The sequence below is a fragment of the Spea bombifrons genome, chromosome 5 (genome assembly GCF_027358695.1).
Source record: "Spea bombifrons isolate aSpeBom1 chromosome 5, aSpeBom1.2.pri, whole genome shotgun sequence".
In the NCBI taxonomy this organism is placed as follows: Eukaryota; Metazoa; Chordata; class Amphibia; order Anura; family Pelobatidae; genus Spea; species Spea bombifrons.
The window spans coordinates 94342789-94410382 of record NC_071091.1 but is presented as its reverse complement, the minus strand read 5'-3'; the positions used below and the strand labels follow the sequence as shown (position 1 = coordinate 94410382).

Sequence of the window (67594 nt, the reverse complement as noted above, 5' to 3'; positions counted from 1 at the left end):
TAGCCATAGAAAGAGAGAAAGCCAATTTGGTAAAGGTGATGCCTTTATTGGATGACTGAAGTATAATGGACTGCAAGCGTTCAAGTCTGTGGGTCTCTAATATGCCCGAAGAAGAGACCTAGTCTTAAAAGCTTGCAATCCATTACACACATCAGTTGGCCAATAAAGGTATCATCTTTACCAAATTTGCAAGGAACACATTGGGAAGAGTGCCAGAATCTGAGAACCTGGCTCATGTCCCAGCGTCGCATCTCTCTGGCTGTTTTCAAAGCACTAATATTATCTTTTGAGCTTCAGGCGACAGAATTTTAATGGAAAGTCAAAGCGTTTGTGCTTGCAAAATTCCATGTGCGTCGTAATGATCAGTGTAGATAAGACTTTGGGGCAGATTTACTAAAAAGTTATTGCTTTATCATTTTAAAGATGTACGCTTCACTTTGTTTTGGACAGATCTACAGCATGTTGCATTAAATAGGTAGTTAATGGGGGAGTGGTCAGAGGCTTAGATACTGAGGGTGGTAGATAAGTGGAAAAGACTCCCAGCAGAAGTGGTAAAGGCTAATCTAATGAGGCTATTTAAACATGATTAAGCTCTGACGCTTTACATCAGGAAAAGCGAATTCAGTGAAAGTCTGCACTTTATGTAGGGATATAATGCCTCCTCTGTCGTTAGGCAAATTCTAATTTCACGCCGACTTATCTTAAATCAAGCAAAGTAAAATTAAAGTGCCCTACCCAAGTGCTGAACGCGAAACAGCCTCACTGTCAGCCAAGGATTTCATTTGTAAATACCGGCATCGGATCATATGCTCAGCTTGGGAAACACTAAAGAATTTACAAACTTTGATTCTAAATCCCGTATTAATTAAAGTAATGAAAATCTTTATTTGCCTACATTAATTTGCATTAATAAACAAAAAACTCCATGCAAATCACACTAAGCAGGTGCTGGGTTAAAGGAAAAAGAAGAACGGGGTTGGTTTGGGAGCCTGTTTCATTATACCCGTAACGCTCGCTTTATAATAGCTTCCCATTGGGGCAACAAAGAGAGGATGGGAGCGAGAGAGAGACAGAAAGAGAGAGAGAGAGACACACAACGACAACTCAAGTGCTCTGATTCCTCCACTTCTCTGAATTACCCCAGGGGAGGTCTCGCAACATGCCGCCCAGGGTGCAAGTTCAGCCAGATGGGCCCCAAAATCCTCAAATAAGGACAGCCCAGGGGCAATCGCCAGACCGTCCCCGGTCCCACCTCATCTCCAAAGTGCCCTCTGATTTCTCCAAACAGCCCACTCACCAGGAATACGGGTATAGACAAGTACACGTGAGTCAAGAAGGGCTTTGCAAGGTGAGGAGGGGTGCTGGGGGGGGCAGGGGGCATTCTTTTAATTTTGTGGACAGCAAGGGATAAGTGGGGGATAAGTATAAAAACGTACCAGTGTGAAATGGTGCAACTGCGGAAAAATACACATTCATATACATACCAGTATCTATTTATCCAAAGTTTTGTACTCTGAGATATCTATCTATCTATCTATCTATCTATCTATCTATCTATCTATCTATCTATCTATCTATCTATCTATCTATCATCTATCTATCTATCTATCTATCTATATATATATATATATATACACACTAATCTACACATTAGTGAATAGGACACTAGGATTTGTTGACATGGTTTGCTGCTTTTGTTACTTTGGTGTTCTCTGCTTTATCGCCGGTAAAATAACTTACAACCGAACCCTGATTTAAATGTGAAAAGGTCACGTATAGCCCCCAGCTGTTGTGCAGAAAGAAACAAAGCTTGGTCTGCTTTTCCAACCCAAGCTAAAGGTGTCACTAAGAAAAAAGTGCAGAAACACAAACATCGGCTGGGATGAGCCCTGGAGGGATGAGCCCCGGAGGGAGGCTCCGGCGTTGTGTCACCCACCTCGAGGGACACGTCTGTACATCTCCGGCACAGAGGGACACGCATAGTACTGACATACAACGCGATTTATACAATCCCATGCTGTGCGCTGAAACTATAACTATTCCTCTGACAGTGAAGATTCTGCTTCATATCGATATCTTAAATAAATATAAACTACTGTTCAAAAGTTTGGGGTCACTTAGCTGTTTTCATGGAAGACAAGGACACTTCTACCTGTAACATAATTGCAAAAGGGTTTTCTAACGACCAATTAGCCTTCTAAATTTAAACCTGGATTAGGGAACACAAGGTGCCATTGGGACACCGATTAATTCTAAGCGTATATTCCTATATACACACACACGTATATGAACGTATTGGGAGATCTGACCATTACACCAACAGGGACTTTTATGACATCTCATTCTAAATACATAGACCGTAATATGTAGGTGCCCCCCCCCTATGCAGCTATTACAGCTTTCACTCTTGGAAGGATTTCCACCATTCAGTTCATCTCAAGGTGTTTGATGGGGTTGAAGTCAGGGCTCTGTGCATGACAGTCAAGTTATTCTACACTAAACTCATCCAATCGTGTCTTCTTTATGGACCTTGCTCTGTGCGCTGGAGCACATTCATGCTGAAATAGAAAAGAGCCTTCCCCATACTGTCCCCATAAAGTTGGAAGCAGAGCATTGTCCAAAATGTCTTGGTATCCTGAAGGGGACATACCAAGACTTTTTTGGCAATGTTATGCTTCCAACTTTGTGGGAACCCTCAACCTCTGTGCTTTCTCTTGGAGGAATAACAATATTATGGATACCAAGATGCTGGATAAGGTGGGGAGGTTGCATTACACTTAACAGTTCCATGGAACCAGAGATCCCCATTTCAGAAGCTCTACTAAAAATGGGGATGCGTGTGCAGAAAAATGCTGCAGCAGTGGGTATGTGGACACCATGCAGAAGGATGAAATGGCCACACAACATTGCTCCACTTGTAAAAATGTCACTGTCCTAGAGACAAATATTTTTGTGAAGCACATCATTAGTGGGAAATCTTGAAATATTCAAGGTGTCCCAATATGCTATGATCTATAACGACTTACACTGCCAGTGCACACTACCAATAGAAGTTCTGCCTCTGTAATAATCAAATTAGCAAACATGCAATCCTCCATAAACCTGATTGGAGGTTCGGGAAGAGGACGTCTCCATAAGTCCTCTCTCCTAATTGGAGGATCGAGAGGAGAGGAACTGCTGCTATTTTGCCCTAAGGTTAACTTCTGCCAAAATAGTGACACTTTTTGTGACGTCCTCTTCTCTGATTGGAGGATCAGGGGGGAGGACATCACAGCAAGTGCTGCCATTTTCCTACCGTTGAGGGGTGAAAATAATGAAAAGTGTCAGCTATACTAGAAGGTTTAGAGACGCTCAAGTTGTTTGAATTAGCGCCTGGTCAGTCCATGACATGAGCAGTAAAGTCACACCAAGGCTTCCACCGATGTTGCTGGACATTCACACACTATTTGTACCATACCTACAAGACAGTGCCAGCATACATATCAACACATCTAGTCTTTTATACTAATTGGCTTGCTGAGCATACTAAAAACTGTAATCCACAGTAGCTGTAGTGTCAAAATTTGCCATCAGCTTTACCACCTTTTCTTTAAAAAAGAATGCTGGCTATAGTCACAATATGGTCATAATACGCTTGCAGGGACAGCGCCAATAAGGGGCAGAGATGCTCAACATTAAGTTCCCCCTAGAGATTGAGCTGCAGCCTCCCCGTTACAGGTAACAAGTGTCTGGAGCTCAATTATTGCCCGTTGTAAACATACATAAGTGCCACCTATGCCCCAAACAGCTTGTCGCCTGCTAGTGCCATCTTTGTCTACAAACAGCTTATCAGTGCAATATTTACACCCACACAACTTAACAGTGCCAACTTTGTCCCCAAACAGTGTTCCAGTGCCAACTTTGTCCCCCCAAACAGCTTGTCTGCTTACCTGGCTAAAAGACTTTTTGCTATAACTGTGCTTTATTCCCTCCACGTAACAACAACTTGCTGGTGGTTAAACTGGATTCTTGGTGCCTCTACCCGCCTGAAGAAGAACTAAGCCCCCCCCCGATCAATAATTTTCATATACAGCGCTGCCAAAGAAGATCTTTGAGCATGTGGGCTTAATTCTTCAGCTGGGAAGAGGAATCCCCTATAAAGTGCCATCCTAGGCCTAGATGGCCTAGGCCAAGGTTCAGCCTGGAATAAAAACACTGATATCTTGGAGACTTGTCTGCAGCAAGAATGAGAACTGGGTTAGTAGATTTAGATAGAATGAAATGAATGTTCCAAGCGTAGGATTTATTGACAGTAATAACTTTGATCCATTTACTATTGGCAGACCATTTCATTGGTGAGCAGGGATCTCTCTTCTTGATGTATCGCTTTGCCTCAGTCTTTTAATTTTAGTTTTGTCAGACCCTCTGAATGTATGCAGTGTAAGAAGCGCTGTGTAAGCACTATATACATTTAAAGAGAAATTAGTATTTGCATGAAGGTAAATGCTATTCTGTGTGCACACCTACCAATACACTTTGGGTCACTTTTTCTAAAATGGGCTCTGATAGAAAATATATTTTTTGGCTACTTTAATACTGAGGTATTTGTCTGAGCTTTGCCTATGAACAGAGAGTTATCGGTCTGCCCAAGAATGCGTCATTACTTGTATTCCCTGAGCAAATACAAAGCGCTATATATGAAGGCCTCAGGATATTTGTACGTTGGGACTCTGTGTTTCATAATTTTGCTCCGGGCATTATTAGCTCTTTAAGGATATTTCTTTGATGGTGTCTTTGGTGTGGTGGTGTTCTAAATTACGATGCAATGTACTTGTACTCGCTTTGTTTAAATAAGTAACCCCCTAAAACCTAATGATCCAGAGCAGGTGCTTGCTCATGTACGTAACCCAAAAGTGAAAACGGCAAAATGATTTCAGCACCTAGCACCCTGAAAACTCAACCTCCTGGGCCCTGGATACATCAGGTACAGCGCTGTCTGTGTCCTTGTGACTGAGGGTCCTTGTGACTGAGGGTCCAGCTGCAGCATCCCCTCCGCTGCCCCCCTATACTCCTGACACAGCTTTCAGTCTCAGTTGAAGGTGATTAACTCGTAATGCTCTTCTAATTGGCATAGTAAAAGTACATCAATATGGACCTGCCACTCTGTGGTGTATAACCCCTAGGTCTCTGTCTAATTTACCTAATGGCTGTCAAGCCCTGGACTTCAGATAATGAGCATGACTTAGATAAAACGACTTATACTTAAGTCCTTAACAGCTGCGCTGTCTGGAATTCTGGACCCCGTCTTACTGCTGTTTCAACCTGTTTCTCAATTTTAAGGTCAAAAGGTTGGATGCAAGTGTTGCTAATAACGCTCTAAGGTAAGGTGTGGGGGACCTATAAGCAACTGGAAAAACCACCTAAGCAGCATTGCGGGTCCTTTTATTCGGTCAGTAAGTTTAATTTTGTTACAAGGTATCCGGTTTCAGAGAGGGACTAGATTGAGGTCTTCTGGACTACACACCCTTTTCAGCTTCAAAGCCCACTGACTGACATTGAGCAGACTGAACATAATGTTTTCGTAAAGAAATGTTATTGTGTGCTCCATTTATACATTCCAGTTTGGTTACACCTTAAAGCAATGGCTTGGAGGCTCAGAGACAATAGCCTCTGTAACAAAAGTTTCCATGGCAAAAGTCAGTAGACAATCACACAATCTTACTATCTTCCCACATTATTATTATTGTTTTTATTTATTGATATCTACACTACTGTTCAAATAGTCTGGGGTCACTTAGCTGTTTTCATGGAAAACAAGGACATTTCTAGCTGCAACATAATTGCAAGAGGTTTTTGTAACGATGAATTAGCCTTTTAAACTAAAACTAGGATGCGAACACAATGTGCCATTGGAACACAGGAGTGATGGGAGTTATAAAGGGCCATTGGAACACAGGAGTGATGGGAGTTATAAAGGGCCATTGGAACACAGGAGTGATGGGAGTTATAAAGGGCCTCTGCCCGCCTATGAAGATATTCCACTAAGAATTCTCAACATTAACAGCGTCTGCACTGTTTTTCTGATTGATTTTAAGGGACAAAACTTGCTTTTCTTTCAGAAATGAGGGAAATTCTAAGTGACCCTAAACTTTTGAAAGGTAGTATGTATACATGCACTATATGGAAAAAAGTTTTGGGACACCTGACCATTACACCAAAAGGGGCTTTGATGACATCACATTCTAAGTGCATAGACAGTAATATGTAGTTGGCCCCCCCTTTGCAGCTATAACAGCATCCACTCTTCTGGGAAGGCTTTCCACAATATTTTGGAGAGTTTCTGTGGGAATTTTCATCCAGTAGAGCATTTGTGAGGTCAGGCACTGATGTTGGACCAGAAGGCTTGTTGAGGTATGAAGCTGTGGGTGCCCCCTGATTAAGGCATCCTGTCTGGTACTAAGACTGGCTCTGACAACAACTCTCTGAACACAACCTTCCATTCTAGGTGCAAGGAATATTGCTTAAACCTACCTCTTTCAATTTGTACATTGCATTTTTGCATGGAAACACCCATAACTTGCTCCAACAGGATCTGCAAGTCCTTCAGAGGCAGGGGCATAACTAAAAAACCACAGGGCCCTGGTGTGAACATTTCCCTGAGGCCCCCCAACTTTAGCAAGCAACATGCCCCACAGTGTCAACTTGTCAGTGACCCCAAACAGCTTATCTGTGCCATCATTGCCTCCAAATAGCTTGTCTTTACCCCTCTCCAACAATTACAATACAGTATGTAAACACGCTTACACAAATTTACACATACAAGCTTCCATTTACTCATACTCACTAACTTACTTATTTGAACACATGCAATCCCTCTACATATTCATGCTCACACACAAACACACATACACATCTATGTTAACAAACACTTACACGTTCATGCTCGTATTTACAAACACTTTCACATTGATGTATATCAATGCTTACATATACTTATACATAGACATTTATGCTTACATGCCCTTATACATAGACATCTATGCTCACATACACTTACATATACGCATTAATGTTCACACACACTTATACATACAAATTCATGCTCATATAGACTTATACATATACATTCATGCTCATATACATACCAAATAAACATACCCCCTCCTACCCTGAGTCGTGCCTGGGGGAGCCACTTAAATACATTGTTGCAATATTGCTACATCTTCATCATAGTAACACTGCAAAATACTGAATTAATATGTTAATTAATATTAATATTTTATATCCACTGTGAAATTCAAATCATTTCCTAGGGCTATATGAGACAACATACTTAAAATGTAATCTGACCATTTTCTTTCTCTATAGGTTAAAAACTGAAAAACATAACTTGCCTATAAATACTACTACATGCTGTAAAAATACTAATATTAATATTCATGGAACATAAGCTACTGAACCCACATGCTGTAGGATGAAATGCCTAATGCCTCTGTTAACAAATAGTTTTACCGAGACTTAAATATATTCCACTACTTACATTAATCATTTTTGGGCTAATATTCAATGTTCAGGACCTCCTTTTACCAAAAGCTTTACTAAACAGAAAACATTAGTGATTAAAATGAACACACACTTTATTTTATACAGTATAAATGGTATCATTTTAACTATACTTTTCTCAACGGCTAACACGGTACAAAACCTTTTTATCCTTTTATACAGTATGTCTGACCTCTAGTGGAATTTCTGTATTGATGACGTGAATTTTCTACACCTAAGGTTTGTCTACAAGTTTTCACTAGATTGTGCTGAGTAAATGGCATTTTTTTTCCTTTTTTTATCTTTCTCACCTAGATTATGTGAAGGATATTGTTCGGTCGGGAGAACCCCATTGCGTGTAATCATACGCATTCCCAATAGATTCTACCAAGTGATCGACACAGAAAGTGATACGGAAACAACAACTTGTTATTAATTCATTAATACATTGACTTGTAGGTAGTACCATTAAATATTCCTATCAATTTAATACGAATATTAATTCATTCAATTAATTAGTTCAAAGTTTCAATCGGGATTGTAGTCTCGACATGGGCACATCAGGCCAACCTAATATAAATATAATACGTAGCTGGTAACTCTCCCTTGACCACCATGTATGAGAGCTGATTACTAGGCCTCCACAATAGTCTCTGGTTGGAGGAGAGTCATGTTCCTCTCCCTTAGGGCTAGCCCCTACTCTTTAAATAAACAGCGTTTGGCTAAACAGTTTAACTTTGCAAGTTTGGTAAAGATGGTACCTTTATTGGCTAACTGACATATAATAGATTGCAAGCTTTCAAGACTATCTAGGTCTCTTCTTCATGAAAAGTGTCAATATGCGGGCAGGAGGCCTTATTGTATATACACAATACATGTTTCAATGACAGAGAGAGCTTTCTTTTTTTATATTATTTTTGGTGGTGACCCGGAGACCCAGAGAATCTGCACTTCTCCCGGAGTCTCTGGGCAAAACTCAAGAGAGTTTGCAGTTATGTATGTATATAGTCCATCATTTAGGGGGAAAACTTGCAATTTTAGGCAGGACTTTCACAGGTAACAGTAATATATCACATATTTAGGTTTTGCAGGCACAAACTGCTTCATTACATGTCACACTGTACTTATTATTTTTAAAATGTTTAGGTTGTGATCGGGAGGTTTTTGTTGTATTGTTTTTTAGTGGGAAAGGTAAGAAGAGTTTTGGGAACCCTTTTTTTACTTTCTTTTTATATTAATATATAAATATATATTTTGTTTTACTTTTTAAACTTTCTTGGACGGGAGATCATGTTGGGGTCTTCATAAATCTCCCATATTTATCTCCATCAGTAACCAAACAGTACCACCGAGCATTGTGGTGAAATCATTTATTTTATTCTAATATCAGCCCATTCTGCCATGAGAGACCCCAGATCGTTGTTAGATTTCATCCTAGTGGTTGGATGGGCTATTTCTTTAGGATGTAATAGAACGTCCTAACATTGTGATCACTTTCGCTAAACAAATATCTATTAATGTTGATAATTCCAATTATAGATATCATTATGCTTTAAGTGCCATTTTAGGCATTGCATTCATCATGAAGCTATGGTACATTGATAAATAGCCTCCTGTAAGATACTCTAAAGTCTTAAAAAGAGGTCATGCATATGATAGCTGTCTTCTTTCTTCTTCTGGTGGTCAACCAGAAGAAGAAAGAAGACAGCTATCATATGCATTAATGTGTATATGATGGCTGACGTGTCCCTTTAAGGTTTTAGAGGAACAATATGCATATTATTTGCATCTTATCTGCTGAATTATACTGGCACATATTCATTTACATTTCTAGGAAAGCCAAATAAGATGTTGTTAATCTACAACGATCCCACTCCCCCTAGACGGTCAAAAACATCGTTGACTTTAACACTAACAGCACGGAACTATTCACTGATCATAGAATTTTGCTTCGGGACACTAGACGTGGTGCACCGCGCTAGCGGAAGTCGGCAACGTAGGGCGGAAGTTTCGCCTTATCATTCGTCCGCCCACTCCAAAGATGGCGGGGGATCCTGCAATGGAGCTGCTTTTCTTAGATACTTTCAAACACCAAAACACGGAGGTGAGGGGAAAAAAGACGGATAAAGAAAAATATAAAAGCGACGTGTATGTAGCGGGGAACTAAGGGGTGGTTCAGCCGTAAAATGGATGTTTATAATTAATAAGGGGCAATGCGAGACCCTGTGGGGCCTATACGCCCCCAGCTGCAGTTCAGACAGGTCCTGCCCCGGAGACCAGTGTTAGGACTCTGAAAATAGATGTCTGCCCCGGGGCTATAATAGAAGAGGCAACCGTATGCTTTACCTTTGTGTTAAAACATGAAGTCCGTATCATGTGTAAACGTGTTCTGAACTATATCTTCACTGCATGTAGAAAATGAATGTCATCGTTTTAATACAGTGTGTATCTGTGATCGTGTCGGTTCAGCATTTGCTGTGAGGGTAGTTAATAAGTGGAGCAGCCTGCCAGCAGAAGTGGAAAGGAATTTAAACTTGCTTAGGATAGGCATATGACTAGCCTGAACCAAAGACCGAGGACTGATTAAGGTCTGAGTCTTTAAGCTGATCTATTGCAGCTTCTGTTCATATCAATATATTTTATTGAGACTAAATAGGTCATCTGCTTAAAATAGTTAATATTTGTAGCTGCTTTCTTAACAATGTGTACAACGATCGAGGATATCTGTCACTTTCCCTAATTAAACATTGTGCGTTTTTTTTTAGTGAGCTCCTTTTCCTTAAAGATTAATCGAAGCAATGTATGTAAGCGTTTGTCTGTTTTCTTTTTGTTTAGCAAGGTAGCAATGTTGATGTGGTACGATTTCCGCGTGTGGTTTACATCAATGAAGTCCGGGTTATCCCCCCAGGTGTGAGAGCGCACAGCAGCTTGCCAGACAGCAGGGCTTACGGGTGAGTTCAGGCAATCTCGTTACATAATACATAATTCCCAGTGTTTCATATAAAGGAAGAAAGCGCATTCAGGTGATTTGGATCGCATACAAATTAACAAATAATGTAGCTGTTAAGCTGCATAGAAATAATTTGATTCTGTGTCCTTGGTATGTTGGAATACTCATCATATGCAAAAGTAATTTAAAATGTTTCTTTATCTCATTTAAGAAAAACACAAAAACATAGATTTTTTTTTAATTTTTTTTTTGCAGAGAAACCTCGCCTCACACATTTCATTTGGATTTGTTTTTCAATAATGTCAACAAGCCCAGTGCGACCGTGTTTGACAGGCTGGGGAGGTAAGCATGCATTGGTTGGTTAACCAGAATACTTGTTTTCAGATAATTTGAGTAACATTTGAAGCATGTTTAATACGATGTTCATAGTTTTTAAGGCCTCCAGAAACGTGCATCTTGACCCGTTAAGCTCTAGATGACTGTGAAGCTAATTAGTTGAGAGATGCTGACCTTAGCATTGAATATGTGTGTATAATATGTATTCTTTGTGTTTACAAAACAGCCTGGATTATGACGAAAGTACCTCCATCATTTTTCGACCAAATGCAAAGGTAACTGAGGGTGCTTTGGGGTAACTATCGCATAATGGTAAAATACATTTTTGTGCTTTCTAGTTACATGTAGGCAGTTATAGAACTACATCATCTCCCATAAACCCGTCACCACAAAGCCAATGAGAGGCTGATAGAGATTTATGGAGGATGTGGTCCAATTGAAGTCTCAGGTCTACTTTAGCGAATATGGGTAGTAATATTTCATGACACCGTTGTTGTAAACGTAGCCCATGGAGATATATTGGATGCAGGAGGCACAAGAGTTCTTCAGGATGCTAATATATGGGTACTATGTCAGTGATGCAAAATTGCTTGATTCCATGTTGGACTAATCCTAGCAGCGTTCCCACCTCTGTATCATTGGTTGGATGTCGGTTACTAGGTGCTGCTGTGCATTTCATGATTTGTTTTCCATTTACTAGTCCATTATGGCTCACTTGTATTTCAGGTTAATACCGATGGGCTTGTGCTGAAGGGATGGTATAATTGCCTTACACTAGCAGTCTATGGATCTGCAGACCGAGTAATCATAAGTCATGACAGAGATTCTCCCCCTCCTCCGCCTCCCCCACCGCCGCCTCCTCAACACCAACAAGTTGCCCAGAAGAGAAATCAAAAGCATGGTGAGTACTTCTGCAAACGAGACCCACAATCTGTAATAATCTTTTTACAAGGTCAAATATGAAAGAATGAAGCAGAATCTGGGAAAGAAATGTATTTTTTTAGAAAGAGAAACATTGTTAAAATATTTCTACGATGTATATATTTTACAATACTTGTTTTCTTTTTCCCCAGTTGAGGAAGATAAAGAAGATCAGTTTAATGGTAGTCCACCAAGGCCACAACCAAGAGGGCCCCGGACTCCTCCAGGGCCTCCACCTCCTGATGATGATGAAGATGATGAGCCTATGCCGGCCTCAGGTAAACGCAGATAAAATTAATTTTACTTAAAATGCTGTTTCCAGTAAATCAGTGTCTAAGTCTCAAATGTGTATTTGTAATATAAATATGATTTGATACTCTAAGTATCCATCTACGGTAGCAATAAAAGTAAGTGGACAACATTAATTGTTCGTAAAATGTTTTCTGGTCTACATCTAAGTCACAAGCAGAGACAAACACAATGTGCCTAAGCTAATAACACGCAAACAATTATAATCCTTCATGTCTTTATTGAACACATCAATTAAACATTCACTTTGCTGGTGGGAAAAGTAAGTGAACCCTTGGATTTAATAACTAGTCGTATGATACCTTGATAAACTTGGGAATTGTTCCCTTGATCATGGTAAGCTGTCAAGCAAAGCAGCCCTAAATCATGATGCTCCCGTCACCATATTTCACCATTAGGATGATGTTTTCATGTGGGTATGTGGAGCCCTTTTTTATGCCACATATGGTGCGTGTTCTTCATGAACAGTTCAACCTTAGTTTCATCTGCCTGCAAAACATTTTCCCAGTAGCCTTGTGGAGAGTCAGTGTGCTCTTTGGCAAACGGAGATGTTAAATTGGAGGGCAGCGACTTCCTCTGTCATGTCCTGCCATGGACTCCATGCCTGTTGAATGTTTTGCGTATAGTGGATTAATGAACAGAGATAATAACAATAATTTCTTCCAACCTTTAGCTGTGTGTCAAACACCAATAGACCTGCAGTCATTGTTACTAAATGCATAAACATCAGACTGACAGGTGGAATTCTCATTATTGTTACTTGTGACTTCCCTTTTTTTCTTTCCTGATTTATTGAAAATTGATAGTTTCTGTTATCATCATCTAACACATTCCGCTCCTCTGTTTGGTAGGTGAGAATAAGGAAGATGAGGGAGAACAAAGAGAAGGTTATTTTGAACCTATATCTCCTGATCGAGTGTCTATTCATCCTGATGGCAATTATTCTGATGATGATGATGTGGATGACGACGGTCAGGATGACATGGATGATGATGACGAAGACGATGATGAAGATGATGACGACGACGATGACGATCTTAATGCTGAAGAGGATGAGGATGATGAAGATGCTCAAACAGGAGACAGCATAGCTGAAGATGATGAAGAAGAGGGAGATGATGAAGAAATAGAAGGTGATTAGTGCTAGCTCAAAAACCCATAATATGAAGTTATTGGAGCATTTAATAAGTCATTTCTGATTTTGATATAATATACCCATTTTAAACACTTGTAAATATTCTCTGTGGTGTTTTGCTAGTTGTAGAATAGTTAAACTAGCTTAAAAATGTTTAATTTTTTTTGCTTTTAGTGGTATTCTCTGTCTGATAGGTCCTGTATTATTTCTTGACATTAGCCATAGTTAGCTAAAGCTATGTTAACTATTGTCAGTATTTCTGTGCATAACATTTATTGTTCCTTTACCCATTTAATTGCCTTACAGACCGTTCCAAACGTTTTTTTGAATGTCCTTCCTCCACTAGACGCAATTTCATATCCACGGCTTTTTTTATGTGTTGGTCTTGTTTAAGAAAAAAGATATGGCTACTTTTAGATATTTGTAAATCTTTTGCTGTTTAAGTGTTTTAAATTGGCATTGATCTTTGTGTTTTCTGTGCTAGGAGATGATGGCTACGAACAAATCTCAAGTGATGAGGATGGTATTGCGGACTTTGAGCGTGAAGCTTTTAAGTATCCAAGTTTTGATATTGATTATACTCCTGAAGACTTAGCCTCTGTCCCCACAATGGCATATGACCCATACGATCGGGAACTGGGGCCTTTTCTGTACTTTAGTTGTCCATATAGGACTGCCTTTGAAAATGAACTCAACAAGTTCCGTGACCAAGATCTAGAGAAAGAAAGCACTGGGGCTGCTGAATTCTCTGTTAAGCTAGTAGAACTGCTTGAATTACACCAGGATGATAGAAGTGCAAAGTGGATAACTGCTCTGGAAGAAGTGCCCTCCTTAACAGTCAAAGGTTTGAGTTTTTTGCAAGTTAAGGAACCTGGAAGCAATCATCTTACTCAGTTAGTTGAGTGGGCAATGCAAGCCTTGGACTTGCAGCTGGCTCTACAGCAACCTATAGCATTGAACGTCCGACAGCTCAAAGCCGGGACTAAGTTGGTGTCTTCTCTAGCAGAGTGTGGGGCACAAGCAATAGAATCTCTTCTGAATGCAGATGTATTCGGCAAGCTGTACAACTTGCTTTTTGCCGAGCATGTGTCGTCGTCGTTAAAGTTAAATGCTTTTAAGTCTTTGGACAGCCTCATCAGTACAGCCGAGGGGATGGAAGCATTTTTAAAAAGCCCTTCTGGAGTACAAGGAAAAAGTGGTTACCAGAGACTCTTGGAATTAATTTTATTGGACCAGACTGTGCGCGTGTTTACCGCATGTTCTGCTGTTCTCCAGAAATGCCACTTCTATGAAATCCTTTCTGATGTAAAGAGAATAGGGGACCAACTTGCAGAAAATGCTGCACCCCTTTCCAACCACGATGACACTGATCAGGATACGGAATCTGGCCTGGACGGCGATGCGGAAGTTCCCATGGATATGGATAATCTCTTAGAGACATCGAATATTAGTGAAGGAGACATGGAAAAGCTGGTTGGCCTCTTGAATGAAATTTTACACCTTCTGGAGACTGCTCCCCACACTATGATTCAGCCACCTGTGAAATCATTCCCGACCATGGCCCGCATCACCGGTCCTCTGGAACGAGATGACCCCTATCCTGTCTTATTTCGGTAGGTGATACAGTTCATTTTTATTTGTAAATTATTATCCACTTGGCCTCTCCTTCCAGTAAACAATTTTAATTCAATATTTTCTTAAGTATGGGTCAGAATTTGTCACTGTGTAACAAAACATTATTTAGTAGTTTACTATCTCTCCTCTTTCTTGTGTTTGGAGCGTGAGGTCTGTTCCTACAGAGCTCTGTTTCAGTGCTCCATCACGGTGCGATATCATATCCCAGCGCTCGCCATCAATGGCTGGCATGCTTCGTAAGGGAACAGTGAAACAGAGGTCTATTTTGGTCAGTCAGCAACCTGGTCGCGTGCCCCAACAGAAGCCTTGGCATGCCCAGTGTCGCACGCATGCCATAAGTTTGCCATTGCTGCCTTAGATCAAGGGTTCAGACAGGCCCAACATTTTGGATATCTTCGACAGAGGACAAGTACCTCAATTGAAAATATATCAACTATTGTTTTCACTTTTCAGGCAGGGACACACGTAATATCTTGCCTGTTTGTGTCCCTCAGAGCCCTCCTTTTTATGCTTTGTGATTGTTCATTACAGTCTGCTGTATAACATCTGGTCTTCCATCAGGTATCTCCATGGCCATCAGTTTCTGGAGTCTGCCACATTGCTTCTGTCTCTGCCTGGAACTAGTTCCCATCCTGGAGTGGTGCACACCATTAGGGAGATACTGCGCTTCATGGCTCAGTCGCAGAAAGGCCTATTGTTCCTTTTATTCGAGAACGAAGCAACAAACCTCATAGCCAGGGCTTTGTGCCAGGCATCTGAACAGGACCAGGACGACAATCTACAATCAGAATCCAGCAGTGAAGACCCGTGTGCCTTGTGGCTTCTCCATGCTACTCAGGCCCTCCAATATATCTCAGAGCTGTTTCATCACTTCCAGCTCTGCACAGCCAGTGAAGAGACTGACCAAGCCAACCTCCTGGGTATTCTGCACAACCTTTATCTGATCAGCTTCAACCCTGTTGGGAGGTCTGCTGTCGCCCATGTCTTCAGCCTCGACAAGAACCTGCAGTGCCTCATGACGCTCATGGAGTTTTGCTCTAAGGAAGCTCTGGGGTAATACTTGTAGAGTCGTACGATAATTCTTTGCAATGCTAATGCCTGGTTTCAGAAATGATGTAACGCTGCCTATAACAAAGGCGAGTCTGTTCAAATGTAATACATTATATTGGACCAGCATAGAAAAATGTATGGGCATATTTTGTTTGACTTTAGAGGTCTCTTCTTCAGATAGGCGTCCATAGACTTTTCTATTACATTCTATCTCTGATTAAAAGAATGTTAAAAAGGATTCCGTCTTCCATTGAGCGACGGAAAGAGGCTTTACAGAAATGTAAATAAAGAAATGGGATCGAATGACGTTGTGATGTGTTTGTTGCAGGGACACAAAGTCAAAGAAATCAGTGGCCTATAACTATGCATGTCTGCTTGTGCTACTGGTGGTCCAGACTGCTAATGATGTTCAGACGTTGGAGGACCATTCCGCTCCTCTTCTAAAGCTCTGCAAAGCTGATGAGAACAACACAAAGCTACAAGGTAGGAGCAAATTGCTCAGACTCACCTGTGCAGATTTACCTGATACCTGAAGAGCATTTATCCCGCCCGGCTTTTAGAGATGAAACCGCGTAACTAGCATGTGATTAGTAACAATTTGTATCGATCACTGTGGCAATGTGAAGTAAGACTGAAACAGGGAAACTTTTTTTGTGCATCAGTTAAACTTAAGTTTTGGCATGCATACGTTCTTGTTATTACTTTGATAATTCTATATTTTGCTTTATTTCAGTTTAACACAATTGTTATAATCTTACCCTGTTGTCTTTTTTAATAGAGCTTGCGAAGTGGTTAGAGCCGTCGAAAAGCATTCGATTTGAGATAAATTGCATCCCAAACCTGATTGATTACATAAAACAAGTAGGTTTTGTATTCTAATTGTTTCTTAGCCTCTTCAGTCTCACACATGTTGCTGGATAGCATTACACGTATACCATGCATGTTTTAATTCCCTCACTGCATTAACCTCTACCACTCCTGCTAGAAATGAATTGTGACTAAAATTCTTCTTGTAATGGGTAAAAATGGGTTCTGTACTGAAAATGTACAGTATGTGTTTCTGCCTTACATGGTTTCCTCTGAGTTCCTCTGTAAATTTTCCAGCAATGCCTTTGTAAGGAACCTGTCAGTGGGGCTGTGTAGATTTAATGCACTTGACTCCAGAAATCAAGACAAAAGTATTGGCAAGTATAAGAGCTTTCTAGCAGTCAGTGCGGGCCAAGCAGCTCATACAAGAGTCCTTCCGAGTTTAGGAATTAACTCCCACCCAATGAACAGCAAGAGCAACAAACTGTCGACACAATTTCATATTTTGTTTAGTAGTTTATCTATTTCTGTTCTTCTATTTCTAGAATTTGGACAATTTGATGACACAAGAAGGTGTTGGGCTTCTGACTGCTCTTCGAATTCTTTGTCACATAGCTTGTCCCCCTAATCCTGTTGAAGGTAATTGGTAATTACATGTTTTTTCTGATTTTGAACACTAAGGCTTTTTAAATAGGGACACCGGTTTATTTAAAATATATACACGTGTATGTATAATGTCTTACACAAGTACAAGTACGGCATCATTAAAAATACTAAGTCTATTCATCATACTTTAGTTAAAGTAGATGATTGTATAACCAAACTCTCCATGAATATCAACACATGACAGTATAGCCATCATTAAAAAAATATATCAATTAGGTGCTTTTTGGTTATATTTTTAGATACTTTTATGAATTTGAAATCATACGTTATATAACAATACATGCCAAAATGTTTGTTGTAAATGCTTAACCTGTACATCTCAGATCAAGAGTAACTAGTATGGTGGTTTGCCTCCATGTGGTACTAAATTGTCGCTAAACAACTTTTAAGCCTATATATACTTTAAGATGTTATTGACTTTTAAAGGTGGAAGCATATACTATATTGTAAAATACCATGCAGATCCCTTTTTAAAACCAGCTATTATAAAGATGACTCCCTTAGTCTTCAAAGTAACCAAAAGATTAGTTTACAATGTGTTAACACTTCTAACTTTGCAGGTCAGCAGAAGGACCTGAAGTGGAACCTCGCTGTAATTCAACTTTTTTCGGCCGAAGGCCTGGACACCTTCATCCGTGTCCTACAGAAACTAAACGGCATCCTAATCCAGCCGTGGAGACTCCATGTGAACCTAGGGACCACGCTGTACAGAGCCATCACCATCTCCGTAGCCCGCTGCACCCTCACTCTGCTGAAGACTATGCTGACTGAGCTTTTGCGTGGCGGCTCCTTTGAGTTTAAGGACATGAGGGTTCCTTCGACCCTGGTCACTTTGCACATGCTTCTGTGCTCAATCCCTCTTTCTGGCAGGCTGGATGGAGAAGAGCAGAAAATTCAGAGTGACGTCATAGACATTTTATTGACGTTTACCCAAGGGGTTAACGAGCAGCTTACAATTTCAGAGGAGACATTGGCCAATAACACTTGGTCTCTAATGCTGAAAGAGGTTCTTTCTTCAGTCTTAAAGGTTCCGGAAGGGTTCTTCTCTGGGCTCATCATCCTGTCTGAGCTTCTGCCGTTACCTCTTCCTATGCAGACCACACAGGTAACATGACTTCTTTTTATGATGTGGAAAGCTCAACCAAGACATAGAACCAAAGACTGTAAGATTCCACTGTAATCCTTAGCTTGAAGAACGTTATAGTTGATGCAATAGTTTCAATTCAAATGCCATACAAATAATTAACTTAAGGGATCCAGGAGCCAGTTATTCGTTCTCATAATTGCCCCACAGTCAGAAAAGCTTATTCAAGTAGAATTAGCAAAGATCATGGACTACTTTTGAAATAAGTTGTCATCTATTCAGACAAGACTTATAATAATCTAACCTCATTGTAGAGAGCTGCTAAATATTATGGCACTGTATAAATCAAAAATCCATTACCAATGGCAGGTTAGTAATTGTTTTCTGGTTTGTGTTTTACTTTTGGGGAAATATTCTCCTTTCTTGCACGCGTGTCTGACGGCTCACATCTTCTTATAAGGCTGCTGAGATGCTGTCCTCACTTGGCTTTGTATTTGTGTTTCAGCCTCTGGAGTCTCAGGACGTTGCCGTAGCTTTGAACACCAGAAAGTTGTGGAGCATGCATCTGCATGTACAATCCAAGCTGCTCCAGGACATCGTAAGGTCCATCTCTGGGACCTCCTGTCAGCCCCTGCAGCATATGATCAGACGCATTTGCATCCAACTTTGTGACCTGGCCTCACCCACGGCTCTTCTGATCATGCGAACAGTGCTGGATTTGATCGTAGAAGAACTTCAAATGTACTTATTTTCTTTAAAGGCAAAGTTTCTGTTGTGCCTTTATTTACTCTGAGTTTGGGATCTTCCCTAAACATTTCTAGGTTAGCCAAAAGCACACAAAAACAGGTGCTTGTTACCACTGAAAAGTAATTATAGCCAGCATAGTGCTCTTTAAAATGTCTTTTTATCCCGAATCATAGCACATGTACAATTCCCGAATAAGACATTTTTGATTGTTTCTAGTAATTTTATGAGTTGTTACTCAGCAGATGCTTTACACGAGTAGTCGAGTATCAGTATAAGAGTAAATCACAAATGACACAAACCCAGTTGCCCAGTGATTTTGTAAAAGCCGCCTCTGATACATAACCTCCTACTAAAATGTGCTTACCTTGATGTGTTTCAGTGGTCCAGAAGAGAAGGAGAAGCAGTATACGGGTCAGACGGCTCGTCTTCTGGCGCTTCTCGACTCCCTTGCTTCTTACAGGGCTTGTAAAGTCACTATATTACATCTACTGAATGGTGGCAAAGGAGACGAGCGCTATTCGGAGCTTTTTCAGGATCTACTGTCCTTGATGAAGTCTTCCAGTGACAATGTCATCCAGCAGCAGTGTTCTGAATATGTTGCATCCATTGTGCAGTATCTCTGTGACCAGGTACTGTTTGTTATAAACCCACTATTCCTACTTGCTATGAATTATTAAAGGTTAACTTGGGTGTAAAGGCTGAGTACTGGTGGGACTGTTCTAGACTTTAACTGTCGTCATTAGTGTGATGTTTAAAGGTAGCCAGCAGACATTGATTCCTTATGTATTATTGCTGTAGCTGTCTATGGTTAGTAAATACAATGAAGTCTAAACGTTGCGCGCGGATGTCTGGCGTTCCTCTTCAGTGATGGAACTGAAAATATCTTGTATACGCTGAAACATATAAAGTGTTAGGGTTAATTATATTATATGAAGACTCTAAGTAGGCTTCCCCAATTCTGGATCTTCTCTCCAAGCCATTTCATAGTGAAGTCAGCTGTAAAACTGCAGCTTTTCTGCAAACTCCTCCTTTAGTAAATACGACATACAGACACAAATAAGAGAGACTATAGGAAGACAAAGTAATGTGCAGAGAGACCGGCACGTCTCAGGAAATCTCCTATGCACCTTCTGGTTACGAGTTTAATAAAGTTTTCCCGTTTCCCAGCTTTTCCAGTAAATATTTGTTTCTAGCCCAAAATGAACTTGTTTGACTGTGTCTACCTTTCAGGATATTGCACTAATTCTACCAAGCACGGGCGATGCGACCGTGTCGGAGCTGGAACGGCTTGCCAACTCTCTACCGAGCAAGGATCTGCTTCCTTCCATCTGTGACAGTTTGTTTGAGACCTTGAGCAACAGTGATAGTAGCTACACGTCCCTGCTCACCTGCATTAGGACCATGATGTTCCTCTCAGAGCACGACTATGTTTTCTACCACTTAAAGAGGTACGAGAAAGATTACGATGAGTTTATGAAGTTGCAGATGTACATTATGTTTTAAATTCCCTCCTTGCTGTTGCCAGAGGCAGTTGGTTAGACTGTCTGGTGTCTGATGTCTTGTGCAGACAGCACTGATGGGTCTCTGTCAGTGCCACAGAAGCTTCTCACACAGACCTGTTCCTGGCAATTGTGTGTTAAGCGTATATATTTTGTTATCATAGCATGGTACCTCATATGTAAGAACTCGGCTTATTACCGAATGTAATGAACGGGCCCATCTGCTGGTGTTTCTGATGAAACCTTGTTGTGCGGTAAACTCAGTGCGCTGAAAATACTTCACCTCGTTTGGTAATCTGTAATATCTTTGCTAACAACTTTACAGAAATCCGTTGTAGCCTGCCGCCAGAATCATTAAGAAATTCAAGGAAGCCTGTGAGGGCACTACGCATTGTAAAGGGTCGATCCCAGTGAGCTTCTCGTGTTAGAGCAGCTGGTTTGGCCCTGTGTAATGCATACTATAATCCACAAGATCTTTAAGGGTCAATTTACAAATTAAATAGTAGTTAAGCTTTATGGGCTAGGAATGTGAGATCAGCCCGTTATTAATGCACAATATGAAAACGATTTTCTGTTTACGTTGTATGGCGTATATTTAACCTGTGTGTTAAAGATTTGTTGCTATACTTTTTTTTTATTACTTTAATAAAAAATAACATGATCCATGGAAGCAGTTTTTTTTTAAACCGGACATAATATAGTAATAATTGTAATTGTTTTATTTTTATAATTATTATTGTTATTGTTAGTAATATTTTTTATATAGCAAAAACAAATGCTTTACGTGGGGTTTCAGATGTTAATATCCTTGCAATCTGCTTTTGCATAAAGTCAAATATATCATTACATTGGTATATACACCCGAAATGGCATTAGGGCATTCTTTTTTACTGGTAATAAGCCTTACATGTTAATGGAGCAGGCAAACGAATGGACATCACAAGGAAGATATGAAATGTATATGTTGGCCGCCAATAGTCACTAATAACGGTATGTGTGTTTCCCCCTCTTCACAGCTCCCTTATGAAGCACAGCAATTCTTTGTTTGCCCTACTGAAAAGAATTACCTGCGGCTTTGGAAAAGATACGGGAGAGCTGGCTTCTTTGTTCCTGGACTTCATGAGACAGATCGTGAGCTCTGATTCCGTAGTAAGCATCATCCGACAAAAGGTTACCAGAAATCTGCTCGACTTTAATCAGCTGAGAAATATTGATTAGAACTTTTTAATGTTTAGTTTGCAGCTTCCAAAAGCCTTTACCAATCTAACACGAGTAGCTGTGATGTTATAGCTTTTTTATATACATGTTTGAATGCCTTTACCTAAAACATGTTTTTAAAATTAAAATGTTTTTGCACCTTTGGATTCAGTGAGGTGACACAATATGTCTGTAGTAAAGGAAATAATTGTGGTAATATTAATAATGCTGTTTCATCGCTTGGTAAATGAGTCGCAGACTATTAAGAATGTTTGGTCTTTCTTTAGGCTTGCGGAGAAGAGGGTGGAATGATGGAGGTAGACGGATCTCATCCTTCAAAGACAATGGGGCTCAGCCCTGCCGAAATAAAGCACTTACTTCTCAACAAAGGAGAGCAGTCAGAGGATTTGCTTTTGGATCTGGAGAAACTTGTTTTGGTAGGAATGGTTTTACGGGATTGGTACGATGGTCATTGAACAAGGAACCGTTTTATAATAACTGGTTACACAAGCTAGATTTTGGCAGTATATCTGGTCTGGATATGTAGAGTAGAATAAATGCCTGCTCGGCTAACTGCTGTTCCCCCTGACATAGGAGCAGTCTAAGGACGATGACTCCTTGGAGTCTTTGTTGGACAACATTGTGAGTTTCCGTCAGATAGTGGAAAATGCCAAGGATCCGACGCCACTCAGTGACCAGGATGCGGAGCCGGCTCTGCCAGCGGCCGATTCACTGCAGAATCTGTTCAACAACAGGTAAATCCAAGACTTGTGTGCTCTTGGGGACCTACTGTATGTTAACTTTTTGTGTGTTGTATGTGTCAATACCCTTCTGCAGATGTGCTCTCCAGAACTGCATAATAACACTGTAGAAGAGATCTGTAAAGTGGCAGAACCACCTCCCTCTCCTTGCTACTAATGCCTCTCGCTATACAACCCAGCATGCTTTTTCCTACACTGCTTAACTTGAAGTCGCTGGAAATAATTACTCCTAGGGTCCCCCTCTTCTAATTTACTTTAGTAATTTGCCATTTGACTTGTTCCACCTGGAATGGCTACTATGTGGCAGACCTTTGTATCATCCACAAAAGCCATACCATACCATTAAGACCTTCTGTAACATCTCTTATAATATATTAAAAACGACAGGTCCCAATACTAATCCCTGAGGTATCCCACTAATAACAAGTCCGTTCCCCTTTTTAATGCACCATTATCTGCCATCTTTCATATAGGAGTATTGTGGACACTCTGTTCATATGTGGGGTCTGTAGCTGTTCAAAGACACAGGTGTGAGTTTTCACTACTAGCTGTTTAGTGGACGGGCATTTACGAGCTGTTACATGTGGAATCGTTGTTTCAGGACGGTGTACATTCTCGCAGAGGTGATGGACGAGCAACTGAAATCCTTGTCGTTCTCCCCGTTCCAGCCAGAAGAAGCTGATGCAGACCTAGACATGGTATAGACCTTCCTTTCCATATGTTAACCTGATACTAGGGAGGCAATATATTTTACTGCTCTTGGATTAGTATATGTTATCATTTATAATAACTGGCATAACTAGTAGCTCTTCATGACTACTTTATCAATGTCTCTGCCAGAGACGTCCATGGGCTTATATTTTGTGTTACTTGCAATATTTTCTTCCCGGAGGCCGTTTATTGCCTACAGCTGCACTGGGGTTCTATCTGTTAATGGAGTACTTGGGGAGCTCCCCTTTATTATCTTCTATTGGCCCATTTAATGTGTGAATATTCAAGTATGAAGATGTGTTTTTAACTTGCAGGTGAAGGTGGATTTGATCGAACTGTCTGCAAAGTGTTGCAGTGATTTTGATTTAAAAGCGGAGTTAGAAAGATCCTTCTTGTTGGAGCCTTCATCTCCGGGTCGAACAAAAGCTACCAAGGGTTTCAAACTGGGAAAATACAAACATGAGACCTTCATCACAAGGTGGGTTAGATCTACTATGGGCAGTTGACCATAAGCCATTTGAAGTTCCTTAATTATATTTTCCTTTTAACATCCCTTGTTTCCTTACAGTGGAAAGTCTGAATACATTGAGCCAGCGAAAAGAGCCCACTTTGTTCCCCTGCCCCGTGGTAGAGGCAGAGGCGGGTTTGGACAGGGAATGCGGCCGCATGATCTCTTCCGTCAGAGGAAGCAGAATACGAGTCGGCCTCCATCCATGCACGTGGACGATTTTGTCGCAGCTGAACGGAAGGAGGTGTCACCTGCAGTTGGAATTCTTCCTCCTAAACGGCCACCAAAAGTAACGCAGAAGGTGTCATCTCGTGGTGGTTTTCCTGGAAACAGAGGTGGGAGAGGAGCTTTCCACAGCCAAAGCAGGTTCTTCACGCCGCCTGCCCCCAAAGGTCAGTCGCAGTGAGAATGTAGAGCTTTTCTTCATGGGTTTACCTTTTAATTCTATTTTAGCGATCTCCCGCTGCACCCCAATCCACTGCCTTTGAATGCCCAGCGAGTCGCAGTTGCTTCCTTAAGCTCAGATGGTCTCCTAAGAAAAGTGTTATTTAGTATTACAGCTTTAACCCGGAGAAAGTTCTGTTCTGAGTAGTTCTTTATCTTTCTTTCCATATTCAGTAAACTATAGCCGTCGGGAAGGGGTTCGTGTCCTGAACTGGAACGCGCAGACAGCCCCGCGAGGTACCTATGTGGAAAGCAGAGGCGCACAAAGCAACTTTGAAAGAGGACCTTTGCCGCCGCTCAGACAAAGCTCCACAGGTTTGTTTTCTTGCTCTTTTCGCAGATCGTTGCCACTGTTATGGAATTTTACTAGTTAAATTTTAAGGCAATCTAATTTGAGGAATGATTGATTGCTGTTAGACAGCTGTTAGATTCATAGGTTGTGCATGAAGCGCATACTGTGATCAATAACTCAGAGCCTTAACCATAAGCAGTTAAGTCAGAAAACAGGTCATAAATTCTGGTCTATCAAGACCATCTAGCCCAGCTGCTGCAGGACTACATCTCCATAATGTTCTTTCAGCTAAGGGGCTGGCTGAGGAGGATGGGAGATGTAGTCTTGCAGCAGCTGAAGGGCCGCAGGTTGGACGCCCCTGACCTAGCCTATTCTGTTATGACATTTGGAAGCACTGGCTGGATTGCCAATGTTATTGATCCTTGATGCAGTAGAACCAACTGGCTCCGGGAGATCTCCAGTGAAACAGCACTGGTATGGACCATGCAGTCTGAAATTCCTCTTGGGGAGGAGGAAAAGGTTTTTTAATTTAGAACTAGACCGTCTCTTTCCATAGCATGCTATATCCATACACCTAGAGACTTATACTCTGGGGAAAACAAGTGTTTTGAATGTCCATGCCTGCACACATCCTGAAAGGAAGCTCTTGTTTTTGTTCCTATAAGGGTACCGGCCAAATCCCCGTGATCGCACTGCCAGGGGTCGTGGAGGCATTGGACCGTCTTGGGCAACCGCCACCGGCAGCGGGAACAGTTCACGTGGCAAATTTCTTGGGGGAAACGGCAGCAGAGGCCGCCACGTACGCTCTTTCACGCGATAGGAGGAACTTTGCTGGAGATCTTGTATATGCAAATACGAAAGCATTGAAAACTAACATACTGTAGCACTAATGGAGCAGTGAATGAAGTGCTTAAACATGGCATTAGCCACCCCATGGGTTTGAAGAAACATGTTTTTGATACACACGCTGAACGTTAAACATTTTATTTTTATGTACAGTCTAGTCATTTTTCTGTGCTTGTCATTTTTTCCCTGCAGCTTTTTTAAAATAAAAAGATGAAACCTTTGTCATTTATCTCCTGAAAGTGTCGGCTTTTTCAGGGACGCTAAACTGCTGAGGTCACAATAGAAATAAATAAAAAGCTGTAGATTTCTCAGGGTCATGGCCAATTACAAATGTTCTTGCTGCTTCAAGTATTTATACTTTTAAAGTTGCAACATGTGCAATGATGTAAGATCCAAATTTGTTTTCAGTCTTTAGTAATACTTTCAGTTGCAAATGTTTGCAGTGCTCTACTTCTGGACATCAGGAATTCTTTTTTTTTATCTTTCACTAGTTATTCTATTATGATCTTAATGTGATTGTCCAATAATCTGCAGAGGGACATCCCTTCCATCTTCTTTGGCACATATACATTAATCATTCTTGCCACATTTACGTTGCAATGTTACCTTGGCATACAAGAAATGAAAGTCATCCAAAAAGCACATTTTAAAAATAAATCCCTTTTTTTCTTTTATCCAACAACTTTGTTTATTCAATAATTTCCTTTTTATTTATTTTTAAGCTTTTAATAGAGCATCTGTTACCTTGTGCTAGAAGGTGGCATTCGCTAATAAGGTCATCTACTGTGATGACCTTAAACTTTTGCTGCTACCTTATACAATGTACGATATATATATCCCCTACAGTGACAGTATACAAATACACTATTATTCAACTGCATTAAAGTAAAAAAACAGAATCCCCTAGCTGTTGCAGATTCACAGCCCCCATGATGCTGTAGTCTGTAGATTCAATTCACGATCTTACAGGCTACACCAGATTATATTGTAATTAAATAATTGTAACTTCTCTTGGCTTTTTCTTCATGCTCTCCAGGCGTGCAAGCGGATGACCGGTGGGTGGTTTATGGACCCCCTCCCTGGTTTTTGATCTGCACTCCTTCTGTAGGCCTTTCAGAAGCTCCATTAGTTCTCTCTTCTCCAGATCCGCTTGCTCGAGGTCTTCTTGATGTTGCCTCTCTGATGCCAGAAGTGCGCGGACGTCCAGCATCAAACTTGACATCTGGCTCTGACAAAGCAAATTAGTCTGAGAGACTGCAGTGCGATGGTTTAGTGGCAATGATATATACGGATTGAAAGTATGTGCTACGCATTAGTTTCCTGAAGGCGATATAACTAAAATACACTTTAGCAGTAGCATTGAACACCCGGTTTTGTACGGAGTATTTTATATTGCGTGTTCTGGCTCTGAATCATGCCCTGGATTTACATCCTATATTATGTCAAGTAATCACTGCATACAGGAACCTGACAGCAAAAGGAGTTCCTAGAAAGTTGTGTGAGATCTTCCAGCTGGAGGCCATCTTCAAAGTGCAAGAGTAACAAGAAAAAATATATTTAATGCACACTTCTGGCTCATAATCCTGAAGAACTGATTAATCAGTGGCTGACACTAAACGCTAAGCAATCGCATTGAAACCGTAACAGTGTTTTGGTCATTTTAATTTCTATAATAAATACTGACTTGGTGGGTAGGGCCCTGGGCAGCATGCCCATTGTTTCTGTTCATGTGGTCTCCAGCCCTTCAAAGCCCCCAATCTTCAGTCTCGTATCTACCTACCTTCATCTCCTCCACCTCGCCTTGTAAGAGGCTCTCCTTCCGCACCATGTGTCTCCTTTGGGAATCAAGACGGGACTCCATCTCCTGTTTTGTTTCTTCGACTCTGCAGATCATCTCTGACCTAACGACAATGACACTCCTAATTATGGTTATGTTCCGTGATTTATATTTGAAAGGGATTGGCTTAACCAAAACAACCATCATTCTTATGGAAATCAAGAAGCGATTCGTTTTGTTGCTGCATGAACATGTGAATGACACCTTGCTTATTTACTAAGAACTACACTTCTTGGTTTTTAGATCATGAATAAAAGCATCGCAGTCCCATTTTACTTTGATGTTTTTTCACTTTTTTTTTTTTTTTTTAAATCTTCCCTTTTCTGGTTTAGAGGATTATTACCGTAGAAGCTCTAGCTCTGTCCGTAGCTCCGCTATGCAGTTATGCTGTAGATCCTGAGCGCTAAGAATGGTATAACCACAGCCGTTGGGGCATTCGCGGCTACGGTGCTCACACACAGCCAGGTGGGCATCCAGGTTCCTTCTCTCAAACTGGGCTGGACATCCTTAATGCAGGGGAGGAAAAAGCGAGAAAACGCACTTCACTATCCAGATTGAGAATCATTAGGCCATAATACATCAACCCTAATTTTATTTGCACCAATTAACAAGCTCCTATGATCGGTTTTGCCTTTTTAACACAGAAATAATAGTAGCGTTCATGAAATAGCGTCTTTACTATTTGAGATCAAGCTCCGACTTGAAGAAGCTGGCACCGCTGGATCTAGAAAGATACATTCCGGACAGAGTTCAGATGAATATCATGCAGGATGCTTGCCCCGGGGTCCAGTCAATATTAAAGGCGGCCCTGGGCACTGCACCTGTAATATTCCATATTGTGATGCTGATATGTTTCAGATCCCGGCTGGACGGCATATCCTTCATCCGCTGCGTACCACCCTGCTCCTAAATTTGGTTGTGTGATGTAACGTATAGGTATCCCTGAACAGCGCAAGACACCTGCATTTCACACCCCAGCCCAAAATCCAGCGCTGCTTTGGTTACAGTATGGAATAATGTACAGAAGCTGTAATGAATAAAGCAGATCTTGTTCCAGACGGTACTCACCAGCGTTTCTGCAGGACATGCGTCCGTGCTCGCAGTCTCTCTCGTGCCGGTCCACGGACTCTAGGGAACAGATGGTCGCACAGCCCCCCCTGGCATTTCTGCACCGTATCTGAAGCCGCTTCAAATCGTTCCGCATGTATCTATAACAAGGGAAAACAATGCTCTATTTACAAACATAGAAAACATTCTTTTGGCATTCAGAATTCCCTGTTTGAATTTGAAACTAATCCAAAGTACATTAATCATGTCTAAAAAAGAAATGTGCTAGTCTTCGATATAGATTGGTGAGAAAGAAAACTTTCCTTGCTGGCAGATTTCACTTTATAAAGATAAATACAAATCTATTTGTGTTTGAAAATACTTTAAAAGATGCCACGTCATACAGTTTCTGTATTCCGTTGAGTAAGTGGACAAGGATTATGGGGTTAAGTAAAATAATAATAATAATATAAATAATACTTATTTATATTAAAGGGACAGTGACTTAGGAAGAATTGGTATTAAAGTGCTGTGTGAGTACTTTGAAGAATGAACATTAAAGTTAGTGGAAGCTGCCGCCTGGAGCTGGCGGTACGTATCAGGCGTAAAGATTTCCCGGATGGAAAACTTTCCCATTGACAAGATAATAAAAATAACAGGCCTGGCTGTATACTCTATAACGGGTCCCCAAAACAATGCATTGCAGGGGCTTGTTAAAACATCTGGGCCTTGGTCATATTGATTTACAACGCTGTCCAAGACAAAAGCACAAAGGATTTCCATTCTATTAACAAATTCCACCCTTAAACCTGATGGGCATGTACCCTGAGCCCATGTACAGGCTGCCGGGGGATTTCATGACGCTGGGAAGCTAAGCAACACGTACAGGAATGTGGCACGTCGCCAACGAGCGATTCATTGTAGTGGCAGCTCCAAGAAAGAATGCGATCGCAGTGTTTGAGATCTCGCTGAGGGGCCGTCACTAACCACCGGATCCTTATTACCCATTATCATCCGTCCTCCCACGGTACTGGCAATAAAAAGGTCTAAGCAATAAAACGCTCAGCAATGTGTTTGTTTCTAGAACTGAAATGCCTGAAATAGTTGTGAAGGATGAACGGAGTTATCATTATTTGCATTGTGTGTACAATGAGTCGGTACATAATGTGAGGTTCAGCTACATAGGGCTCCAGGTTGGGGAGATCAGAGAAGTAAGCTGTCGCCGGCACATTGAGCAGCACCGCACCTGGGGGCCAGTGGCTTTGCGGCAGTCCCTCTAACCCACTTTAATGCATATGATAGCGAAGTGTCCCCGTTATATTAACACCTTTTCCCTCCTGCAAATCCATTGAGGGATTTCCTCGGCCTCTTTCTTTAGCTTACAAGACATGTTCAGTCAAAGACACCTCCTGCAGGCCACTGCGAACGCACTATATGAACTACCGTCACGAGTTTAAACTTTAAAGGTGTCTATAGGCATGCGCAGAAAGCACTCCCATTGGTTTCAGCAGAAGAACATTCCTGCCACTGATTGGCCGATTGAAGCACTGCAGCTTTTTCTAAAAGTAAGCTCTTTGTGTACAATGTGTCCTCGTATCTGCATCTCGTAAGCTTATAGGAACAGGTAAAGTAAGCTGCTGTGAAGTGTCTTGAGAATAGATCTAAAATAAAGTATGAAGATCTGTAACCCGAGCCAATGTGAAATGATGACAGACACAACGCAGAGGGGCTACCGAGCGAGAGCATCCTTCCATACCTGTGTAAGGGTCTCAGATCAGTCGCAGTCAATGGTTGTCTGTCTTCGGGGCAGTTATTGTGGTGAACGAGCCAGCCATGTATACAAGACGCACAAAAAGCGTGTTCACACGGGGCTTGTAAGGGCTCTTCTAAAACATCACGGCATATACAGCACAAGAGACCCTCGTTCACATATCCCAAGAAGCGTTCTATATCATACCCCATCCCTATGTCAGAAGAAAAACATAGCACGTTCAAATAATACGCAATCAAAATAATCATTATCTCCTAAAGCAATGCGGCCTCACAACAATGTGTCACGAAAGATATTTTTGTGTTTTAGTTCTAGAATTTCCTACTGTAATTTCCATTAAAATGAGAAATATTACCCTCACCCTAAAAAAAAAAAGTCCTACAAGCTTGGGAGAAGTGCAATTTTATGAAGCTTGAACTTTTTAGGTATTTAGGGAATGCAGAAATTCTAAATTTAAGTGAAAATGAGTGAATGCAAAAAAAGGTATTTACAGGAATTGCCAACTGGCGATAACATTAAATAGATTTCATCGCAAATAACACCAGTGCCTCCCCGTATGTATATATTATCTTTCTCAGTTTAGATGGTTCGACTACCAATGAAAGACGTCGACATGAATCCTCTTTTTCCTTTTGTGTTTTATAAATCCACAAACACAATCCTCATCCTCGGTGACAAAAGCAGAATGAATGCAAGGTCTGTGTCGCGGCTGATGACCAAAGGGACTTCAGATCCTGGAAAGTAACTGTAACAGGGACTAAACTACCAAAATGTGTGATGGGAGCAGATCTCTTATGATACAATGCAGCTTCAGATAAAGTCAAAACTGGAGCGTTCCTCTATAACACTTACTTGATGAACGTAGCAGAAGCCGGAGGAGTCTGCGAGACCTGGAAGGTAAGACGCGAGGGACTCGGTGATCTGCCCTGCTTTATGTGTGTTCTGCATTGTGATCCCAAAGAAAGAGGATGGGTGGCTGTGTTTCCTAAGAAACAGATCCCCAGGGGCCAGGCGGACAGCGGACGAGCAAACAAAGTGTCCCTGTTCACATCTTTTAATCACATGACTCACTACCACGGGTGATAATCAGACCAGTTACACATGAACGCCAAAGATTCAGACAACACCTAGTTAATTTTTATGCCGATTAGCGCTTGTTATTAATTTCACAATTCCTGCATATCCCATTTAGAGGAAAGCAGTTACTGTATCTCGCTGAATGGATGAGACACTTTACATTATTAATAGGGCCTTGCGAGCTAATCTCTCAGATAGAACACCATAGAAAATAACAAAAGTATTATTCTACAGTCTTCCGTATGATTACCAGATAAATGCATAGTTATGTGCAAAAGTATATGCTTCTTGCCTGTTCTTCTGTTGTTTATAAATACATTTTTATATATACCAATCTATTTGTCCTGAAATACTACATCTGTATGTTACGCATAAAACGGTTTATAGGATTCTATACAAGAAGACGAAGAATGCATTATAGAAACTTCAAACTATTCACTTTTTTGGCATAGTATAGATGATGTGATGTGCCAGATCAGCTCAGAATTCCACAGCAAACTAGTGATATAAACACACTGCGGATTTACTTACATGCGAAAAATTAGTTGACATTAGACACATTCTATCAAACATTACGTTTATTCATATAGCGCCAGCAGATTCCGTAGCGCTGTAACAATCAGTGCAATAATTTAAAACCACACACGTCTCCTACGAGCCAAACAAAAAGCAGGGAAGGGGCAAAAAATACAGGGGACTCTGCAGAATCCCTCCGTGCCTTTACAAAAGACCATATACATTAAAGTACATATGATGTCTGCTATGTCCTTTTACGCAGAGGCCAGCGGGTGACAACTATTTGCAAGCTACGTTTCAAATTGTTTAAAACAGTGCCTGGAGTAAGTCAGCTTCATAATAGGGCCACTCATTTGGCAAGCAGGCTACTAATTTGGCGAGGAGGCTGACAGGGAGGCCTAGCAAACGGCTCTGGTAACACTACACTGTAAACACACACATGCTCCATCAGTGCATAACATGTATGTTTCGCGTTGAGGAGATAATTTGTACACAGCATCTGCTGTAAGAAACTATGGAGTTTCACTCAGTTTGTATCCACGCAAAACAATCCACTTCCACCCTCTTACCATACGAGCGGATTTGTTTGTTTGCTTGTTCTGCCTTTTTTTAAACTAAACTTTAATAACACACTTACAATCTTAGAAACATAGCGTATTAAATACAAACTTTATTGCGAACGTCACGCAAGCAGTACAGTACGTTTTGATACTGACGTGCGCTACCATGGCAACGGTTGAGGTACTGGCGGGACACGGTGCTCGGTGCATGCTGGGAGAGAGGGAATTTTGAGCGGTGACGCAGAGCTGTGGCTGTAGTGTATATTCTGAGTGCGAGGCCGGCCTGTAAGTATATAATGAACGCGTTTGCTTGCTTTCCGCTCCTTGTAGCTAATGTTGTCTTACTGTCATGGCGCGTTCGTTATTTTATTTGCGCGCGATACATCAGACTCGTTTAATTTATTCTTTAGAACGTTGTAACAGAATGCATAATGCTGTGGTTAGTAAATATAACTTAATTCTGCCTTTAGGGGTTAATGAGTAGAACGTGTGAGGGCTGCATTAAAGGGTTAATGAGTAGAACGTGTGAGGGCTGCATTAAAGGGTTAATGAGTAGAACGTGTGAGGGCTGCATTAAAGGGTTAATGAGCAGACCTTCTGAAGGGGCTCCATTTAGGGCCTGCTAAGTGCAGGCAAGTTGCAATAAATCATGACATTAAGAGTATGTATTCTTTTAGAAAATGCACCGTTGACTTTGCTTAATTTAACCCCTTAAGGACAGATCTGTTATTTTTGTATCCTTTGCGATTGAGGCTACTTTTGCAAATCTCTGTTTAGTAAGATGACTTGCATGGCTGATTGCAGTACCTGTATTTAACTTCCAAGGGGAACTCAGAGGAAAGTCTGGAGAGACCCTCTTGGGAACTTGTTTATTTTTTAATGGGCACCGCCATCTTGCCGGAGGCAAAATCTCGCGCTATGGCGCTTGTAACCCTGGGGTGTGTTTTCTGTGTTGCTGAATGCCTATATCAAGGCACATCAGATGGGGCCCTTGCAGCAGATTTCTGTGTTGCTGAATCTCAGCGTCTCAACGTTGAGGCATTACAGCAGGGGTGTCCAAGTTTTTTTCGACAATGGGCCACTACATCAGAAATGTATATGTGCGTGGGCCGCACTCATTTTTCACTGAGAAAATATGGCCTTTTAGCTTTATAATGCATATTAATACAAAATAATTTGGCACTAATGAAAAAAGCAGTGGAAAGGTTTTCTTGATCAACTTTTATATGTAATTCTATCAATACCAAATTACTTAAACAGTAGAACAAACTCAGTCCACAAACCATTTCAAACAAGTTTAGCTAAATAAAACTGCACAAGGCTGAAGCTGTGGGTACAAGCTGGATTTAAGATGGTAGATGCATGCTGGAGGCAAGGCCGGATTAAGAGCATCACGGGCCTGGTGCTGAGGATTTTGGTGGTCATTTTATGGGAATAAATAAAATAGACAGAATCTTAACTCTTCGGAATCGATGTTTATGGGATAAAGATGACATCAGTGCTCGGCAGATAATACAAGATAGAATATTATGTGATGGGATTGGGAGTAATCAATACACTAAAAAAGTTATCATACACGGGACGCCTGAAGCCACTAACCCTTTTTAATTAAATATGCAGATTGAAATAGAGTAAATACCACAAAACCTTTACTTTTCCTCTCAAGTTTCTGGGCCAAGAAAGTTTTGTCCTCTGAACTCTATTCCAACAGTAAGTAAAGTGCCAGCAAACAGATGACCAAATACACACCAGGACAGGCTCCGCTACACCCGACACCCAAGCACACCCCAGGACAGGCTCTGCCACACTGAATCATAATAATGTATTTTCTGCACTGCTTTGTCATTAACATTTGGCCCACGGGCCGCACGTTGGATGCCCCTGCATTAAAGCAACACCATTTGGGAGAAGAAAGCAATCTCAGATCGCTTTCTATACCCGTTTAAACTCATGATGTCCCAGGCACGGCGATTGTCGCCAAAGGGATGTTTTTTGTGATGTGTCTGGCATGTCAATTGTCATCAGGAGGTAAAGCATATATTATCCTTCTATTGGTGTGTGTGTAAAAGTAGTAATTATTGATTACCCTGTGTATGACTAGACCGGCAGCCGGTGTCTCCACCACGCAAATAGCTATTTGAAGTCTGGATGTTTGGCTGCTTGCAGGTAGTCCTGGTAAGAAAATCAATGCAATCCTCATATGATGTTCAGAATACCAAATTTTACGTAACTCACAGGCGGGGGGGGTTAGAAAGGTACCAAAACACCTTACACGTTTGAAGCTGCTGAACAGCTCTTTATTGTAGCCAATGATTAAGAACCTGAAACATGTTATGTGTATCTTCCTGCCTCTGCCCCCCCCTCAACTTTTGCCCTGTGTATGGATTAAATATTGCACTTTTGAAAGTATGATCCATACTCCCAGCTGCAAAAAGAACTATCATTATTATTTATTGCATAATATGAAGGAAAAGTGTAACGGTGAAGTCATGATAAACTGAAAGGTTAGAAACCTCGAGTAATGTAAAATTCTTTGTTACAGGACTTTTCACAATGAGAAGATCAGCAGCTCCAAGTCAGCTGTTAGGTAATCCTGCAAAAAAGGGTCGCTTTATTCCCCCTGGAAAAGTCAAGTCCTGTCCAGGAGACACTGAACCTTTAACTAAAGATTTAGCGGTGAGTAAGAGAACGTCGGTTCCTTTAAATGAATCTGCGTGTGCGTTAATAGGTATGTTTCAAATGTGAACTCCCGCCGTACGTTTTTATTGTCCTATATTTGTAAAGAATACATATGTAAGAGTTGTCTCCAAAAGCTATGTAAATAGTACCTTCCCGATTTATTTTACTCGCGTATTCACTTACTCCTGATCCTCTGCTATTTGAGAAGCTAGTTATCTCACCATTTGTGTCGTACGTGATACAGAGTGCAAGAGAGTCATGTAAATATTTATTCCGCAAATTACACGAATGACACGAATAGGTTAGCCAAGTATTGCCATAAAAAATTAACAAAATTTGGGAGTTCCCCTTTGAGTAACAACTACCTATGTAGAAAAAAACCCCATGTATTCTGTAGGGTAGTGGAGGCTGCTGATTGTCTCCTGAGCCCACTGGCAGCCGTCTTACCTGATCGTTTAACAAAATACGCAAGACTTCCATTAAATGTATAAAGCTGTGCGTTTACTGGTGAACGGAAGCTTCTGTAACAATTAGAAAAAAATAAATAAAAAAGATAAAATGCCTGCTACGATGGTAATAATAAACAGTAAAAGGGCTAGCTTGCTGCCAGCTGGGACGTAAGATGGTCAGCATGGTGGAAGAAATTTTATTTTTTACCTACTTTGTTGTCTTTAGCGCGATTACAGAATGTAACCACCTTCATGGGTGACGCTTGCAATCTAGTTGTATGTACAACTACATCTATTCGGTAACTGTATTAAGGGGGTGGCTGCTTTTAAGGAAATTATTCAGTTTAATTTATAGTTTTGTATTTTTGGGGAAATAATTGATTTGTTTTTCTTTTGGTGGTGTAAGCTGTGTATAGGATTGTCACTAATAACTAACTCTCACATGCATGTAGGAATATTACCTGTGTGAAAGGAGACATAACCTAACAAAAGGGAGGAATAATCATACACGTCCCGGCAAATGGGAGTTAAGATCGCCGTAGTAATAAGTGTAAATGCATATTCAGCCTTTAATCAGGGGAAAAATGTATTACATTTATCGAACAGAATAATGTAAAATACGGCGAGGGGACATCGTCTGTGGTTTTAAGTTAATGGGGAGGATGAGAAATGCTTATGCGTCATGCAGAATGCCTACAGACAGAACTTTATGTTTGTGTTTTGTGTTAACAGAACCGTGATGCGCCTTCTAAAGCCCTAGAAAGAGTATGTGGAGGAAACACAAACGTATCCAGTACAGAACTCATTTCACACTCTGCGCACTTAGCTAAGAAACCAGGAGTAACAACAGTGAACAGGTTCACACCTTTAACAGGTACGTGGGAATTCTTTTATTTATTTGCCTTCGTGTGATGTGTTAATTTGTCCTGGACAATAGGAAACCATCCTCCTGCTTTATTGCTTGTGTTTCCACCATGTTGTAAAAGCTGAGAAACCCAGTCATAGGTTATAATGTGAGATCCTCATCCAGCCCCAATAGAGCACTGCATTCATTTAGTAGTATATTATATATTAATTAAAAAATACTAAATGTGAGGTGACAGTCCTGCCTTTCCCTGCACTCTCCTTTTATCCTCAGAGGATCTTTACCACAATAGCAGGATATCTGTATTTGAAATGCAGGATGGTTCGGTCTAAGAACCCGCTACTGAGCCAACTGCAGCCTTCTCGTCCCCTGGTGGAAGTCTTGCATATTTAAGAGTTTCATTCTGGGGGAAAGGTAAAGTTAAAAAAAAAAAATGGACAAATTGATCGCTGCCGTTAGGAGCAGCCAATATGCTTCTAAAAAGCTGGGATTGGGATTTTCTAACAAGTGCCCCATTATAGAGCACCCCCAATCAAATCAACATAAAACTAAATAAAGACAAGATATGGCACTTCTATATCTTTTAGTCTTTTTCATTAAAAAATGATCTGATCTTTTTGGGCCACAACCCTCACCATTCTCTAGGGGTGCAAAAATGGGTGCTTTATTATTAATATATTTTATTTATATCGCTTTACTTTTGGATGTATATTTTGTTTCTTTTGTGTGCCTAAGCTGCGTTATATTGTGTAATATCACCTACAGGGGCTGCTTGTGCAGTCTACTTGGATGTTTCTCTGTCTGTTGGACACATTTACTAAGAGAGTGGGAGCTTTTAAGAATTTTTCATTTCACCAATCTGGTTTGGATACAATTAGCTGAAAATTATGGTTTGGGATTTTTATGTGTGTTTATCGCTATAACAAAAAATGTCCCAACCCTGGCACTGAAAAGATTGACAGCAGCTCCAGACATAGAGGAGACGAGCCCAGTCAATGAAGTCTCGGTGGTCTGCGTGTGACTCTGCATTACAATAGATACTGTGATGCAGAATGAGAAGCTGGTGCGTGTGGAATCGCTAGCAGCAAATGCATTGATGTGGTAACTGGGAGAAAAGCTTAGTCTCGCTCCCATCACCTATCCTACTTGTCTTCTCCTACCTGTGGTGACACACGTGTGATTAGTAAATACCCCTATCTCCCACAGTCCAGGATTTCTTACACTGCCCCAGGTAGCTGCCCCACTGGTGTTGCTTTTGTTGGCGATGGGGAGCATTGGCCAGTTGGGAAAATCCTCTGATCTCTCATGACTGGCCCAGTGAGACGAAAAAACAGAGCCCTATGGCAGCTCCAACTTCGCCTTACAAGACGTCTATTCGGGTGAGGGGGTCACACCTCATGTGCCCCCACCACTCGTCACACCCCTGTTGGGTGGTATGTGTAGCACATTGCATTTATATGGATGCTTGTTCCTGCCCTCTATAACACCCAGTCGCCGGACTAATTCACTGCACGCGGTGTATAAACTAGACTTCACTTCTAGCTTTCTTTTAACACATGCATAGTGCCGACGCATTACTAGTGGGAGAAACATATGAACACTGTAAAGGCAGACCTTTTCGGCGGATTCTGTTTTGCATCCTCTGCGTGATTATATTAACGTAGCCGCCTGCAGTACGTGCCCCCAGCCCCAGACACAATTACTAACATCTAAAACCAAAAAGTGAGGCCTTTGCTGCAGTTCTGTCTCACCTCCTTCCCTAATTGCAAGTAATACCTGACACATTAGTGGTTATATACATTGGTTGCTATGGTGACCACTTTGTACCAGAATCACCTTTTATACACAGTTCCCGTTATCTTTTTAGAGGGGAAGGGTTCCTGAGTGACACTTCTCAACCATCTGTATTTGTTATGGTGGTCTTAAGACGGCACACAGAGAATATCCATGCGATCGCAGACCTAAGGCTATATAGGTGCAGACTTAGCCAGCCCTAGCAGTTAGGAGGACCACTCCTGCTTTTGCACCCCCTGGGGCAGGCTTGGTGCGTGCGGCATTTCTATTCATTAGCCAGGAGGAAGAATTTGGTTTTTTTTTTATTACATTTGATGCCTCAGTGTCTTGTGTGAGATCTGCGTAATCAGAAGGTCGTTGTGGTTTCATACTTGTTTGTAAGTAATCCTCATTGTGTGCTTATGAAACAGTTGCACTGAGCAGGGTTTGTTACATTGTATTTACTGTGCTGTTTCTGTAGGAATTAGAATGAAGGGGAAATACACATCGAATAAACATGCTTCTAAGTACAGAGAGGTACATGTTCACTGTTTTACATAAGACAAACATTTTTAATGGATTTATGACATCAGATTCACAAAGCTATGATGTGATGGGCATCTAATGAACAGCCACCCCTCCTGCACTTTACATATGAGGGGATGTCGGGCTGTTCTGGCACTCTAGGGGTTAACCTGTGCTTTGACTGGCTATAGCCGTTTACAGTACAAGTGCACGTAAAGACTATATGCAGAGAAAAACACGGCAGCTTGTTTTGCACGGTGCGTTGTTTGCTCTGCCGGAGAGATCCCCCTCCCCGGGGCTCCGCCGGTGCAGGCAGGCGATGCAAGCAAGCAGGCGAGGCCCAGCTCTGCTGTGGAGTTTGAGCCTTGGCTGTAACCTAACCAGCAAGGGGAAGCACGGCTCCTGATTGACAGCAGGACTAGCATTATGCAAATATGGCAGGCCTGAACTGCGGCTGATTGGGGCCCCGGCAGGGGCTCTCTCATGCACGTCACACCTCTCCCTTCGGTATTGCTATTCGTTTCCCCTTTCTATAACCTCACATGTACCTTGGCCTATCAGTCTGCGTTAATAAATCCCGACAGATACGTGTGGCTGCCTCTTGTAAATACGCTGTAATGAGAGAAAAGCAATATTTTGAGTAAAGCCGGCTATGCGCCTTTTATGCCTGCGCCGTGTCCTCTTACTATGAGTTGCTGCGATCTCTCTGTGTTCTTCCATGAGTATTAAGTAGGTCAGGCTTGCCTTAAACCGATTTCCTGAACCTGTGTCAGATTAAGCTGAAGGAATTTCAATAAACCCTCCCTGTAGGCGTAGGCCTAAGCGAGACTAACCTAGTTAAGCCTGATTCTTTTTTTTGTTGTCTGTGGGGGAAGAGCTGTGCAGAGCTCAAGGCTGAATGGTGCTTTCAGGACGCGGCTGCTAATAAGAGGAGAAGTGGAAATGGTGGGGAAGGCTCGCTCGTCCAATTTCACTGTGTTTGAAAAGCTTGATTTGCTGGAGCTGGTGAAGCCGTATATCGGGGTGTTGGAGGAGCACACAAACAAACACTCGGTTATCATTGAGAAAAACAATTGCTGGGAGATCATAGCCGAAAAGTACAACGCGATGGGAGCCGGGCGGCCCCCCAGAACCGCGCAAGGCCTGCGCACCTTGTACAAGAGGCTAAAGGAGTACGGCAAGCAGGAGCTTCTCCAGTGCAAGACGTCACAGGCCGGCTACCAGAGCTCAGTATCGGAGGCCACCAAGAAACTTGTGGAGATAATCCCCCAGTTTGGCAACGTGTGCTTCTCGAGGGACGTTAACGGAGTGCCAAGGTAAGCCACGTCCCGTCCACGCTGATTCGGTGCCAGTGCGGTTATGTCACAAGGTCTCCGTGACAGTTTGTTTAATGTTTGCTGTACATCGCCGTTCTATTGCGGACTATAATAAGGGAAATCCATTTATTTGAGTAAAACAAAGTGAATAAGGCTGAAAGGAGAGCCCGACATAGTACTCACGGTCTAACAGGCATGTGCCGGGACTAAAGGGCATAGTCGCAGTAACCTGATCCATTGGGGCATGTTATATTGGCATTAAACTCGCTCCTTCCTTAAGGACTGTTAAATTCTGTTAACTCTTTGAGGGCAGAGATTTCCCATATTCATAGGAGAAGATATACTAGCATCCTTATTTCTATGAATAATGTTTTTTTTTAAAATACCAACTCTTTGCTTATATATCATAACCAATATATGCGCTTGACTTAATTTAATATTTATCTCCTATTTTCTAAGACCTTTTTATATGTAATTTTACTGCTCAAAAAGTGCAGGCCCTCGATATAAAACATGATGCCACTATTTTTGACTAGGTAGTAGCCTATACTAAAAATGTTGTCTCCATGGATACCTTTTTATATGGATAATTCTACAACATCCATTTATGTTTTTAACATTAGTTTTAATTGTGTGACACGATTTGCATCTTGCATGCCCACAGGCCCAATTTTTACTAATTTCTATGTTCTCTAATGCTAAATAGGATATGTTTTCTTATTAATGTGGTCATGTTGCATCACTTGCCCTTCTTGTCACTCATTTTTAAAAGTAAACAACTGCAGCGTAGGTTTTATTTTTTGCAGGGAAGTGAAATGATTGTGGTGTTTCCTAGAATCTATATCCATATATTTGATTGTGTCCTCCAGACAGGCGTTAAGGCTAATGCAGCTAAATACAGCTGCTGGGAAGGTCGACCGCTGAAGGGGTTAAAGCTTTTTTAGCGTAAATGTGTGTGTTGTCTTATGCAGACCTGCAGATTGTGTGCACGGATACCAGTCCAAACCTGAAATTCCAGTCCTAGGATATAAACTGGCAAAGCCGACCAAACCTTTAGCTGGAGAAGGCAGGGTTTCCATGCAGGGATATAATGAGGGACGGCTTCTTTTTATAAATAAATATATAATTAGTGAATAGAAGGCCATAAAATTCAACCTTCATTGTTGCAATTTTTGTTAAATATCATGTGTTACGTCGTAGTGAATTTAGCGTAATTTTAGTGAATTTTGATTTTTTTATCGAGATGTCACAGGAGGCCCAATGGCTGTGCTGTGGCTTCTGGTGGGATAAGGTAATAGATCTGTTCCTTGTTGTTTCGGTGAATTTGAGAGTGCTGGGTGATTATGAGATACTCTTGGTACAGCGTACCAGTGAAGCCTTATCTCTATTTGGTGCTTTTTTAATGTTAATGGATGCAACGCCAGGACTAGCCACAGAGTACTGTATGGGGGGGGTGCAGGAGTAGCCAACAAACATTTGCACTATAAGCTTATCACAGTGACAAATGGCTATTAGCATAATGGACATGCCTGCCGGTGTGGGGCTACAAATAAACACTCCATTCAAAAAGAACATGTGCACGGAGGTCTCTGGCTATGCCTTAGATATATTTTGTAGACTCCTTTTCCTGTATTTCCATGTAATTTGATTGTAAACAGGGAACAATCAGTAGAATTGTTCTTATGCATTTTTGCTGCTTTATTAAAACTTTATTAAAAAGTTTGTGCGGATTTAGACAACATCATTTGGGCGGTGTTTGGAGTAAATTTTTTTGGTCTATTTATGTCGTCTGATTTTTGTTGGTGTGTTTATGTTTTCCAGTGAATCCGTTGGTTCAGAAACAGATCCTGGCATTAGCTCCCAACACATCCCTCTGCAAGATCAGATGGTGTCCGTCACTGTGCAGCTAGAACAAGAAGAAGATGTCAAGCCGCCACCGTCTTTGCTCCTAAATCCACCGCCCGCGACTGTTCGGGATGAACCAGACGATCATGCGTTTGATCATGAACTGGACAGGTCACTATCCCCAACGCTTTCATCTGTGGACATGAGGCTATCTTTATCTCCGCCGGTTCCAAGGATAGAGGAATGTTTCAGTCATACCGGTGAACGCTTGCGATCGACCTGTGGTTGTAATCCAGAGACTCTGCAAATGGCGAGGAAAGAGCACCAGATAATCTTGAGTAACCAAAGACAGTATGGACTGTACATCAAGGAGAAGAGGGAGGGTTTGAAAAGACGGCAGCACTTAGAAGAAGAACTTCTTAAGGCAAAAATTAAAGTAGAGAAACTAAAAGCAATGAAATTACGCCGCGATCTCCCTGAATACAGTAACCTATAACATTCATTGTCATCACATTGTTATAATTGCTTTATATTTACATGTTCAGTTTGTTCTTGTTCTCTATTTACAACGAATAAAACATGAAAAATCAATGAATGTATTTGTTTATGTTCAAGGGAAACAAAAAAACTCTGGAAGTTGCCTGGGGCACCTGGACAGGGGGTGGTTGACGTGCTGGCAACCTGCTAAAAATGATGAAGTGTCTGTCATTGAAGCAATGGGAATAGGACATGCAAAAGTGCTCTGTCTACAGCGGTATTCTAAATGTTCAAAAAGAACATGGTGTGCGGGCCAAATGGGCTGTGATGCATTATTAATGCAGAAAGCTTCCGCACGGTGCCTATGCAGCCATTTTTACAGGAGAAGCTGGAAGCAATAGCCCCTCCTAACGAATAACAATATAAAGGATCTAAAAAGTTAAACTCTGCTTTAAAGACAGTTTCAGTAAATGTAGATCTTACTTTAAGTGCAAACCTGGTATTAGTGCACGCATTAGAATAATCACGGTAAGCTTCATCTTTTAACTTTAACTTTGGTTGACAGGTCTTCTGTAAGACGCATGGATTCCCACTTAATGATATACCAATAAGATCCATTGTAGCTATGCATTTACCCCCCTTGCCCGCCCACCAGCTATTTTCCATGCAGAGGATGTTTTTAGCTGAACACGTCTCTCTGCATGTGACATGCTTACCTCATGTCTGCTCCGTTGTTCACTCGTCCGCAGCTGCAAGTGCAAGAAAAAAACAGTATTATATTTGTTAGCTGGGCTTTTATTAAATTCTGGGTCTTAGGAGCTCAAAGCTAAAGCTGATAGTATAGCAAAGTTAGGAAGGTATGGTGTGTCTTTACAGTGACAATACCAGCGTCTGCAATAGGGTAGACGTTCTGGGTAGAATAAGCCAAATAGCTACCGTATATTCCGGCGTATAAGACGACTGGGCGTATAAGACGACCCCCAACTTTTACAGTCCAAATATAGAGTTTGGACTATACTCGCCGTATAAGACTACCCCTCTACCCAGCGTACAACAACCAGCCAATCACGGCAAGCGATGTACCTTACCGGTGATTTGCTGGTTAATTTGCTGACATATACATACATGCACTGCCCTTACACACACACACACACATATATAATATATATCTATATATATATCTACACATATGCCTGTCCATACATACACATTTATACACTGCCCTCACCACACACCCCTGCCTTTACACACACATGTATATGTATATATATATATATATATATATATATATATATATATACACACACACACACGTATGTATATATATATATATATACACACACGTGTGTGTGTGTGTATATATATATACACACACACACACGTGTGTGTGTATATATATATATATACACACACACACCAGTATATATATATATATATATATATATATATATATATATATTTTTCTCCCCCCTTTGTCCCTTTCTCCCCATCTCTTACCTTATCTTCTGTCTTCTTTCTTCTATCCAGTTGTGGGAGCCCTGCGCTCGGCATCAATAGCCGGCGCCTAGTGATTAGAGAGCAGGGAAGCCGAGGTCTCAAGTGCCAGACCTCGGGCTTCCCTGCTCCCTCATCACTACGCGCCGGCAATTGATGCCGGGCGCCGGGACATGACGGCATCCCTGCGCTCGGCATCAATAGCCGGCGCGTAGTGATTAGAGAGATTGGTGGCTTCGTGGGAACCTCCGGCTTGGTAAGTACCCGGCGTATAAGACGACCCCCCACTTTTAAGAAGATTTTTTGGGGTTAAAAAGTCGTCTTATACGCCGGAATATACGGTAATGATTTCATTAAATGTCTTAGGATGTAAAGGTAGATCGGTAATGTAAAACAAAAAAGTGATCTTTGGTGAGGGATAACCTAAAGTATTGTGTGCCGTTCTGGAGACCCCATCTACAGAAGGATATAGATTATCAGAAATAATTCAGGGAACATCTACTAAACGATCAGTGATTTGTATGTTAAAATTAGGTAGACATGGTAACGAATCTAGGTGTGTATAGTTTGGACCAGGGGCGTAACTACTGGTGTTTCAACTGTGAATGGGCCCGGGGCGACCCCTGTGACCGCTTGTCCACCCTCTCCCTGCTCTGTAGAGGTTTGCAGCTTACCCCTCGAGTGCTCGCAGCTCACCCCTCAAATGCTCGCGTGATTTGTGAGCAGCCTCGCTTTTACCTAACATGACCCCGCTGTGTTCCTGCTTTGGATCGGCACCGGGAGGCAGGAACGCTGTGGGGTCACGTTACGCGGTAAAAGCAAGACTGCGACTGCCTGAGAGATGAGCTGCGGGTGAGGTATGTGAGTGCGAGAGTGAGGGAGTATGAATGTATGCATGTTAGAGCGAGTATGTATGTGTGTAAGATAGCATGGATTTGTGTTTGTAGGGCGGGGCAAAGATGGCACAGGTAGGCTGTTTGGGGGAACTGGCAAGCTGTTTGGTGGCAAAGATGGCATATACAAGCTGTTTGGGGGGAAATATCGCACAGGCAAGCTACTTAATACAGCGAGGGGAGTGAAGTTTGTCATTTGGAATGTAAGATCAAATAGGGTGAGGTCTCTACTGCAGGAACGGGCAGGCTAGATTCCAAGTTTAATCCACTATTTGACAACAGTGATTCTTGAGGATGTTCGCTTTATATAGTTCCTGCCTGTCCTGTAATCTACATTCTCCTTGTTAAAGATAAAATCCCTCTGCTTTCCAGTACCAGGGGATGAACCAAAAGGTACCACCATCTCCTAAGGTACCAAAAGCTTCCTCGTGAATAAACGTCTATGGTTTGCATATTAGCTAATAATGTAGCATACTGCTACTACTCCCAAAGTCTCCCCCTTATCTTCTGAGACGAATCGCGCCAGCCCCTGGCTGATCTGTGAATGTGTTAAGATTCATGTCTGTATTCTAAATCGTGTGGTTATATCTTACAGGCTCCAGAGTCCACTGGGCTCTTTCCACACCCTAATATCTGTGTTATTTCCTTATGTGTGGTGCATCCCCCTTATAGAGCAGTTCAACGTGATGGTTTTGATACAATACATATATCCGTCTCCTAAATCCCAGTTACAAACCTGTTTTTTTGGTTGGAAGGCCTTCATATAGTTTCCCGGACACACATACGTTCCCCACGTTGCTGACTATCACGTGTAAAGTTCTGCTCTGCAGTATAATAATTTTGTATTATATCCCACATACAACAAGGGCAGCACTTTACATGTTCAGATAGCAGTATGTAAAATGTATACGTGTCTTCAGACAAAAATGCTAATGTATTCACCTCTATTCCATTCCTATATGCATATCAAGAGAAAGTGAACAAATGTAAGCCATGGGAATCAATATTAGATTATAAACACTAATCAAAAAGAAAGTAGCATTCCTGCATAGCCTGTAGACCACCCGTGTTTTCCATCGGCTACAGATATGACCTAACTATGTAGTAAACTATGCACATTTTATCAACCATTAACGATGTTTTCATTTCTTATTGCAGCACCTTTGCCTGAAGCGAATGCAATTTCAGACCGTAAAGACAATGAAGAGCCGAGTGCATTCACAAAGTATTTCAGCGTGGTTTGGTGCAAAGCATCCAAGAAGAAACACAAAAAATGGGAAGGTGATGCCCTTCTTATTGCTAAGGGGAGGACGGTAACATTAAAGGACATGGAAGGCAAAGATATTGGAAAAGGTATTGAATCACCCAAAAGTATTACTATTATTCAGTGATCCTTATGAAAGAAAAACATTGTACATTCACAAAATATGGTCAGCATAAAGGTTTTTCTAAAGTAACCGCATCAAATTCTGGTTCTATACTAGAACAAAACGCCAACATATATGTCATACGGCTGGCAGGAACTCGATGGTAAATCGATGGTACCAAGCTAAGAAAAGTAATCTCAAACAACTTAAAAAGAAAAAAAAAGTAAAACCATTTCTCTTAATAATGTGCATTGTTTCCAATATAAACATGCTAATGGACAGTATACATCAGAAGAGTTAAATCTGTTTTCCCAAATTCTGAATTTAACAGTTTGGCATCTAATAAACATATGCATTATGCATGCATTATTACATTAATGATACCTTTTGTAAGGGTTGGGTGAAATGAAACTTCCAAAAAACCCCTTACCCTCAGTATTTTTTACAGCTTCTCCTGGGTAGGTCATTTTATCTTCTCCAGGTTTCTTTTGTTATTGAGCTCATGGGAAAGCTCTATTCCCAGTCTCTGTACCCTGCCTCCTGAAGTTAGGGGAACTATGTGTGCGGTCCTGGTTCGGTTCTTGGGGGACCAGTCAACTACCAGGTGCTGGGGGCAGGATCCTTTGGACAGAACGCCGGTTCTTTACAGCCCTTGGGCAGAATAACTACTTGTTGGCTGCTGGAATCCTCTTTCTGCTCTGGGGAAGCTGTCCCACTGCTGCGTGGACACGGTCGGTGATGTCTAACGCTGGGCCTCTTCTGTTTACCTCCTGTTTGAGTTGGCCTGCTTGCAGGCTGCCGGCCTGTCTACTATTGGCCTGATATTTTTTCTGTGGACAAAATGAGTTGGCAGCATATCATTACATATACTTTATCATGGAAGCCCCTGTGGCTAGAGCAACCAGGAGGTCAACCATTGACCTATTCACCAGGGACCTATTCTGCATCCAAAACTAGCTTACTGGAGATCAATGGCCTGGCTCTTGAAAGAAACAGGCTGATTGTTTTTGGTCTACAGAAGTGGCAAACACTATGAGTATCTAGAAATGGAGACAATTTAGAACAGGTGTGACGTTTCCCAGGTGTGGCCGGCCTTCCAAAATTCCTCCAAGAGTGCATTGATGACTCCAGAGGTCACAAAAGAACCCAGACTGACATGTAAAGAGCTGCAGGCCTCACTCTCTTCAGTTCAGATCACTGTGCGTGATTCTACAATAAGAAAGAGACTGTTTAAAAATGGCATCCATGGGAGGGTTGCAAGGCAAAAACCACTGCTGACCAAAAACAACACAAAGGTTCTTCTAACATTTGCAAAAAAACAATCTTGAAGACCCAAGACTTTTGGCATAATCTCTGGACCGATGAGTCAAAAGCGGAACTTTTTGGTAGACGTGGGTCCCGTTATATCTGTCATAAAGCTTGTGCAGAGGAATAAACCCAGCGCAAGGATCACTTCAAATAGAACACCAATATGTGTTATGTAAAAGAGGGAAATAAAATGACTTAAAAAAAGGGGATGAATATACTTACTAGACAGTAACAGCAGATCTATAAAAATACTATAATAGTGTACTACGTTTCAATTATTTTCATTATCTCATGAGATATATATATATACTGTAATTGGGGAACAGGAAGTAAATATAAGAAGAAATCTGGATTTAAGCCACGCTTAATGAGTCAAATATAATGTCTGATTTGGTCAGCTAGGAAATCCACTGCAGCATTTGCCCCCATCCGCCCTGTCCTTTACCCAATCCTGTCATCATAGTAGAGTGGTCTTCAAGAGATATGTCATGTACAAGATCAATCTTTGCTTTCTGTGTTCTTGACCTCAATGCTTTCACTCGTTGGCAGAGTCTTCTTCTGTTTAGTGTTAGTGGGTCTCGGTATCCAGGCAGGGGGTGGCGGTATTGATGGTATAGGGTTTGCATGCAAATTTGCATGCAATTTCCCCAAATTGTTAATAGAAGGCTATTCCGAATTGTCCTTTGATGTTTAGGACATCCTTTAATAATCTTTTAATGTTTTAATTAAGATTGTGAATCCCCGCTACATACTTTGTCTTTCAGGTACGGGCTATAAAATGAAAGATTTAGAGGAGTTAGAAGAAGGTCAGACTCTAATGGTTGGCGGGAAAGAAATTGAAGTGATGGGTATTATTTCAGCCGAGGAGTACAACAGCGGTAGGTGCTTCAACTCGGCCGCGGCGTCTTCTGGCCCTGCAGCTGTAGAATGTGTGCCGGTGAAACCTTTCATCAACCCAATGAAGAGCGCCAGCAAAGACAACGTATTAAGAGACGTTCAGAACTGTAAACCCCGGCACGACCCCAATGCACCAAGTAAGTATATTCACGGCGATAGAAGCATGATTACTATACAATGGCGGTGTCCGGTATGCCAACAAACAGTACAGACAGTCATGTCAAGATTAAATGTTTCATTACCACTGCCAGATTAAAAATACATTTTCAAAAATATTGTGCTGCTGTCTTTGTTTAAAACAGTTTTTGCATAATAGTTTCAGGTAGCTACATCGTAGCCATTTGTATGCATTCCAGCTCTGTTATCTTAGCCAAATGTACTAGACATACACCGTGACTGTACCACCCTGGCTGTATCATACTGCCTGTGGCAAGCAATACAATAGCTCTCAATCACCCACACTAATACTCGGAGTCTCGAGATGCAGAGAAAGTCACCCAAAATACCAAAAGAAGGAATTTTCCCCCTTTTTGAGGTACATTTGGAAATTGCTTCAGTGTGTGTTTTTTTGTGTGTTCTTCTGAATCCACAGGAAGGTTGAACTTGATGGATTAGTGTCTTTTTTTCCACCTATGTTACTACGTTATGTAATGGAAAATTAAAACCAGGTTCTTGTCAGTACTAACCTACATTACATATACAGCACTGTATTTTAGGCTTATACATACATAACGTCCACAAGGCTTTTAGAAGTCATTAATAACTACTTGACGCTCCTTCCAGATGCATACAAGGTCCGGAAATGGAGATTTGCAATCAATGTTTTATCATCATGGTATGAAACATTGATTTAACTTTTCTTATCCCGCTGCTTGTTAGTTGAGTAAAGTATTATTTAGGGACCCATGAGTACAAATCTCCATTTCCAGACTTCTGTATAATGTGTGTTACTTTGTTCTTTCATGCTGTCAACCTGGGGAAGACTACAGGGTTTTCTGCTATCAGGGACTTGTATGATCTTATATTTGTTATATTTCAGACTCTCTCGTATTGTCAAGACCTACTCAGCATCACCTGTGGATGTTCAATAAAGCCAGCTTACCTATTGTAGATGTGGTTGTAGACCCTTACTTGGCCATCCATCTCCGACGCCATCAGAGAGAAGGTGTTCACTTCCTGTATGAATGCGTTATGGGAATGCGGTAAGATCTGAAACATACCCAAAAATCATTCTTTATGGTTAAGCTACGTAAAGTGCCTACTGTGTAAACATTACTTACTTCATCATAACAACAAAAAAACAATGGGATCCCCTTTATGTATATGTTTGTGATAGGGGAGTCACGATTCACTGTGCCGCTGGTTTTGGGCTAAGCACCAAGTATTTTTGAACAGTGTTACTTGTTATAAACCATAAAAAATATATAATGGCAAGCAGTTTAGATTCTCTCTCTTAGGTTCTCTAAGCTGGTCTTCAAGAGCCATCCAAAATTCACCTTTTTTGTATCTCACCACATAGATACAGGCAGCTCAATCAGTTTTACAATATCTTTAATTAACTCCACTATTTTACAGCATCTCTCTTCTAAAGCTCTCTAAAGTGTTTCCCCTCCCCCTTCAGGCTAAATGGGCGATTTGGAGCAATCCTTGCAGATGAGATGGGTCTTGGGAAAACACTGCAGTGCATCGCGCTAGTATGGACTCTTCTGCGTCAGGGTCCGTATGGGAGCAAACCCATTCTAAAGAAGGCGCTCATTGTCACTCCAGGAAGTTTGGTGAAGAACTGGAGAAAAGAATTCCAGAAGTGGTTAGGAACAGAGCGAATAAGGGTCTTTGCGGTCGACCAGGTAGTAAAGATGTGCTTTAAACAATTAAACCTAAAATAGATAACAGTTCTAATCGACGTATAATTGCACACAATCTATTTTGAGAATCCTCACATTTGGTTCCATGTTATATTTCACAGTCAGATTTTTCACCAACTTTCAAAAAACTTTGCAGAACACAATAATATATTATTTTATTCAATTAACGTGCTTCTGACCACGTGTAAAACCCACATTACATGTATGATTCATGTGAAAGGGTACAAGAATCCCAAACTGCTTCCCAGACAGTATCAGGTATGCATGTAATAGATCCTTGTACTATACAATAATGTCTGCAGCACGTTTAATGGCTTCTGATCCTTTCCCTTGCTAAGGATGTAGCCGTCGATACGTTGGGAGGATCTCACACGGGACTCTTCTCCTTTTTGTTTACGTGGCATGCCACGGTTGGGGTAGATTTGTGGCGGCCCCCGCTCCAAGCATTCATTTATTTCCTTTTGTGTGTGTTTAGGATCACAGAGTGGAAGAATTTCTCAACTCCCCCCTTTATTCTGTGCTGATCATCAGCTATGAGATGTTGCTACGCTCTTTGGACCAGATACAGAGTCTTGACTTTGATCTAATAATCTGTGATGAGGGTCACCGTTTAAAGAACAGTTCTATCAAAACAACCTCTGCGCTTTCCAGCCTGTCATGCAGCAAGCGCATTATCCTTTCAGGTAACGTTTATGTAAATGCCTCCCAGTAAAAAAAAAAAAAATTTCAGCATGTGCCAGGAGCCCGAGGAGAGAAAAATATTATTCATTTAGAAAGATGGTGATTTTAATCGATTGTCTCAAAGCCTGGAGGTGCCTTACCCTATTAATTGTCTGGTCTAACATATAGGTTATGCCTTTAAGTAAAAATATATTACTTGCTGCTAGTATACCAAAGTATTGTGTTCAAATTATATATATATATATATATATATATTTATGTGCAGGGGATATGTAAGTGCAGATCTCACGGAGTGTAGCACAATTCAATGCTGGTCACCAACAGATGTTCATGCTTGGAGGAGTTTCCCAATTAATCCATATGCTTCTAGTATAATCTATACCAGCCTCGTCTAACTACATAATCCAATCACTATGTGAAATAATGACTTTGACATGTGCCGTGAGGCTTTAGCAGGGTGAGCTCTGGAACACGCCGAGCAGATGGATCCACCAATATGTCACACAAACAAGTGTACCTTTTAATATGTACGTATATTTCTAATGTGTTAATGCAAAGACAGAGTTACCATGTACGTTAATTAGGAAATACATAAAATGATTCGGTAATCTGCAGAAAAAAATCCATAACATTGAATAAATAGGTGTGGTATATGTTTAATGCAGACCTCAGACTCTCGTTATGCACAGCACCAGTATCGGTCATACACCTTACAGTATGTTTCTCTGTGTTCTGTGCAAACAAGGTGAATTTGTCATTTCCAGACCGTAATTCTTTATGTCCGTTGACAAAGTATCTGACTCGTTACAGTAATCACATGGCCATTTTATATTTCCCTTGTTTTCCAGTGGTTTCGCAGTTTCACAATATAATAATGCATGTTAATTGATAGAAATCGCTAGCATTCTGTATATATAAAAAGTTCTGCTTACCAGAATGCTTCCAGACCAATATGACGGTCTGGAGTGTGCCTTCTATTTGATCCCGGAATACTCTACACGTTCTGTGAGATAGATGAGAGAATAGTGTGGGTACACGTGCAGCCCACCCAGCAGCCATGTTTGTAATTGCTAGCCCTGTGTAGGTTAACCCCAGCATAGAGATGATGGAGGTAAATGTAAGATGTTTAAATATGTTTTTATCATATATATTTCCTAGCCGATTGGCTGGCACAGTATATAGGTGGAAATTTACAGATGCCCTCATTTTCAGAGTCGCACATAGCGCCATCTTGTGTCAAGTAAGAACTCTGCATCTACACCTTGCGTTAAACCTTCCCTTTGCATGTACAACCTGCAATGTTGATGAAAATTGGCCAGAATATTTTATCTGTTTTATTTCCAGGTACTCCTATTCAGAATGAACTTCAAGAGTTCTATGCTCTGGTTGAATTTGTCAACCCAGGCATACTGGGCTCCTTGTCTACATACAGGAAGATATACGAAGAACCTATTATTCGATCTCGAGAACCTTCTGCAAGTAAAGTAAGTATAAGCAAATGTCTGTCAACATAGAATTTGACGGCAGATAGGAGCCATTCAGCTTATGTAGTCTGCTCATTTTTCCTGATGTAAAGAATCAAACCTTAATCATGTGTCTCTGTCTCATTTTACATTTAGCTTTATGCCTATCTTGTACATGTTTAAATTCCCTCATTGTTCCAGTCTCTAGCACTTCAATTGGGAGACCATTCCGCTTACGCTATATGACTAAAAGTAAGTGGACATCTCTCCTAATTACTAGGTTTAGGCGTCTCAGTCATTCCCATTGCTAACAGGTATATAAAAGCAAGCGCACAGGGAGCCATCTGCATAGACAAACATTGGCAGTACAATGGGTCGTAGTGAAGCTCTGTCATAGAATGTCACCAAAATGTTAGGAAATGTCTGCCTTGCTAGATTTGCCCCTGTAAGCACTATTATTGTGAAGTGATAGCATCCAGGAGTAACGGTAGCTCGGCCATGAAGCTGTAGACCACTCACAGTGCCGGAGACCGTGGTGCATAAAAATCCCCTGTCCAAACTGGAACAACATCTTCATGAAATGGGTTTCAGTGGCTGAGCAGCCGCACACAAGCTGAAGATCACTACGCACAAGTGAAGTGGGGTAAAGCACTCCGTCACTGGGCTCTAGAGCAGTGCTCTTCGCTACCTAGAAGTCTGAAGGACCAATCTCGGTTTGGCAGATGCCCGGAGAACACTAACTACCAGAATTCATAGTGTCTGCTGTAAAGTTGGGTGGGGGAGGGATAATGGTCTGGGGCTGTTTTTCAGGCAGTTGGGCCCCTTTGTTCACATTTCAGCATACAAAGACATTTCTACAGTTTTATCTTTTCTACTTAAGGCGTGGTTTGATGTGGAGGAACTTGACTGGGGGCACAGAGCCCTGACCTTAACCCCATTGAACACCTTTGGAATGAATTGAAACGTTGATTGCGAGCCAGACGTTCTCGGCCAGTGTCAGTGTCTGACTTCACTAATGCTCTGTTGGCTGAATGGGCACCAATTCCCACAGACACGCTCCAACATCTTGTGGAAAGCCTTCAGAGGAGAGACGAGGCTGTTATAGCAAGGGGGGGGGGCAACTCTATGTTAATGCCCATGATTTTGGAATGAGAGGTCAAAGAAGCCCAAATAAGTGTGATGATCAGATGTCTCCGTACTTTTAGTCATATAATGGGTCCACTACCATTTCAACAAAGTACTACTTCCATCCATTAGAAGGTAAATAATAACAAAAACAGAATAAGGAGGAGCCCACCAAGAGCTATATCCAAAAAAGTGTAGTATTTATTTTCAAAGGCATCTCAATAGAAATGTACCAATATGCCAAACATAATATCCTAACAAAAATGAACAATCGAAATGGAAAAATTAATTTATTGATTGTTCTTAGAGCTTCCAAGGCTTGCTAATTAAGTATGCACCTCCCTAGACTTTTATTAGTCCGACTGAGTGTCTGAGACCAAGCCATTCTGTGCTTTACCAAAAGGCAGCGTGACAAGGAATCCTGGTGTAGCAGAGCTGGAACACATACAGATGTCTGAAGACATTATACAAAAACGAGAACTGTTAAAAAGAAATGAAAATAACACAATGCTTTTGAAAACTTACTGATACCAGTAGAAATTTGGTGTGAATTTACATTGCAAAATGCGGATTATATTGAGAGTTTTTGCAATATTTTGGTATTTCGGCTTCTGTTTGCTATTCTTAGGAAGAAAAAGATTTGGGAGAAGAAAGAGCTGCAGAACTGGTCCGTCTGACGAGTCTCTTTATACTCAGAAGAACACAGGAGGTTATTAACCAATTCCTCCCTCCCAAAATTGAGCGGATCGTCTTCTGCAGGCCATCGCATTTCCAGCTAGATCTCTACCGCAAGGTTCTTAACTCGCATTTTCTTAAGTCCTGTTTGCAAGCAGTTGGAGAAAACAGCCCCCATCTCGTGTGCATCGGGACACTAAAGAAACTTTGCAACCATCCGTGCCTGCTGTTCAAAACATTGCAGGTAAACCCGGGGCACACGTTCACAGCAATACGATATTAGGCACTGTATGGGGAAGATTGCGCAATGTGCCAGTGGCTGTTCTAATTGGATTGGATACCTTATAGACCTTTATAGCTGTGGCTACGTGCTGTTCAGATGATGAAGGCCGCCTTCCCTCGGTCATGTATTCCTCGCTTGCTATTTTATTTTTCTTTTTGAAATTAGACATAGAAGAAACCTATGCCTGTCCGTTACTGGGGCGGTAGAACTAGAATTTCCACTGTGTTTGTAGCATAACAAATTTGGCAAAATATATTCTTTTGTACTAAGGAGTCCTCCATTTATACGATAACATCCTTTGTGGTAGCTCTTCTTGTAACATTATGATTTGTTGATTTATATAACGCCATCATATTGTGTCATTGGGTTAGCGTGCAATTTTTAGGCATGTGGTGCATCTTCCACAACATGCATGACACTGTAAGGTTTAGAATGATAAAAAGGTTTTGTACCGTGTTAGCCGTTGAGAAAACAGGAGAAAAGTATAGTTAAAATGATACCATTTATTAGCTGAGAGTTTAATTGCAAGCTTTCGAGACCAAGTTGTTAGGTCCCTTCCTTTGATTAATCCCTGAGGAAGGGACCTAACAACTTGATCTCGAAAGCTCGCAATTAAGCTCTCAGCCAATAAATGATATCATTTTAACGATACTTTTCTACTGTAAGGTTTAAAGCTAGAAGTTATTTCATCTTGTTTTCTTTTCCCTTCAGAAAAATGCCAGTCTCAACCACGATGAGCACACTTTGTATGAAAGTTTGGTTGATCTTTTCCCCGGTGATTATAGCGCTGATCAACTAGTAGAGTCGGAATCTGGAAAACTCAAGGTTTTAAGCGGTTTGTTATCAGCAATACGAGAACACAGTCCGTCTGAGAGGTAATTCTTCTTTATATCATACAGATACCGAGTTTAGAGAGGACCCTTAATCGTCCTCTAAAGAGAGATGCAGTGAACGGGTGGAACAAAAACACCTAGGATTTAGAACAGTTTATGAGAAGCGCACTTTTTAAATATGCAATATTTTACGTTAGAATATTTTTTATTATAAGGGCATGGTTGTCTGCAGGACCAAATATGGGAATATCATTTTTTGTGTAATGGTACCTATATAAGCTTTATATAAGATATATATCTTGCGTTGTACTGTTGTGTACATCCTCTGGCACACGTGGAGTTTGGTTAAGCGTGTTTGACCCTCAGAATGAGTATAACTGAATGGAGTGTACTGTTCCGGCTGGAAATGGTGTAGGACGGACGCTCATCAGAAACTCAAAACATTGTTTGTTTTTTAAGAAAATTAGCAGCTTTTAAATAAACAAAAAATATTCAGCAACTTATTAGAAGAAATAGAACAATTTGTGAGAATTTACTATTAAAAGCTGCTCTCACTCATCACCAGCTATCTGTTTGTTTGTGCTGCACTTTGTCATTTAAAATGCACTTGTGTAACACGTTTGCTTGTTTTCAGAGTGGTCCTGGTCTCTAACTATACTCAGACCTTAAACGTATTGCAAGAGATGTGTAACCTCCACGGGTACAAGTGCGCGAGATTAGACGGTCAGACGCCCGTCGCACAAAGACAACATATCGTTGATGGGTTTAACAGCAATTACTCTTCAGACTTCGTCTTGTTACTGAGCTCCAAAGCTGGCGGCGTCGGGCTGAACCTGATCGGAGCGTCGCACTTGATTCTCTATGATATTGATTGGAATCCTGCTAATGATATACAGGTCATACGAGTCATAATGAATAGATCACCAATCACATTACCTGCGACCCTCGCTCACTGGCTCTCATGTAATGACTGGTTCAATAATGTCACCTGACTGTCTAGATAAACAGAAACTGGGGGAATGCCTTAAAATACCATTTCTCCAACTGGCCAACTCACATCATGTCTGATATAAGCTGTTAATGATTCAACCCTGTATTGATAAGCCGTTAATCATAAGTTAAATGTAAGTACATTAAAAGAAACTTAAAGGGCGTCTGTAAGACAAACATGACACAGGCACACATTATAGATAGAAAAGCGTAGTTCAAACGCTGGTGTTCTGTTTACATTTCTATCTAATGATGTACAGAAATAATTTTGCATTACGGGCTTGTAATATATGGCCCTCGGCCCATTATTATACTGTGCAGCCTGTTGTCTGTGCTGTACCTGCTAGAAATTTGAAAGCAAATATAAAATGCATTATTTTTGTAAAGTGGGTGTATCATCCCTAAGTAGTTAACAGAAGAGACTTCCCATGGCATTCCCCTTTATAGTATCAAGATTTAAAGAGATCCCAAAACAGCCTCACCAAAGATGAGTGTATATTGAGGTATTTAGTGGACATTCAACCAAAAGCATCTCCTTGGAGCCAAGGACTGGGGTCATGTGTGATGTGTCATTTGAATGAATGGTGAATATGTTTTAGGACTGTGCAGGGTGGAATAAGATACTTAGAAAATAACTCTTGGTATCTGTATTGCTAAATTCGGAGAACTGTAATTAAGTAATTGCTGTTGCAAAGCTATACCCGGAAATTACTTATCGGTCCTCTTTAACAAGTATGTTTGGCTGTAAGAGCGTCTTTAAATAACCTACCAAGAGGACCAACATATGTGATCAGATTTTTGATTTACAAAATTACAAGATCTGAAATGTTTGCAAAGGGTAGACTGTCAGGGAAACAAAAAGTGAGAAGGCTAATAAGTCAGTGAGGGCAAATAAAGGCCAGTTATCCAGTGTTCCTCAATAGTTCTTCCATAGTGAATATTGATAGGTTTAGGAATGCTTGGGTGAAGATATAGATTTCCGCCAGCTGGTGGCGCTGTCCGTCTTTATTTCTGTTCAGAATCCTGGCTCTGCTGGGGAATGTGAATTGTGTTTGTCTTGAACGCACAGAAATGTACATTATTTTATCCAGAAATGCCCCTGAATGTGGAAGTGAACTACAATTTAAAAAAAAGAAAAGAAAAAAGTTTTTCTACATTTTCCTAACTTTTTTTAATCAGGACATGGGCAATCTTCTACACTAGAACCATGCTGAGCAAGCCATGTGTTCGAGATATCCAGTGTTAGTAATGTTTTTCAAACATACCCTACAGTATGAATTCAAAGATCTTCACACTTTATTCTCAATGGGCTGATAGCATTCTAAGTGCTTCTGTTTTTTTTTTTTTGTTTCCCCCCTCTCTGGTTTGTCTCTCAGAATGACAGGGTTTTGCCTATAACCTTTGGTATCTGTTCTATAAACCTTCCATTTTGAACAGGGGAAGTAATAAAGGGATAACTTGTCTAATATAATGTAAAATAAACATGTACTTAATTAAAATATCACTGTTTTAGGCGATGGCTCGTGTATGGAGGGATGGCCAGCGCCACACTGTACATATCTACAGGCTTCTTACTACAGGTTAGAACACCATGTTATAATACATACACCATGCTAAAATACATACACCATGCTACAATACATACACCATGCTATAATACATACACCATGTTATAATACATACACCATGCTATAATACATACACCATGCTATAATACATACACCATGCTATAATACATACACCATGCTATAATACATACACCATGCTATAATACATACACCATGTTACAATACATACACCATGCTACAATACATACACCATGGTACAATACATACACCATGGTACAATACATACACCATGCTATAATACATACACCATGCTATAATACATACACCATGCTATAATACATACACCATGCTATAATATATACACCATGCTATAATACATTCACCATAGTACAATACATACACCATGGTACAATACATACACCATGCTATAATACATACACCATGCTATAATACATACACCATGCTATAATACATACACCATGCTATAATACATACACCATGCTATAATACATACACCATGTTATAATGCATACACCATGTTATAATACATACACCATGCTACAATACATACACCATGCTACAATACATACACCATGCTACAATACATACACCATGCTACAATACATACACCATGCTACAATACATACACCATGCCACAATACATACACCATGCCACAATACATACACCATGCCACAATACATACACCATGCCACAATACATACACCATGCCACAATACATACACCATGCCACAATACATACACCATGCTACAATACATACACCATGCTACAATACATACACCATGCTACAATACATACACCATGTTATAATACATACACCATCCTACAATACATACACCATGTTATAATACATACACCATGCTATAATGTAACATTTTCATGTTTGTTATTTTATTCAAAAATCTCATTATGGGTGTAGGTTATTATAGACATTAAAATGACCTGTGTACTGATTAATCTTATTCATCAGGATAAAGATCCAGCTCCATAAAGAATCAGGATCAGTCTTCGCTCTGTTACCATATAGTTACATGTATACCCCACTGCACAGGGAGCCAGTATAGTCTGTGGCAGCCCCCACCGCGCATGCTGGAGCCAGCATTATTCTGAATAGGGCCGTACTGGCAGCTTTGTAGTAGGATGGTCGTCACCACTGCAACTTTTATGTCCAGCAAGTTTAGAAGTTGGAACTTTCTGCTAGGTACATAAACCGCGAGGGGCTGAGACAGTCTAAGGTTTGTCGAATGACTCTTTAATATCTTTGCCGTATAAATGACACGTTACTGTTTCTAACAGGAACAATAGAGGAAAAAATCTATCAGAGACAAATAAGTAAGCAGGGTCTGTCTGGAGCCGTGGTGGACCTGCTGAAGAAATCTGAACACATCCGATTTTCTGTGGATGAACTGAGAAACCTCTTTACATTGCATGAGGGTACCGACTGTTTAACTCACGATCTGCTGGGGTGTGACTGTACCAACCAAAATGTCCGTTCAGGTAATTTCATCTGCGGTTCCCCTGAAACGTTAAATTTGTTATTGAAATGGTCTTCTCACCATGGCCATTCATATGACCAGTGGAGCATCGATGTCACAATTGGGGCAGAGGGTAAACTAACATTTAAACTGACAATATACAAACCAGTGACAACATTAACACAAGCCACGACATACTGCTATGATTTCTACTCTATATTTGTTTCAGATGTCCAGAGCGAAGCGGTTCCTGCACCCAGGAGCTGTCAGCTTGGCGTACGCCACCCTCCGCTAGAGAAGAATTTTTCAATGTCTGAACTGATGCAGTGGAAACACTTTTCAATGCGCCAGAGTTTCGATGACCCCTTCCTCCAGCTGGGAAAAGAAAATATTTCTTATGTTTTTCAGAACACAACAAACAGCCAAGTATCATAAAGAGCACGAACTCTTGTCAGTTTTCTGGTTTGGATCCTGAGCCGAGCATGCAGCCTCCCCCCCATACATTAACGTGATGGCTTAAGAATGTTCCCATGAAATACTTCAGGGACGTGGGAATTCACCCATCACGTAGCATCGGGAGAAATAGCTTTTGCTATAAAGGGCCATATGTATTGAAGCAGGGCAGGTTTGTAAAGATGTCAATAAACATTTTTATTGGTGTAAAATTGTTAAACTTGCAAAACAGGGTTATAGTGAACCCTATATAATAACCTGCGCTCAAATGAACCTGAAAGGTTACTTCAGTCAGCTCTTCTTTTCCGTACTGTACAGAGGTTTCAGCCACATCTGTATTATAAGACTAGAACAGATTGTAACGTTAATTACACAGCAACACATGCAAAAAAAAATACAGAAAATGTGGAATTTCACATACAACTTACAAATGCAAATGGTATGATCCAAGCATCTAACTGGGGGAGGCTATCTGAGGTTTTTTGACCCTTTAACCACTTTTTTTTTGTCTCAAGAGACATGGTTGGTGTCACGTAAGTTTGTAAAATAAAAATATTTAAAACATGTTAATATTTTTTATGTTTACCTATATACATACACAGTAACAAAATAATCTGTATGATGTTCTACACTTTTTGTTTCGGTTTCTGCATTTTCACTAATTAAGAATATTATATTTTTACACAGCCTTAAGTAATGTTGCAGTTTTCTGATTGGATTTTCACACCTTGCGTTAATTACATATGAATCTTACACACATTATATCCCTTCATTATGGGCAGTAATGAAAATGTTGGGGAACAACATTGATCCAAAATGCTAACTATGAAACGCCTTCAAATGTGAAAAAATATATAGGATGTATCTACTGACAAGGGGGGGTTTCAGTATTGTTCCCCCACGCGTTGCCCCCACTTGTTGCATGGCTCTTACTTAGGACTGTAAAATACCTTCATTAACAATTAACCAATAAACTGACTGAAACCTAAGATTGTGGCAAAGGAAGTCTCTTTGGTTTGTCCACGAAGATACTGTACCAGATACATATGCATTTAACGTTTGCCTCATTATACAATGAGAGACGTATCAATGCAATATAACACTTCAATACAATCACAGCAGCTGGAAACCCAACAACGATCCTACCAAACCCCAATCATATCGGCCCACATATTAAATCATGAAATTATAGTCTCAAATAACATTTTATTATACATTTCATGCCCCTCAAGGTCTGTTCTCTCTTTACTTGATACCATTTCCCACTATGGACTTCCTACAGGATTCACAATTAACTTGAATAAGTCTGAGGCTCTGTGGACTTGGGGCGGTCTTTGAACGTACGCTCATTCAATCTGCGTTGGGCACCAACATATCCCCGGGGCTCAGGCTACCAAAACATTCAAACACCAATTATTCAGATGATTTCCATGGAAGTAAAAACCTTGACATCCTTCCATTTCACTTTCACAGGTAGGGTATATTTGATTAAAATGATAAGCTTTCCCACGCTTTTGGTTTATTTGCAGACCCTGTCCCTCGTATTAAAAGCAACTAACATGAAATATATTATTTTCCAATTTCATTCATGTTTAGGACAGCGGCGTCATGGTGTGCCCCCCAATTGAAACACCGTCTTTTTTTAATTTTGTGCAGCCGCGAGGGAGTAATACTCAAGGAGCGGGTCTTTATGGATAAAAATCTATATGCTGTTATTCGCTACCAAGCAGAGGATTTTTTGTTTAATGTTATAAAAGTGTTTACATGACATCAGAATGGGAGCTGTGGAAGAACGTGAACAAACTCTTTGGAGCGTCTCAGGGACTCTAGAACAATATTCACGGCTCCCGAACACATCGGACACAAAAGACACTGATCCGCATTCCAGTATTGGTTTTATTTTTAATGGTTAGGCAGGTTAAACAGAAATGATCTTCAATATAATTGTGGCATTAATTCTTCTGTATCTGCAAGTACAATTATCTCCTGCATCTGCAAAACATTCAATAAAAAATGTATGGTTAAACATTGGCAATGTATATACGGAAAGGATAACAATAACAGGGCAATAACACGTTAATAGATCGTAAGCGCACAAGAGCAAGGTCTTCTTCAACGCTTGTATGTCTTTCCAGGCCTCCACCACAGCCAAGCTGGACATGACACTTCTTTTTCTCTCTACCCGTCCCATGGATCCCCACCTCTCGCCCCTTCTGCTTACCTTAACCACTTTCGCCACCTTGAGATTTACTGAAAGAGAAATAGTGATGATTAGCACTTTATGGGTCACAAAATACGCAATCAAAAAGCCATTATGCAGCATAAAATAAATGGTACGCAAAGAGTTACATATATTCTTATATATGACGTATACAGGGGCTTCTCACATCTGCACATGGTTTGTTCCAGTGAATGAGTTTCATGTTAAAAAACAAATAAGATCATTTCATTTACATAGAGAGAGCTGCCCCTCTTTTTTCACTGGAAATCAGGTCTAGTATACAAAAATATGCCATAACCCGGCTCATTTTATCCAGTAATGGAGTGCAAATTCATTAATTACCAGAATCGAGTGGATAAGTGGAGCAGCCTCCCCGCAGAAGTGGTAGAGACGAATACAGTGTGGGAATTGAATAATGCTTGTGATCTGGGATGTGTTTGCCTGCACCTCCATAATTTAACCTCACTGATGGCTTAGGGACCTTTTGTCACAAGCACTTATTCTATCAAATAAATGGATGGGGGCACATTGAGGGTAAAACAATGACATGGAAATGTACCTTATATCAATGTAGGGGACACATACAGCGTTGGGGGTACTTACATGCATTGCTTCAAGATGGTTCTGGGGTGGAAACATTTGTAAATCAGGAAAATGAGGATTGGCAGGCTGACCACAGCAATCACTGTAAGAAACGCACACAGGCCGGTTATTGGTTTTATTGGTTTTCTGGTATTAGATGATAATGGCTGGAAAGGCTCGCTTACCTATGGCGTACCACGGGAACGATGTTCTGGACTCCTGCTGGTTTCCAGAGAAAGATGGCATCACTGGCCGAGCCTGTCCGGTTCCTGGAGATAAAGCGGTGATGGCGGTAGTTAAATGTTAGTTATTTGACTTCAGGATGGCGCTTCTCCACTCACATGATCATGCGGTGGGATAAATCCTCAGCACATTATCAAACTGATCACTACAGTTATCCACAGTATGAGAACGATGAGAACCTACCTATGAAGTTTAGCAGTAAGTCCGCAAATGATCCAAGCAGAAGCTTTGGACGTCTCATCTCGCGACTTGCTTCGTCAAATCCTTAGAGAATCTGATGGCAGATAACCTTTTGGCCAATTTCTGCTGCTTTAGTGTTTGCATCACAAGTCTGTATTGTGAAAGAGCCTCGGAGTTCTATGATGTCATAACGTGTGCTAGTTATGCAAATCTCTGTCTTGGCTGGTGGAAACAAGGAATGGCTTTTGGTCATAGTTTAACTAAATATACCCAATATATATGTTATTGGGTTAGTTATATTGATGATATCATTTGGATTTGACTCAGGCCACATAATGAATTTAACCAGGTTAATGGGCAATATTTTGATATTTTTTTTATTATTAATGCAATTATCTGATAGTTTTTAGGAATTCTTAATGGAGTTGGCATAAATAAAATTTGATGTTGGCTGATACAGTGGTGATAAGTGACTATTAGTGTATATAATTCTAGGAGGAGGAATTATGTGAGTCTGATTTTTATGACTAATATAATAAATTAATAAAAGTGTTAATTTATTTGATGTTTCAGGTCTGTTATAATTGCATTATTTATTAATGGAATATGTGTTATGGAGTAATGGTTTTATATTTTCCATTAATAATGTGAACAGTTCATTGGTACTTTATAAATTAAAGCATGAGGTCCGAACTCCAAAACAGGCTGTGGTTCATATAATGAAAATACGTATGATTCATGCTGGTGGTACGGAGCGCCCTTTAAATTTAACCCTTTAGTTTAAGTGGATTACGCTAATGATATAGTTTTTATCACCAGCATATGTTTTTTTTTACTATTTATTGTGTAATAAAGCGTAACAAAGGTTACATGTTAAATTTATTTTAGTGTTGTTGGTGTATTTATTTGGATTTATTTCCCTTTTTGTGGTCTAACTAGTGTAAAAAAAAAAAAGCCACGTTTTTCAGTAAAATTTAATATCTACCATGCTCAATAGGTGTGAGATTTTTTTTACTGAATTTATATGCTCACGAATCCTCCTGGTGAAGAGTCTAGCCAATTGACGAAGAGTCTAGCCAATATATTGAATACCACATTTGTAGTTAATAAAATTAGAAATGTGTTGCTACAATTCAAGAATTGTTTAATCCAGAAAATACCAGAGAAACTTTTAGTAGACATAATATATTTACAAGCTTTGCATTAGCTACAGAGGTAGCAGTCTTCTGGTGGTTGTAGCCAGGTAGAAGTACGTGGTTTCTATGACTGTGTACTAAGTAGTACCTCAAATTTTAAGTGTACAGGAGTGTACAGCCTGATGTACTGAGTTGCCATTAGACAGAACAGCCCCGGGAAAGAATTGGACAGAGGGGCCACATGAATGTAGTGCGGACGAGGTACCCATGGTCAAGCCGGTTTAAGGGGTTAAGGCATGACTAAGCGGAAATTTTAGCACTGAAAGAGTTAAGTTTGGTGGCACGTGCAGGGCCAGAAGGGAGGGGGTAATTACCCTCCCTGGGGGGTATATAAGGAAGGGTCGTGGCCTATAGGGGCAATTATTTTCAAGAGATTTTTCCCGCCCATCCCTCCCCTACTTTTGGCATTTGCCGGGTACTCTGGTTTTGTTAATCTGGTACGGTGCAGGAGTTAACCCTCTAGGTGTGGTTACTTGTGGTGCACAGAGGTGTAAGTGCAGGACACTCCAGGGGCATGCGCCTCTGTGAATCGTAAGGTCATGTGACTGCCGCGCTAGGGGACGCCGGCAGTTCCAGCAGAGATACAGGTGGACACGCCCATACCAGCAGGTTATTAATTTGGTTATTAAGTGGTTATTAATGGTTACAATTGGTTATGTTGTCTTTCGTTTTGACAATAAATTATTGATATATATTGTGTCAAATTTGTGTGTTTATAATATCTGACACTTTGTGACATATTAATAAAGGTTGAGTGTCGCGGTGCTGAAGTATTTTAAGTCCGCACCGCGGACAAATAATTCCATTCTGACGTTTAATAAAATTTTGAAATAAAGAAGTGTCTCTTGTTTTTATTTGTGAAAGAGGTACCGAAACTGGACGCTACTTCATTCATGTGGCAGCTTCCGCATTTATAACTTGAGTTCCGGGGCTCACAGTGCTTCATTCCCTCCACCCTGAGGGTGGCCCCAGCTGAAGAAAAACAGCCCCAAAGCATGAGGCTGCCACCACCATGCTTCACTGTGGGTATGGTGTTCTTTGGGTGATTTGCTGTGTTGTTTTTGCGCCAAACATACCTTTTGGAAATATGTCCAAAAAGTTCAACCTTGTTTTCATCAAACCAGAACACATTTCCCCACCTTTTCATCCCACGCTCACTGGTTAAATGCCGCTAATTAGTTTACAGACCTGACCATAGACACCCAAATGTCCCCAAATATAGCCTTATCTAGTTTACTGCATGTCCCCTATGCTTAATTGTCAGAAGGGGTAAAGCACAACCCCTTGTCATACTCCTCGGTTTTGGAAAGTGGTCGGTCTCCGATATCAGGTCCGTGCCAAGACAGTTTACAGACAGAAAAAATCTGCGTCTTTTCACGTTACAAGAGCACAAAAGACAAATATATCTAGAAACACAGTTTCTGTGGAATGCCTATTTACAGCTGCATAGCTATCTCTTGGCAGTTACTCAAAAACATTCCATCCATAGAATTGGAATAACATTATAGATGATTATATCCAAAAGAATCGAGACAGCACACACTCAATTCACACATTATACCCTCTAGTACGACGCACTGAGAAACTGAGCCATTTCTAATGAAAAATTCTTCGGTTTGAACTGTAGGACATACTGAGGGCAACTTTAAAGATTGTGCATCTGGTTCCATCATCTTCTTATGCCATTAAAGAGGTCCCCGAAACAGCAGGTCACAATGGGTTTATGATCAGACCATAAGTGTGAAGCTGTAAAGGCAGAGCTTTGGCATTACCCGTGGGCCTGTTTGACAATTCTGGGTTTTTGGAAAGATGTTAAGCAACTTGTGGAAACATATAAAATATGCTACCTGATCTACCTGATCTACCTGATCATGCTGTCTTATTTGGCATTCATTCTCACAATTTGGAAAAAGTGGCACAAAGAGTTATGGCTGCTGGCGGCAAAACAATTCTTTATAATTGGTTGAATGCTTCTGTCCCTCTTCTCTTTCTAACCAAATTACATATAGGTGCGAGCTTCTGACCCTAGGAACATGAGACGTGCATTGGGGACACCCTTTTGTTCTGTTGAATTTTCTTTAGTATTGTTAGAGGAGGAGGTTCCCAGCTACTCTCTGAGACTCATTCAAGATCACCATTGAAATTAGTGGCGTTCATAGTCTGATTGGCTTCTTTTGCCCCCTAAATTTTAGTGTATTTTTCGCACAGATTATTAAACTGCATTTTTTTTAAGATTATGTACATCATATTGATCTTGGGTATATGTGAGACATAGAGGTGGCAACTGGTAGGTACATCATATTTCTTTGTTTCCTTGTGTTTTTAACTTTACCCCAACAAAAAGTAGTAAATACTCCTGCTATTCTCATCAATTACGCAAAAATGCACTGAATGAAAGACACAGAATACGTAACAAAAGTACTTCTTTACCAATCGGGGTTTTTCAATCAGGAACAGTGTTAGGTTTGTATGTGTTATTTTATTGACTTTTTAATTTTATACATAGCACAAGGTAAGTGTTTTATTTTTCTTGCTATACACTGTATGGACATAGGTCCTTGTCACTGTTTTGTCCTCTGTAAGCACACCTAACATACATTTCACTGGCATTCTCTGATTACCATGCACAGGGGAGAGATGTTTCTATCCTAAACTGATTAGAGCTGAGGAGACTGAACTATTCGGCTTCTTGGCTTTTTGAGTAAGATCCAGTGTAGTTCCAGAAACAACTGATCCTCTGGGCATAAGGCTGAGGATCCAAGAAGCCTTAGGTTCTTTAGAGCTCCCAAGGAAGGTCCAGTGTAGGCGTTCCTCACAGCACTATTGACAGCGCTGGAAAGAACACTGTATGGACCTGTGGAATCTTCCCTGTACTTATTTATTTTTTCCCGTGAGCCTTGGCCTTTAGCCTGCCAAGGTGATACTGGGAATGCCATAGTGGAGTTGAGTTCTTGAAGGTTCAGCTTTTGGGTGGAGATGGGTTGGCTTTGTTGGTAAAACAGTATGTCACTTGTTCAAAGAGGGGAAAAATTTCAACCCTCTTGCTAAATGCCTGGCCAAATACAGAAGGATTTTTTTCTCTTTGAAGAGTAGGAGCACAGGAGAAGAAGACTAGGGACTCGGTGGCCAGCTGTATGTGTTTTACAGCAAAAAGAATGGGCAGACTAGATGGGCCAAATTCTTCTTGTTTAATGTCAAAATTGATGTTTCTACATTTGAACAATTGATTTAACAGAAAGATCTCACCTTAACAGAAACAGGTGAAGTTATTTAATCCATGCAGTTCTAATCATGTGCTATATTTGGAGTCATGTGTATGTTGCTGGCATATGTAAAGGCGGGAGCCCATGTAACAGTAGGTAACAAGTCTGCAAGTCTTAACCTAAAATGATCAAAGTGCATTGGGACATTTAATGCAGGATTTTTTTACATGTTCGTATTGACATAATTGTATTTTATAAAGTAATCTGTAAGTAGAACTTTTTGTACCACATGTTTTAAATAGCCCACGACCTAATGCTAATATCACCTATTAAGTTATCATTTTATAATGAATGAACATAATATAGATAGTTCTGTTATCAGATGTGCAAATGTACCATAGAAAACATTTTATTTTCAAATTT

At 40.8% G+C, this 67594-nt stretch overlaps 4 protein-coding genes and 1 long non-coding RNA gene across 5 annotated transcripts; 3 read left to right on the top strand and 2 right to left on the bottom strand.

The window, feature by feature from the left end:
• The first annotated feature begins 9529 nt into the window (after positions 1-9529).
• Positions 9530-25639, top strand: VIRMA (vir like m6A methyltransferase associated). The gene is made up of 24 exons (XM_053468378.1): positions 9530-9625; positions 10357-10472; positions 10727-10813; positions 11034-11082; positions 11534-11708; positions 11881-12006; positions 12889-13170; positions 13657-14785; positions 15369-15860; positions 16186-16340; positions 16636-16718; positions 17210-17303; positions 17891-18435; positions 18920-19155; positions 19541-19790; positions 20392-20609; positions 21677-21809; positions 22145-22294; positions 22452-22612; positions 23220-23316; positions 23644-23807; positions 23898-24229; positions 24456-24596; positions 25239-25639. Exons 1-24 carry the CDS (start codon positions 9563-9565, stop codon positions 25391-25393), a joined length of 5433 nt encoding a protein of 1810 aa, XP_053324353.1. The 5' UTR covers positions 9530-9562; the 3' UTR covers positions 25394-25639.
• Positions 25640-26102: 463 nt separating this feature from the next.
• On the bottom strand, positions 26103-31020 carry LOC128498095 (RING finger protein 151-like). The gene is made up of 6 exons (XM_053468384.1): positions 30927-31020; positions 30060-30267; positions 28325-28464; positions 27600-27762; positions 27200-27320; positions 26103-26647 (listed from the first exon to the last, which is right to left on the bottom strand). The coding sequence occupies exons 2-6, from the start codon at positions 30263-30265 to the stop codon at positions 26411-26413; spliced, it is 867 nt and encodes a 288-aa protein (XP_053324359.1). The 5' UTR covers positions 30266-30267; positions 30927-31020; the 3' UTR covers positions 26103-26410.
• Positions 31021-36092: 5072 nt separating this feature from the next.
• RAD54B (RAD54 homolog B) lies at positions 36093-60283 on the top strand. The gene is made up of 13 exons (XM_053468381.1): positions 36093-36229; positions 45702-45896; positions 47983-48252; positions 49155-49317; positions 49737-49962; positions 50456-50663; positions 52006-52145; positions 53878-54168; positions 54919-55082; positions 55675-55936; positions 57544-57610; positions 58915-59115; positions 59323-60283. The coding sequence occupies exons 2-13, from the start codon at positions 45872-45874 to the stop codon at positions 59526-59528; spliced, it is 2223 nt and encodes a 740-aa protein (XP_053324356.1). The 5' UTR covers positions 36093-36229; positions 45702-45871; the 3' UTR covers positions 59529-60283.
• FSBP (fibrinogen silencer binding protein) lies at positions 39218-42270 on the top strand. Its single transcript, XM_053468382.1, has 2 exons — positions 39218-39834; positions 41656-42270. Exons 1-2 carry the CDS (start codon positions 39461-39463, stop codon positions 42173-42175), a joined length of 894 nt encoding a protein of 297 aa, XP_053324357.1. The 5' UTR covers positions 39218-39460; the 3' UTR covers positions 42176-42270.
• Positions 60284-61469: 1186 nt separating the features above from the next.
• LOC128498096 (uncharacterized) lies at positions 61470-62584 on the bottom strand. Its single transcript, XR_008354388.1, has 4 exons — positions 62535-62584; positions 62371-62452; positions 61768-61796; positions 61470-61538 (listed from the first exon to the last, which is right to left on the bottom strand). It is a non-coding gene; the product is annotated as an uncharacterized LOC128498096 (long non-coding RNA).
• Positions 62585-67594: the final 5010 nt, after the last annotated feature.

What these genes read in the sequence shown, in the direction of transcription:
- FSBP (XM_053468382.1), top strand. Translation starts at nt 39,461, where the DNA reads ATGGTGGGGAAGGCTCGCTCGTCCAATTTCACTGTGTTTGAAAAGCTT. An exon ending in GACGTTAACGGAGTGCCAAG is followed by an intron (nt 39,835 to 41,655) that starts GTAAGCCACGTC and finishes TATGTTTTCCAG; the next exon opens with TGAATCCGTTGGTTCAGAAA.
- LOC128498095 (XM_053468384.1), bottom strand. Translation starts at nt 30,265, where the DNA reads ATGGGGTATGATATAGAACGCTTCTTGGGATATGTGAACGAGGGTCTC. An exon ending in CATGTCCTGCAGAAACGCTG is followed by an intron (nt 27,763 to 28,324) that starts GTGAGTACCGTC and finishes CCCTGCATTAAG; the next exon opens with GATGTCCAGCCCAGTTTGAG. An exon ending in GCGAGGTGGAGGAGATGAAG is followed by an intron (nt 26,648 to 27,199) that starts GTAGGTAGATAC and finishes TTGCTTTGTCAG; the next exon opens with AGCCAGATGTCAAGTTTGAT.
- VIRMA (XM_053468378.1), top strand. Translation starts at nt 9,563, where the DNA reads ATGGCGGGGGATCCTGCAATGGAGCTGCTTTTCTTAGATACTTTCAAA. An exon ending in TGCAGTATCTCTGTGACCAG is followed by an intron (nt 19,791 to 20,391) that starts GTACTGTTTGTT and finishes TCTACCTTTCAG; the next exon opens with GATATTGCACTAATTCTACC. An exon ending in CACGCCGCCTGCCCCCAAAG is followed by an intron (nt 24,230 to 24,455) that starts GTCAGTCGCAGT and finishes TTCCATATTCAG; the next exon opens with TAAACTATAGCCGTCGGGAA.
- RAD54B (XM_053468381.1), top strand. Translation starts at nt 45,872, where the DNA reads ATGGAAGGCAAAGATATTGGAAAAG. An exon ending in GAATGCGTTATGGGAATGCG is followed by an intron (nt 49,318 to 49,736) that starts GTAAGATCTGAA and finishes CTCCCCCTTCAG; the next exon opens with GCTAAATGGGCGATTTGGAG. An exon ending in CAACCAAAATGTCCGTTCAG is followed by an intron (nt 59,116 to 59,322) that starts GTAATTTCATCT and finishes TATTTGTTTCAG; the next exon opens with ATGTCCAGAGCGAAGCGGTT.